The sequence below is a fragment of the Spermophilus citellus genome (genome assembly GCF_964194105.1).
Source record: "Spermophilus citellus genome assembly, chromosome: 9".
Lineage (NCBI taxonomy): Eukaryota > Metazoa > Chordata > Mammalia > Rodentia > Sciuridae > Spermophilus > Spermophilus citellus.
In genome coordinates, this window is record NC_138191.1 from 65,752,939 (window position 1) to 65,809,147 (window position 56,209).

General features: G+C 36.1%; 1 protein-coding gene across 1 annotated transcript; it reads right to left on the reverse strand.

Moving 5' to 3' along the window:
* Positions 1 to 607: 607 nt before the first annotated feature.
* On the reverse strand, positions 608 to 32,617 carry LOC308656596 (calcium-activated chloride channel regulator 4-like; the record flags this gene model as incomplete). The annotated part of the gene is made up of 14 exons (XM_081307839.1): positions 608 to 1,056; positions 1,410 to 1,652; positions 7,891 to 8,061; positions 9,794 to 10,061; positions 10,581 to 10,796; positions 13,666 to 13,772; positions 15,260 to 15,437; positions 19,285 to 19,512; positions 21,945 to 22,163; positions 22,584 to 22,761; positions 23,398 to 23,506; positions 27,810 to 27,957; positions 28,104 to 28,244; positions 32,459 to 32,617. 14 exons carry the CDS (start codon positions 32,615 to 32,617, stop codon positions 608 to 610), a joined length of 2,814 nt encoding a protein of 937 aa, XP_081163965.1.
* Positions 32,618 to 56,209: the final 23,592 nt, after the last annotated feature.

Consider the following 56,209-nt stretch of genomic DNA (forward strand, 5'->3'; position numbering starts at 1 on the left):
TAATTCCTATGATGAAAGAAACAGTACATGGGTAGGTATGGCTTTTTAAGGAAAAAGACGCGTATGTTTATATTGAACTGAAATCAGAAAAAAAAACTATTGTTTGACAGGTGGTATCTGATTTTTTTTAACTGCTACCTTCCATATTTCATAAATTGCAACAAATATGATTATAGACATTTCAGTGCTACGTGGAGCTTTTAGGTATAATGCCATCAATTTATATCAATGGCACCAAAAACAGTGAATTTCCACAAATATCATTTATTTGATTTTTTTGTAATTTTTAAAAAACTACTTAAACTGACAATTTTAACTTTGTCATGAAATTTGTAAATATTATTTTTGAACGTTTTTTCATCAGAAAAATAATACACAGCTGGGGCATCAATAAGAAAAAGGTCTTTATTTATCACTACACATGAAAAATCAAATGAGTGAATAAAACTATTAACTTTAGTATTGGCAGTTTTTCACAAATTCATGCATGTTTATATTTAATCATAGTATTCTTTTTAGACTTCCTAAACTTATCTTTTATAAGTGTAAATTCATACAGGCTGAATTTAGAATTTCAGAAATATACATTCCTTATGTTTTTGTTTTTTTAAAACTCTGTTGTAGGTCTTCTTGAAGAGTTTCTCTTCTTTAAGATACAAATAGTGGTACTTAAAATAATACTAACAACCACAACACACCCCACCACTGATAGCACCACTGTAGAAATATTTACTCCAGAATTATGATTAGGATGACTTTCACCAGGATTAGGATTTGGTTGGCCTTCATCAGGAACAGGATCTACTTGAGGGATAAACAAAGCCACTTGTGCAATATTGGATACTTTTGATGTCAAATTGCTTTTGTCTACACTTTGAATGGCAATGAATATGTGGGTTATGTTTTCTTCTGAGATGTTTCCTGGTTTAAATGCAAAGGTTTCCTTGGAGTTCGCCTCTTTTGGTGATAGGTTGGTAGTGTTAACTTGAAGTGCATCATCAAAATTGTCTCTTAGATCAATGATACTTCCACTTATTCTTATGATATACTCTCGGACTAAGAAAAGAGGTACAGGCAGTTTAGTAACTGTAGCATAGATACATATAAATTTTTTTCCATTTACTCTCAAAAATGTTGTTTACTTATGCATAGTGTATACTCACAAAAAAGTTACTGCTTTTTAAATAAACCTGAATTCTGACTTTTAAGCTCTGCCAAATGCTACTATCTTTATTTTAACCATGTTAAAATATCTCCTGTTTGATTGATTAAAAAATATCAGATTATAAAATTAAAAGTTCAGTGAGCTGTCAGTCAAAAACTGTTCTTTCCTAACCTGCCCATACACCCTTGCTTTTGCAATGAGCAGCTTTAACTTAAGTTGAAACCACATGATACTTTATGCTTACCTGTTCCGACATCAAAATTATCTCCTGGTGCTGTCCATGTTAGGTTGATCTGATCACCCTCAGGTGTGGCATCAAGGTCTGTGATTTGACTTGGAGGGAACAGGTCAGGCAAGGGAGCATTTGTAGTGCCTGGAACATTTGATACCACAAATGCACCTCCAGATGCTGTTCGGCTGAAATTCTCCAATATTGTCTGAGTATCCTCAGTAGTTTCGGGTCTTGGTGGGTTCACTTCAATTACCCCTGCATTAAAAATTCACTAGTTCAAAATTAGCAAACAAATCACCTTCTTCATCCCACTGGTTTTTCCCCTCTTCATATGTATAGTCAAATTTTTACTAAGTCTTCTGACACAATCATAAGCACCAATTGCTGGGATAATTCACGTTTTAGTATCCTTTAGGATAAAATGGGATAACAAATTGCTCTAAAATGAGGACTACACTAAAAAGAATAAAGGTATATAATAATTCAATAATTCAATATATGCCTTTAAAAATGTTGCTTTATTTCTCAAATTATCTTCAGGCTGGAATATACCTGGGGAAAAGCCAGTTTCCTTTCAACCACTCCATGCTGCAAGTGCTAAGGAATAATATTTATGATGGTATTCTAATTGCTAAGAAAAAGCCCCTAAAAGTCACAAGAGAAGTAACTATGCAAAGCAAAGTTAGCAAATAATGCATTATTCATGCTTATCATCACCTTGCTGTACACATTTTTTCTTGTGATTTAATGAAAACATTAATGACAAAAGGATAGTTAGTTAAATAACACTCTGAATACACTTTGTGTTAAAATTTATAGGAAGGATTGTTTTTACCAAAATAGAATTGTAGACCAATGGTAGAGAATAGAGGACACAGAGAAACCCACATAAATACAATTATCTCATATTAGACAAAGGTGCCAAAAACATACATTGGAGAAAAGATAGCCTCTTCAACAAATGGTGCTGGGAAAACTGGAAATCCTTATGCAGCCAAATGAAATTAAGCCCCAATATCTCACCATGCACAAAACTCAACTCAAAGTGGATCAAGGACCTAGGAATAAAACCAGAGACCCTGTGCCTAACAGAAGAAAAAGTAGACCCAAATCTCCATCATATTGGATTAGGTCCCAACTTCCTTAATAAGACTCCTGGAGTACAAAAAATAAAATCAAGAATCAATAAATGGGATGGATTCAAGCTTAAAAGCTTCTTTTCAGCAAAAGAAACAATCAGTGAGGTGAATAGAGAGCCTACATTTTGGGAGCAAATTTTTACCACACACACATCAGATAGAGCACTAATCTCTAGGACATATAAAGAACTCAAAAATCTTAACACCAAAACAAAACAAAACAAAACCCCAATCAGTAAATGGTAAAAAGAACTGAACAGACACTACTCAGAAGATGATATAGAATCAATCAACAAATATATAAAAAAATGTTCAACATCTCTAGCAATTAGAGAAATGAAAATCAAAACTACCCTAAGATTTCATCTCACTCCAGTCAGAATGGCAGCTATTAAGAATACAAACAACAATATATGTTGTCAAGGATGTGGGGAAAAAGGCACACTCATACATTGCTTGTGAGACTGAAAATTAGTGCAGCCAATATGGAAAGCAGTATGGAGATTCCTTGGAAAACTTAGAATGGAACCACCATTTGACACAGCAATCCCACTCCTTGGTCTGTACCCCCAAACAGCATATTACAGTGAAGCAGCCACATCAACGTTTAAAGCAGCACAATTGACAATAGCTAAATTGTGGAACCGACCTATATGCCCTTCAGTGGACGAATGGATAAAGAAAATGTGGTATATATACACAATGGAATATTACTCCACATTAAAAGAGAATAAAATCATGGCATTTGCAGGTAAATAATGGAATTGGAGAATATTATGCTAAGTGAAGTCAGCCAAAGTCTGAATATTTTCTCTGATATGTAGATGCTGATCCATAATGGGGATGGATGGGGGAGCATGGGAAGTATGGAGGAACTCTAGATAGGGCAAAGCGGAAGGAGAGGAGAGAGAAGTTTTGGGGGTAGGAAAGATGGTGGAATGAGATGGACATCATTATCCTAAGTACACATATGAAGACACAAATGGTGTGACTCTACATTGTATACAATAAGAGACATAAAAAATTATGCTCTATATGTGTACTATAAATTGAAGTGCATTCTGCTAGACCTCCATAACCATCTTTAGTTGTGGCAACTACCAGTTTAGAACATCAGATAACCAGGTGGTATTTTGTTTATATTGGGATCTGTTAACAGTATCCTTCCCCTCAAAGGAGAGGTATTGGAACCCTACAGGGGCATTACAAGCCTATAGGGTAAACATGGGAATGCCTCAGATCCACAGAACTGGAAAGGAAGATACCCGAGCAACATGGAAAGACAAGGGAAAAAAGTGCCCCAAACAAATCAAGATACCACATTATTAAAATCCATGGCCAGGACAACAGATGAAATTATAGCGAAGGAGTTCAGGCTGCACATAATTAAAATGTTCTGTCAATTAAAGGATGATATAAGAGAGCAAATATGAGCAGCAAAAGATCATTTTGACAAAGAGTTACATAAACAAATTCAGGAAGCAAAAGTTTACTTCAATAGGGAGATAGATGTTCTAAAGAAAAAACAAACAGAAATACTTGAAATGAAAGAAACTATAAACCAAATTAAAAGCTCAATTGAAAGCATCACCAACACATTAGACCACTTGGAAGACAGGACCCCAGACAATGAAGACAAACTATATAATCTTGAAAAATAATGTAGACTGCACAATGAAAATGGTAAGAAACCATGAGCAGAACATTCAAGAAATATGGGATAGCATAAAAAGACCAAATTTAAGAATTATTGGGATAGAGGAAGGCATAGAGTTCCAAACCAAAGGAATGAACATTCTATTCAATGAAGTACTATTAGAAAATTTTCCAAACATGAAAAATAAATTGGAAAACCAAATTCAAGAGGCTTACAGGACACCAAATGTACAAAATCACAACAGATCCACACCAAGACATATTACAATGAAAATGCCTAACATAGGAATAAAGAGAGAAACTTAAAGCCATGAGAGAAAAGTATCAAATTACATACAGGGGAAAACCAATCAGGTTATGTGCAGATTTTCCAACCTGGACCCTAAAAGCTAAAAGATCCTGGAACAACATAGATCAAGTTCTGAAAGAAAATGGATGCCAACCAAGCATCTTGTAACCAGCAAAATTAAGCTTTAGATTTGACAATGAAATAAAAACCTTCCCTGATAAACAAAAGTTAAAAGAATTTACAACTAGACATCCTAAAGGCTGTCTATCTACACTAAGCCCCAGGCCAACATCATTCTAAATGGAGAAAAATGAAGGCACTCCTTTTAAAAACTGGAACAAGACAGGGATGCCCTATTTCACCACTTCTATGTAACATATTCTTGAAACACTGGCCAAAGCAAATAGACAGATGAAAGAAATTAAAGGGATATGTATAGGGAAAGAACTTAAATTAGCACTATTTGCTGTTGATATAATTGTATACCTAGAAGACCTCAAAAGCTCCACCAGAAAACTTCAAGAACTAGTAAATGAATTCAGCAAAATAGCAGAATACAAAATCAACACCCATAAATGAAAGGCATTTCTGTATATCAGTGACAAATCCTCTGAGAGGGAAATGAGGAAAACTACCTCATTTACAACAGCCGCAAAAAAAAAAAAAAAAAAAAAAAAAAACCTTGGAAATCAACTTAACAAAAGAGGTGAAAGATCAATACAATGAAAACTGCAGAACCCTAAGGAACGAAATCAAAGAATACCTTAGAAGATGGAAAGATCTACCTTGCTCTTGGATAGGCAGGATTAATATTATCAAAATGACCATACTTCCAAAAGCACTATACAAATTTAATGCACTTCCAATCAAAATACCAATGGCATTCCTCATAGAAATAGAAGAAGCAATCATGAAATTCACCTGGAAAAATAAGAGACCCTGAATAGCTAAAACAATCCTTAGCAGGAAGAGTGAAGCAGGTGGCATCATTGTAGCAGACCTTAAACTCTACTACAGAGCAATAGTAACTAAAACAGCATGGTATTGGTACCAAAACAGACTGGTAGACCAATGGTACAGAATATAGGACACAGAGACTAACCCAAAAAAATCACAATTAACTTATATTAGACAAAGGCACCAAAAAACATGCATTGGAGAAAAGATAGTCTCTTCAACAAATTGTACTGGGAAAACTAGAAATCCATATGCATCAAAATGAAATTAAACTGCTATCTCTCACCATATTCAAAACACAACTCAAAGTGAATCAAGGACCTGGGAATACAACCAGAGATCCTGCGTCTAATAGAAGAAAAAGTAGGCCCTAAACTCCATCGTGTTGGAATTGATCCCAACTTCCTTAATAAGCCTCCTATAGCACAAGAATTAAAACCAAGAATCAATAAATAGGATGGATTCAGACTAAAAAGTTTCTTGTCAGCAAAATAAAAAATCTGTGAGGTGAACAGAGAGCCTACATCTTACGAGCAAATTTTTACCCCTCACACATCAGATAGAGCACTAATCTCTAGGGTATATAAAGAACTCAAAAAGTTAAACACCAAGAAACAAATAACCCAATAAATAAATGGGCCAAGGACATGAACAAACACTTCTCAGAAGAGGGTATACAATCAATCAACAAATATATGAGAAAATGTTCATCATCTCTAGCAATTAGAGAAATGCAAATCAAACCACTCTAAGATATCAGCTCACTCTTGTCAGAATGGCAGCTATTGTGAAGACAAACAACAATAAGTGTTGGCGAGGATGTGGGGAAAAAGGCACACTCATACATTGCTTGTGGGACTGCAAATTAGTGCAGCCAATATGGAAAGCAGTATGGAGATTCCTTGGAAAACTAGGAATGGAACCATCATTTGACCCAGCTATCCCTCTCCTTGGTCTATACTCAAAGGATTTAAAAACAGCATACTACAGGGACACAGCCACATCAATGCTTATAGCAGCACAATTCATAATAGCTAAACTGTGGAACCAACCTAGATGCCCTTCAATGGATGAATGGATAGAAAAAATGTGGCATATATACACAATGGAAATTACTCAGCAATAAAGGAGAAAAAAATCAGGTCACTTGCAGGTCAATAGATGACGCTGGAGAAGATAATGCTAAATGCAGTTAGCCAATCCTAAAAAGAACAAATGCCAAATGTTTTCTCTTATATAAGGAGGCTGATTCATACTGGGGTAGGGAGAGGGAGCATGGGAGGAATAGATAAACTCTAGATAGGGTAGAGGGCTGGGGGGGGGGAAGGGAGTGGTCAAGGGTTATCAAGGATGTTGAAATGTGATGGACATCATTATTCAAAGTTCATGTATGAAAACACGAATTATTGTGAACATAAATTATATACAATCAGAGATATGAAAAATTGTGCTGTCTATGTATAATAAGAATTGTAATGCATTCCACTATCATGGGAGCAAACACTGATTTTCATTTTGATGTGAGCTACTGATGTGTGTGCATCTTCTGGCTGTACTGTAGGAATACTTCAATTCACTGGGAACATGCTCTCTTGCTAGTATTTTAGTAGTAGAAATCTGACAGTGAACCTTCTGAGAAACATTATGCTTGGTATATTCTGTTACTTTATGTCTCATTTTAAATTGAGCATTAAAGGAATGGATTATTGTAGTTGTAACTTTGCCAATATATCTATCTAGAGACCTGTTGTCATTTCTGCCTTCAGTGAAAATTTTGTCCCAGGAAAAGCAGGGGTACAATTTTTTTTTCTAACAGAAGGTATTGCTATAGTGTATTCTTGGTTATCAAAAATACTCATGTAGCTTTGGGATTTTGAATTGGTGAATATTCATGATACACAGAAAAGCCTGATTCACACTATGATTTCAGTCACACAAAATGAGATGTTGTATACGGACATGCAGGTTCTGAAAGGACATGTCTAGCTAAGCTACTTGTGACTCCACGACTTTGTTCTTTGCTTGTGTTTTCCTGTTTCCCATAATATACATATTAACTTTTAAAATATAAAAGCAGTTTAAAAGCAAACAAACCAGAAAACACCATCACAAATAAATTATTATTTTTAATAGCACATGTAATCTAAAGGATAAATTCTGCTTCTACTTAGGCTCATAACATATTGATTTGTTTTCATGTCCTGAGCTGAAAATTTGGCATATTTTTGTTGACATCATGAAAGTTTCCCAAACTAACATAATTCTAGCTAACAGTTTTTAGGTGCCAGGCATTATTTCAAAGCCCAGATTAATTTAGAGAATTAGCTAAGAACTTCATTCCAGAAGTGGGAAAAGCTATATTGTGAGTTGTAAGATGTTTGAAGCCTCAATTATACCAAACCCCAAATATTATTCTATCTATGCATGAATTCAGACGCCATGAGCTACTCACCATCTACCACCCAGCCTGGTATATAGGCAGCTCTATTTGGTGGGTGCCACAAGCTTCGACTGGCAGAGTCTGTTCCTCCGTGAGCCCGCACTTTTAAGTTATATCTGCCATTTTCTGAATAAGATGTAAAATACCTGGAGTAGACCCCGTCATCTTTGAAAGAATCAGCACCTTATCATAGAAATGAAGAAATAAATGATTGTAAATACAAAGAGAAATTCATGCATTTTCCAAAACAACAAGCTGTGGCCTCTATAACATGTCCTCTCCACCAGGCTTCATATTTAGGGTTTGATCTTTTGGAGAATATTTCCATTATGCTTTGTCAGCTCAAAATATTGTTGAATTGAGACTCAAGTTATTTTTATACCTTTATATCCATATACCACATATATATACATTTATACTTGTATATGTATAATAAATACATAAATATCTCATATTTTTATCCTTTATCAATTTAAATATATTTTATGGTACTACTCTTACCATTTCTCTGCCATTTGCTTTGTTTTCACCTTAATTTATCTAGTCATATTAATTTATCTACTCATATGTCATCCTTGTATTTAACTAAAAAAATGCCCACAATAGGAAAAAAAAAGTGACTTTGTGTAGGATCTAATTCTCACTCAAGCCAACTACAATTATTTGTTTTGCTTTATCTTCAACAACTCTTCCTTTTTCTTTTCTCTTGTCTTTGCTGATCCATTAATTTTCTGTTCTGACACAGAAAAATCCCATATGCTATTGGAATAAAAATTGGAGGATTTCAAGAACACTATATCGTAAGTATACTTCTTGATAACACTAGCATTGGTGTCACCTGTTATATTGCAAAACATGTATCTTGTGGCGTATAAATTCTAAATCAGAGGGTACTAAGTGAGGTCCTTGAACCACCACTATCTGTATCTCTATAAGTTTAGGGATTTTCAGACATGTAAATTTCTCATACTACCTAGGGAAGTGCCTTGGCATTCCATATTTTAATTAAACTCTCCAGATGATTCCCTGTATGCTAAAGTTTGAGAATGCCTACACTAAGCCATTGTTAATCACCATTGCCTTCTTAAGTGAAGGCATTTCAAACTAGATACTTCCCAATTAGCTAAATATTCATCTGATGAAATGCTAAGAAATCAAACAAGATACAGATAGGTTTTATATATTGCAGATAGTTTTATGGAAAGGGAAAGAAAAAGCAAAGGACAGTGGTGCCTGAAGAAGGAATTGAGTTGCACATAAGAATAATTAGCCAACTCTAGTTGAAGACAGTATTATCAAAAGAGTGAATAAATTACATTGTGGAAAGTACTGATTCAAATCTGTAATCATTCATATGTGAATCAAATTGCTTCTTTCCTTGCTCACTGATCTCTTACCAGAAGCCAGCACAGTTCCTTCTTTCCTACTTGTAACACCCGGTATCTGATGCCCCAGTGAGGAGCCCTCCTTTCTTCAGATAGCTCCTGCTGCCTCTGAGCCTCAGCTCTCAAAACTCTTTTTTTTTTTTCAGTCGTTGGCAGTTACTCTTGCTTCTCTCCCTTTTCCTACCAGGGGCCCAGGTAGTACTACTAGATCTCATCTGACTGCTTGTGCTTAACCATCTCTGAGCAGACTTTCTTGGTGATGTTCCCCTATGAAACACTTGCCTGGCATTGCTGATGCTGTCCTCAAGTGTCTGAATGAGATCTACTTAAATGGTGATGGCCAATAATAATAACAACAAATAACATTTATTGTCAACATTGATTACAGGTTTTATCTGATAGAATTCCCTGCAGGTTCTGCTATTTCTCCATCCCTTGGGTATCTATCTTACTGCCCCATTTTGACACAGGACCCTTACCATATCCTGAGTTTTAAAAATATAGGCTTATTCATGAAATCAGTGAATTACCTGCACCATTGTCCAAAAGTTCCAAAACTTGTGTTTTTCCACTGTTTGATTCAATGATCGCAGTCACGCTGGCTCCAAGAATGGGGAGATACCCTTGGAGAACTTGTGCATAGACGATCATTGGACTGGGGAACTTGTTTGTATCTTTGTTCATTTTAGCATTCACTGTGATTGGAGGCACAGAAGAACTTGCTGCCCGAGAGGTTACTGTCATGGTTAGTGTTTCTGTGTTTGCTTTGGCCTGAAGACTGTAAGTCCAAGTGCCCACCTAAAATTTCCAGTGGAAAGATAGTAAGTTTCCAGAGTTAAATCATATTCTGGTTTCCATTATTCAAATCTACAATAAATCTTAGAAGTATGAAGTATGATAAACAGGGTTTTGATGGCTTGAGGTTTTAAAATGGTGTGAGTTGGGGTTCAGGCAGGTACTCTGATTATTGTCATGTATGGTGTCTGTATTTTGTGACATCCTCATCTGGAAAAAGTAATTACTGGACAGTCTGCCTTTGGTCTTATTCATTGACCTCAGCAGCAATCTGCACACTAACTGCACAGAGTCTTCCCATAGTTTTTCCTGAGAGTTTTTGTTAGACTTTCTCCTGATGCAAGAGTTCTTTATTTCATTTTCCTGCTATCTACTACAGTCTTTAGGGTCACAAAGTCAAGGAGAGTGCATCACAAAATAATTTTGTAGATGATATGATCACCAATACTCACACTTATGACATTAAACAATTTATTTTCAGCTTTCAAAAATTCAGAGGAAGTCTAAAAGCTGATCACTTACCTGTGCAGTTCCTGGAATGCTGAGATAGGCCATTTTGGAAACAGTGTCCTGTGTGAAAGCTTCTGTCAGTGTCCCACTGGGATTCCAGAGAGAAATACTGGGAGGCTTGATTTCCCACGTGACGAGAAAGAATGTGTCCTTTCCCACAGTGCTATCGATTATTACAGTGTCATTCATCCAGAGATCATTGTTCAGGGTTAATCCCTTACTTTCGAGCTGTTTAGATACATTTTAAAAATCGATGATTGGAGAATAGAATAATTTTATTTTTTTTCTTTTAAAGATCAGTCTCAATTTCTCATCTAAATATAATCTTATATATGGCCACCTTACTCTTGGGATCTTTCTGAAACTCATTGATATGTAGCAGTTGTTAGCTAGAATGTGTGGAAATAGAGGATCTGAGAGAAAAACAGGATATAAAAGAGCTGTAGATCAGGAGAATGAATTTACAGTTGGGGACAGGAAATGATTATTTTTTTCCCAGACCCATACTAGTCTTTACTTTTAAAGGGTGCTGTAGACAGCGAAGGACTATTGGGGGTATGTATGTGTGTGTGTTTGTGTGCATGCATGTTTGATTACCCTTAGTTTACCCATTTTCATGATGATCCAAGAAATGATGTTTATGGGTCATTCGAGCATTTGACAGAGAGTGAGAGCTTTACAAATAAGGACCATAAATCATTGGGAAAACGCTCTCATGGATATTTTCCTGGTCTGAAATCTTGAAATAGTTTTTCATACAGGATAGAGAGTGAAGCTCTGGACAGCAAACACAAAAGGGGAAACTGATGTGTACAGGATGGAATCTTGAGACAAGACCAAGTAAAATGTAGGACCATCTCAAGGAGGAACTTTTAAGAAGCTATTCAAGACTTTGTGGGTAGCACATAGTCTAGGAGAGACCTCTTTTGCTTAATTACTATTTTTTAAAGTGACAAAAATTGTATAAGTTTATCATATACAACATGATGTTTTGAAAAGTATACCCATTATGGAAGGGCTAAATCAAGCTAATTTACATGAGCATTACCTCACATCCTTGTCATTTTGTGTGTGTGTGTGTGTGTTTGTGAAAGGACTGAAGTCCTCTCAATGAGGATGTCATTCATGTTATTAAGTATCATCATCATGTTTGTATGATAGATCTTTTGAACTCATTTCTATTGAACTGAAATGTTGTATCCTTGTCTAACATCTCTCCAATTCCTACATTCTACCAGTTGTTGATAATGATCATTCTACTGTTTGCTTCTCTGAGTTCAACTATTTAAGATCATGCACTTTTGTCTTTCTGGGCCTGGCTCATTTCAGGTAACATAAAGTCTCAAAAGGTCCAACTTGATCCACTCACTACATGCTTCCTAAGTAGAGCATTTTCAGAACAATAAGAAATCTCATCTCTACTTCAACGTACTCCACAACAAAACATACCCTCATGCTGATAAAAGTGAGTGGATTCTACTTGAAGCATCATTGTTATAAAAATCTTCATCTCCTGTTAAGTGAATATGTCTTTGATTTAAGAAAGTATTATTTTTTTTTTTAGTTTCATTTCCTTTATTTTTTTGATGGCAGTAGAACTTGTGTGCGGCCATTCCACTGACATTAAAATAGCACTTCCACTGACACCATAATGGCTCAGGCACCTGCCTTGACACAGTAATGACTCTTGTGGGGCCGTTACACTGTCTATGGAAGTATATGAGACACTTCATTGATGGTGTAACAGCTCTGGTACTTGTAAAGAGATGGTTATAACGCCTCTGGGGTGGTTGCCATGACACCGCAGGTAAAGGAGGTACCTTTGTGGACACTGCAGCAGAACTTTTACTAATACTTTAAGTAAGCCTATGAAAAATATACACATATGCACATTGATACATAAACAGTTTGTAAAACATTTAAGAAAGTATTATTATGCTGTAAAAACTCCAAACCAAAATGTAAATATTCTAAGCCACAGGCTACAGCATCTATGCTCTACTTATTGTTGGAAAATAGGTCTGTCTAGGTGATCATGGTAAGTTTTAATGTAGAGAGTAACTTGATGAATAGAAAAACTGAACACGGAAGTCTTGACATAAGGAGGTATGACATAGACTTTTGGAAAGAAGAGAATTTTTTTAAGATTTTGATGGAAATAGCCTATGTTGACATCATAGATGTGATCTGAATTAAAGAACAAATGCTTAATCAAAGTCCTTGAATCTAAGTAACAAAAAATGATGGTGCTATTGTGGGCTGGGGATGTGGCTCAAGCGGTAGCGCGCTCGCCTGGCATGCGTGCGGCCCGGGTTCGATCCTCAGCACCACATACCAACAAAGATGTTGTGTCCGCCGAGAACTAAAAAAAAATGAGTGTTGAAGGTTCTCTCTCTCTCTCTCTCTCTCCTCTCTCACTCTCTCTTTAAAAAAAATGATGGTGCTATTGTAACATAGATGAGAAAAAGAGTTGAGTTCAGAAGAGAGGTGAGTAAAATAAAATGACAGCAAAAAAATGTGGTTGAAGAGGTGGGAAAAGCCCTAGCCTTGTAGATACAGAATAATCTTTCACCATTTCTTTCTCCTGTTTATTTCCAAGATACACTTCTTATGTTTCCAAATTAGGCACTTGAATTCATTTATCTAAATTTATTTTATAAGAATGAAGGATAAGGAAACCTTGAAAACATGAGTTTTTTAAAAAATACATTCATTCAAAAATGGTTGCTTTTTAAAAATGAAGTCCTTTGATGGAAAATGTATGTAATTAGGTTTTAATATTATTCCTTAACCAAATTCTATGGGAATATGAAAAAAAATCTTAGCTCTCTTACCATTTATTTTACTCTTTTTTTTTCATTTTCCTCAAAGGTTTATTATATTTTTTTTCCAATTCTGCTCTTTCTTTTTCTTTCTTTTTTTTCTGGTATTTTCCTCTGATTTTAGCATTCAATTGGGTTGATTATTTCTAGCAAAAGTTTTGATTTTAATTAGAAATTTACTTTGAGATAAACATAGAACTCAAAGCTTAAGACTACAAATTCTTTTCAGTTATGGTAAATGCAAGCAGAAAAGCCCCAGTAGTGGGAACTCTGACCTGAAATGACTTCTGGGTGGGATCAGCATTTTCTGATGTAAGGGCCCCAAAAGCATCAATGAGGCCATTGTTCTCCGCATTATCTGAAGCATAAATATGTTTTCCTCCTAAAATGTAAATGCATTAGTTAGTTTGCTTTCTAGAAGATAAGTACATTTTAGTGATTAATAAGGTAACATTTTAAACAAAATCAGTTTCAGTACATATTATTAAAATATACTAATGTCAGATAGCTATAAGATTTAATTCTGAAATGCCAATTTAAAAATACAACTAGGAAGCAGAAGCTACTTTAATACCTCAACATCAAAATATCAGCTACCTGAAATACATCAAATAATCATGGATGATGAAAGAAAATGTTACAGTTCCATGTGGTTAAGCTTGCAGTCTTTACACAACCCTTCTGGGGAATTATTCAGTTTTATTTAGGATATAGTTCTATCAAAGTGGTTTTTAGATATTTCAGAAAGAGTAGATCAAACAGAAAATTAGAAGGTAATATATAAATTAGAAAGATATTATGTACTGAAGTATCCTGACAATCATTGACAGGAGATAGAAGAAAAGTAAGCACTAAAGACAAGTTCAAAAGGTACTGCTACTCAATGGAATACTTGGAAGTGATTTAAATGTTGCATTTGCTATAAAAGCACTTTGGATGGGCATGGCAACTCAGGCCTGTAAAACTAGCTACTTGGGAGGCTGAAGCAGGAGAATTACAATTTTGGAGCCAGTCTTGGCAACTTTAGAGATCTGTCTCAAACAAAACACCAACAACAAACAAAACAAAACAGAAACACCTTAAAATGATGAGTTTATACAACTAACAGAAAGCTTATATTTGTGCCATTAAAGCCAATTTGATAAAATATTTGGCACTCATGTTGTGAATTATATTTTTTCTGTTATGTTTAGAAGATATTATAAACATAATATGTTTTCATCACATCTTTGTATCTAAAATAACAGCTACTATTGTTAATATTTATCTAGAAATTTCTTGTTATTTGGATCTTTTGGCTGAGCTAATGTCAGTTGTGGCTTTCCACCTCACAGCCTGCTTCACAGATGGGCACCTATGCTCTGGCCTCACAGGAATACCATTGCTTCCTCAAGGAAATATCATTGCTTCCATCACATTGCTTCCATCAAATTGTCCTCCAACATGACTTTTTTTTTTTTGGTTCATTGCCTGATTATCTTCTCTTACCCTCTTTCTTTCCAGGGAAATTTAATACCTTGTTCAAGGTCTAGCTCAGAAGTCACCTAGTTGCTGAAATCTCCTTACCCCTATACTCTACAACCTTGGGGGAATTGATGGCTTCCTCTGCACACACAGAATTTTATTCTTGGATAGTCCTACTGTTATGAAGGAATATTATATGATTATGATCTAATTTGCAGTTTTATTTGCCTCTTCATATAACTGAATTCTGAATACTGTGAGAACAGAAATTGGGTCTGGTTTGACTATGGTTTCCAACTCCTGGCCCAGGACTTGCAAACTAGGAGCTTAAGAGAAGTTGTTGAGTTGTCAGCCTCTTTATATACATTGGTATTAAAGGTCTAGAATGTACAGATCATGTTTTACCTGTGTCAGTGCTCATCTGTATTACTGCTTGTTCAGCAGATGGCCCCAAAGCAATTAAATGAATGACGGCCCCACTCTGTTTCACAGCATCAATGCATCTCCCTGTAGTTCTGTCCTCCCCATCTGTCAGCAGCACTATTTCAGATCCATCTATTTGGGGGTTTAGCTTTTCAATCACCTGTAAGCATAATTCAGACCACAATTACTATCCTAGATCCAAAAGACCAATGGGAAATTAGAGAAAAATTTAGACAAATAAATGATAGTGTAAGGAATAGAGGTGTTAATCTCTTTTAAAATCATAGAATCTGAAATCAACAATCCCTGGGGAAATTGAAACATTACCTTTTCCTGCCCCAGATTCCATCCCTGCCAACTGAAGAGAATATTTATTCAAATGTAGATAGGTGGGAGCAGGGCTTTGGAAAATCCTGCCTGGACCTAATGACAGCCTGGGAAACTCAGATTAACCAGACACCTACAATATAATTGTGAAATATAGAAGTAATATTTTTCTGCTTTCTTTGACCAACTATCTACACCAAAGCTTCAGCGTATAATGTCGATTGTATATACAGATAGATACATTAAGACTCCACCTCAAGAAAGGGAACAGGAGGAGGGAAAAGGCAAGTACTGGGGTCTAAATTGGAGCAAAATATATTCCATCCTTGTATAAGTTTGTCAAAAAGAACCCTAATATTATGGGTAACTAAAATGAACTAATGAAAAATAGTGTCCACTCGAATTTTTTTTTTAGGTTTTTTTTTTATTGTTGGTCGTTCAAAACATTACATAGTTCTTAATCTATCATATTTCAGTTTGATTCAAGTGGGTTATGAACTCCCATTTTCACTCAAAATTAAAAAGTTTTAATTTCAAATTAGAAAATTCTTAGCATACTTTTAAAAAAGATATGTTCAATTCTAAGCATGTTGAGGTTAGGGATATTGTATAATTTTATTTTACTTTTAATAGTAACTGGCACAGAACTAAGCATATTAGTGGTATTCAGAGACAACATGAATAATATTTGTTAGTTTTTATTTGCAATTGAATTTCTTTCCTAAAAGTCCAACAGTTTAAATCTTGGAGCTCTAAATCTAGATGGCTATGTAAGAGGATAAAGAGAACTTAGCCTGGGATAGCAATTATATTTCAACTTCTGTGACAACTTTAATTAGTGATGGCCTCTTTGAGCACTATTTTGGGAAACTGAGTGTAGACTACAAGAAAAAAAAAGTCAGGTTATCAGTGGCTTTCTTGTTCATGGAGTGGAAGTATGTATAGATTTACAGAATAGGTTTTAGAATGTAGAAATCCCTAATAAAGTTCATATCAAGGGGAAAAATTACCACCCTCATTACAATTTGTTCAGGATCTGAGTCAAAGAGACTTATACATATTGTAATACATGTAAAATATACTCTGATATGCATTGAAATGAAACTGAAGAATAGAGGAAGGCTATATACATTTATGGTATTTATACCACATTCATAACATACTAATCCCTGACATGTGAATGCAAATGAAGATCCAAAGATGAAGTAACATTCTCTCTTCTTCATCTCTCCTTTTTTAAATTAGTATATTCACTGAGCACTTACAGTGGGTCAGCCACTATGCTGGAATTCAATAGGAACTATGTGCTCCTGCATTCATAGAAAAAATTCAATTTAATTCAATAATCTTACAGAGTTGCTGATACTGAGGAGATGAAGATAAACACAACAAATATGTTCAACAGAGTGCTCTGTAGTTCAAGAAAAATGAAAAAAAATTAGAGATATCCCTTTTACTGAACACTAAGTATGTGTTAATTATGTTTTATATGTTGTATAATTTATTTCAATCCCAAGCTCCTAAATTGTCTCCCTATTACCACTCTTGCTCCCTACACTTGGTTTTACATGGGGCAACCAGGTCACCTTCATAAAACATAAACTGATAACCAGATTCTGATGTTTCAAGCTCTTCAGTAGCTGTTTGTTCTTCTTTAAAAAACATAAAAATCTATCATATTTTTGAAGCTTTGGATGGTTAGCCATAATCTAATTTTCCAACCACATTTCATACCCCTTCATTTGCTATTGTCCAGTGCCACTAGCTTCTACCATTTCTTGGATTAATCCATTTTTTCCCAATTCTTTTTTTTAACTCTTTTTTTTTCTTTTTTAACATTTATTTTTTAGGTATAGATGGACACAATACAATGCCTTTATTTTATGTGATGCTGAGAATCGAACCTGGGTCCCACCCATGCTAGGCCAGCGCTCTACCGCTGAGCCTCAATCCCAGCCCCCAATTCTCTTTTTTAATATTTATTTTTTAGTTGTAGTTGGACACAATACCTTCATTTCACTTATTTATTTTTATATGGTGCTTAGGATAGAACTCAGGGTCTCACATGTGCGAGGCAAGCACTCTACCGCTGAGCTACAACCCCAGCCCCGCACCCCTACCAATTCTTTCTAAGAAACTTTGTGCTCTCCTTTCTACATGAACCATTGGCTTTTTCTCATCCTTCAAATCTTACTTTAGATGTCATTTTTTAGGAAAGGCCTCAGTGGCCTCTTTTCCTGAAGAAATTCCCTCCTTTCCCAGTTACTCAGAATAATATCACTCTGTATGTTCTTTCCAAACACTGTCTCCACAATGTGCATTACTGTTTGTATTCACCTATATGGTAAAATACGTTCCTCATGGATACAGAAAACACTGCAGAGGGAAGCAGCTTTGATTGGCCCATAGCAGCTAGACATTAAATACATGTTGAATAGATGAAAACATGAATAACCTTATGTGCTGGCTTTCATTATCCTGTCTTACTAAGGAGAAACTCAAGGACTTGAGAGGTCAATCATGTTTAGTGTCACAAAGCTAATAGTGACAACTGAGATTTAAATGCAGGTCTTCATTTTATAAAACCATGCTTAAAACTCCATGTAATTCATAAAAGAGACTCTATAGGGTTGTGGAAGGGCAGTAAAAGCTAAAAAGAGAGAGGATTTTGAAGACCTAGTAGAATTTTAACATGTCAAGATGGGAAAGATGGAAGCATTTTAGGCAGAGCAATTACATGCTCATAGGTAGAGGGACTGCTAGCACACAGGGGGCTTGGAGAGCAATGTGCACAGTAAGTTCTTAGGGCATAATCAGGAGTGGAGAACTGAGAAAAAGGCTGGGAGATAGAAGAGAGCAATCTTAGTTTCAGGAGACTTTGGAGTAACTTCAGACTGAGGAATTTGGACTTAATTTTGTAGACTGTAAGGGGATAGACAGGGTTTCTAAACAGAAAAATGACAATTGATATTAGTAATATGTTCAATATGACCATTTGGATAAAATTTACTCTATAATACAGCAAAAATCATTCTAAGTATGTAACTATATAAGTTCACATCATCTTCATAATAATCCTATGAGTAGGCATTCCTCTGTCCTCTATTGTATAGAAGAGGCATATAGAATCCAAAGAGACCAAAAAGTTTGCCTAAGGTTACAAAGCTAATAAACAGAGCCAGTACTCTGATGCAAAATGTTATACCCTGACTCACATGGCTTACACTAGATAAGATTAATAGTCCCTACTTAATAGATAGGCATCAGTTTGCCCTGTCTGAATGCTATATAAACTAAAAAGAGAACTGGCTCAAAGTGGAATCACACCAAGTAATTTGCTTCATTGCCCCCAAAGTTGATGGCTTTTGTGCCCACACACTATTATTTACTTAACTGAAATTTATTTAGCACCAACTCTTCTATACAAACAAGAGCAAAATATCTGGCCTTATTGGTCATATAATATAGTGGCATTTTTATATTTATTTATTTCCCTACATTTTATTCATTAATTCACTCATCCATTAAAAACCAAGTGAATTTTTTTCTGTGTGTTCTCTGCCTTTTAGAATAAATTATGTTAAAACTAGGCAGAATGTATGTGCAGCAGCATTTCATAGTAAAGTATGCTGAAAACAAAGAAAAAAGGAAAAAAAATATATTTGCAGTATGATTTTCACCTGAAATGCAGCTTCAATTCCAGAGCAGATGGAAGTTCCTCCAGAAGCTTGCGTAGGTAAACTCTCCAAGAGCTTGTTTTTTTCGCTGTCACTTTTTATTTGGATTAGCTCACTTTTAACAATGGCTGCACTATCAAAGTGAACCATCCCTACCCAGGATCCATTTTCAACAGTCTGTAGTAGGAAATATTTTGCTGCTTGATTCATTCGATTGAGGCGAGTAGAACTCTGAGAGGAGAATGAAAAAAGACAAGAAAACAATCAAGTGGTTTTCATCTGGAATATAATAGTAGATCACACAAAATGAGTGGGTAAACTTTATTGGTAAGAAATTTCCATAACTATTAATTGGTATTGTTGAAGAAAGCAATTATTTAATTGGTGAAATTGAAAAATATGGTTATGTCTGTTACGGAACACATGCAGAATAGTAAGGAGCTCGTATTTTTCAATTAGGAATGATTCCTGCTGCTAACCACCCAAGTTAGAGATGGAAGCTAGGGAGGAGATTGAGTTGCAGGTGATGATACACATTTTAGAGCCTCTCTAATTACTCCTGGGAGCCTCTGTGCCTCTTGTCCTTGGATAAAATCACACCCCAGAGCTCCCAAATCCAACCAGACTATCTTGACTTCCATCCAGAGCTCAAATGGTCCATCTACTGGGGACTAGTCTACTCAAATGCAAAACTTACTTGAGCTGCAGTAAATGCTGAGAAGCCCAGTCCCTTCCTCCCTTCTTTCCTCTTCTCCTAACCTTCCCCACCACTTCTCCAGCTATGGATTAATTTGAATTGGTTCTTTGGTAATACTTCAGGACTCACATCCCTCTTCCTGGTATTGGGTTTTTGAGGATGTATACTTCTTCATAATTTGTCCTCTCCATCCCTCCTCACCACACTCAGGGGGTTCCTCTCCACAACCACACCCAAGTTTCCCTCTGAACTTCCTGAACAAATTACAGGGAAAAATTTCTACACCACCATATTTGAGTACTCTCCACCACTTTGCTTCTTTGCTTTGCCTTTAACCCTGGATCTGCCAGCACCCTGTCTAGGGAAGACTCCTCATCTGCCAATCAGGAGCCTCTTCTTTCCTTAGTGACATTTACTAGTCACTTTATGGGTTGCTGTATAGCATTTTGTTGCTCTCTCTGGATCTCTGTGTTATTGTGGCTCATTTCATTAATCTGTTCATTTCATTAATCTTTCTCTGCCCTTTTCAATAGCCACTCTTTTCCTATTTGCTGAAGTTTTTATTCCTGGCCTGCAGCATGCATGCTCTGTTCTGCTTTAAATGTGTCATCCTCTGGGTGCTTTATCACATTGCATTTGATTATTAGTAGTCCATACATTTCAACAAATTTTTATTGACTGCCCCTATGTGATAAACTCTGTTCTAGGCCATGGGTATACAAAGATTCATCAGACAAGGTTCTACTTCCTAGAAGAGCTCCCTAGCTAGTTGGGAAAGACACGTTCGTTTCAATATAATATATAATAAACAGATGTATTCACAGGCAGTGTTGGGATCAGAAGAGCCTACAGCAGCCAATAAATCCATCCCATCTCCTGAGTGCCTCTCACAAATTTTGCAGAATAAATATGACTAATCCAGGTAATGAGAAAAGGTAGAAAAAAAATTTCTATTGGACTTTCAACTTCTGAATGACATGTACGTATATTCTCAGAGCCCAATAAAATGCTTTCTATTCACCAAATGATAATGGAATGAATGGCTGCATCTAGCTGTATATATTTTTTCCACATGATAATATCTTTTATGCCCCCAGGAGAACTAGATGGCCTGCTTCACAGAACTCCTGTAGGACTAGAGAACACACAACAATAGCAAAACAAAAGGGGCTCAACTTGGCTGGCCACAAGTGCCCCCTACACTCCTAAGAGTGGAAACAGCCAGCAGGTCAGGACAACAGCAAACTCAATCTGAATGAGTGCCAATCATGCCCTGTATTATGCTGGCAGGGTGAAAAGGGGCCTAAATGAGCTACTGGTTGTGGAAGAGAATCAGGCAGCCAGAGGGAGAGAAGTACCAGAGGAAAAGCTGGGCTTCCAGAAAGCAGCACACACAGGCCACGTGGAAGCCAGCTGCAGGCAGAGGAGGAGACAGGCCCTCACTCCTCCTTCTTGTCTGTTATATGATGCTTTTTGTGTGTGTATGTTTGAATATAAAAAGGTCACTTGCACAGTTGATACAAATAAGATAAAGCTGTGTTCAGAATTCTGCTGATTGTTTTTGTTCCTTGAACTGGGATGGGGTTTAGCAACCACTAACCCACTCTATCTCCATGTATCAAGCATTTTCAGTACAAGGACCATGGTTTAAAACAACCTCATATTTCAATGTCTAGTTTTAATTTTCCAGCTAAAGCCTTATATCTTCCCCTAGTAACCATCCATTTTCTGGGGAAAAAATGGATATTCTTATGTTATTAGGTTATTAGAATATTCTTAACTCTTTTGTCATCTTTCTTTTGCTACAATAATGTTGCAACATCATGAGCTCATGATTACAGGAAGTGATGGTATTTTATGTTACTATGTGATTTAGAACAACCCAGGTACAGGTAGAGTTCAATATGTTCTTAGCATTCGATTATTTCCATTCCCACATTGAGAAAATATGGATCCATGAACTTACAGACATGCTTCCAGACTTATCAAGAACTAAGCACAGAATTCTTTCACTGATCCTCAACAATGAGAACACAGGTGGAGGAGGTGGTGCTGCCATGGGTGGGGTGTTTTTAAAATCCTCAGAATCGCTGATTACCTCCCAGGTACTTCTAAAATTGCACTTAATGTTTTGTAAACTTGGAGCTTCTTGGTTATGGTTTTCTGCATTACAGAACTCCAACACCTAAAAGATTAATAAAATGAGAAAATAATTTACTATAACCTGCACTAAAAAAACTGAAAGAAATTTAAAATACACCCTGAAAATATGCTTTTATTTAATAAAATATAATGAATGAGAATCAAGTAGCTTTACCATGATAGTGATAATGATAACAGGTAACATTATCTGAGTTCTTTACATATGTCAACCAATGTTCAAAGAATTCTTTCTTAATATATTTAATCCTTATGTCACCTGGACAGATATTTTAAAATAGGATATGTGGGGCTCAGGATGTAGTTCAATGGATAGAGTACTCATTTAGCATGTATAAGGCCTTGGGTTTGACCACCAGCACCACAAAATAATAAAAATAAAAATGAATAAAACTAGAAATGCCCTTTGATTATAAATTCTGAAAATAATGATTGACATACTTACAGAATCAATGCTTTGCATGAACATTATGGATGCTTTTTCTGTTTGAACTTTATCAGGGAAGAATTGACAGTCCTTTTCATACAATTTTGTTGTTGAATTAGTTCTGCATGATCTTGTTATACAACTGCCTCCTTGACACTTATAAAATCTATTTTTGCCAGTGATACCTGTGGAACACCTGAAAAATATGTGACAGTTCATTTTGAGGCAAATTAGTCAGTAACAGTTTGTACTTGTTTGACAAGACCCTATCCCTAGCAGGACATTAATCATTGATAATGCACCCAATTTTAAGTGGATTTCCCCAGCCACTTTGTTCTCCAAACCTCAGAATCAAGAGAATAGTCTATTATTAACTACCATGCTACACTGATATTCCAAAATAACCTTTATTTATCTCCAAGAAGTTACTAGTTGGCTTCCTGGAGTGTTTTCTTTCTTACTGAGCCCACATTTAGCAGTATGTATTCATTTTTGTTTAAAATTATACAATAGAAATAATTTTGATCAACATGTAGTTAGTCCATCTATGTAGTGTACACTCTTAGTTTAAATGAGTTCTGGCAGTTATGGTAGATAGGTGTAAAATACATCAAAATATCAGTCAAATAATTGCCATTAAAGTTATGTGTATTTTAGAAAGTCAACCAACTGCTCTAAGATAAATTTCCCTTAAAAAGAGGCAGTTTTGTAATGTAGCATCTAGTATTTTCATTGAGACAAAAATAAATAGTTATCATTTGAAAGAATGTGAAATAGGAAAATCAACCAGTTAAAAGTCTGAGGTCATCTAAGAGAATATAAATAGCCATGCCTTGTTGCTTCAATTTTCTTTGACTTAGCACTATAGTAAGGTTGATCTTCATTGTACTCATCAAACACTCCCCAGCGGAGATGAGCCCACTCATGGACAAACAGTCTACCTGTAGGAAAATATTTCAAATGCATGATCATAATTCAAGTGACAAATTTTATATCTAAAAAATGTTAAGATCTTCCCATTATAAATTATATTTAGATTGAGGATCTCCATAACTCCTAACATTTTTGCTTATAAAAAGAGCTTATGGCATTTAATGAGTATATTGTTAAATAGTATATTGTATTTTTATTTTCCTATATGTTAAATCAACAAAACTTTTAAGGAGTATATGCTATGGTCAAAGTCAATGAAGATTTGGATATTGGTAGTTTATGAGTAAAACGATAGTACAACGGCTTATGGCTCCTCAAACTTTAACTCTACAAAAATGTAATCAGACATATGGTAATACTATTGTATTAAGATGCCATAAGATGTAATTAGGAGAATTTTGTTTAAAAATACTCTTGAGAAAGTGGTAATAAAAATATTGAGAAATAGTTATTCTTTACACATTAAACTTTAAAATTGCTTGTTTGAGATCTGGGCAAATTGGACCTGGTTAGTGGGAGTGGAATTATAACCTTCAGTAAGGGAGGGAAAAGCCCTCATATCAAGTGCTACTAAAGACATTTGGTGAATTTTTTTAAAAATTAAAACTTCCTGCATCTGTGACTATCTTCTTAGACAGGTCTACTATCTGACTTCTACTCTCTTCAGGTTGCTCTACTTCCTGCACCCACTTGAAAAAGCAGCCCTTCTGACTTAAAATTCCATTGCCATTGAAATCATGTCATTTCAGCCTACTTTTCTCTCATTTCTAATAGAATTCTACTCTGTGTGTGTGTGTGTGTGTGTGTGTGTGTGTGTGTGTGTGTACATATGAGCATTTTAAATATCTGCTATGGCAGCCTCCAGCCTTATAAAGTTGCTGCCTAGTCCAAATGATCTTTATAGACACTATACTACTGTTGTTGGTATGAAATTATGTAGATTTTGAGGGCTGTCTTTCTAATCTTTTTTTTCTCAAAAGCCTTGTTGTTTTTAGAGGATGGTTTAGAGAGTGTGAATTTTCTTTTTATAAACACTTATATCAAATTACATAACAAAGAACTGTCTGAGAGGATAGGTAGGACTGTCGGTAATGGAATAGGTCTAGATTATAGGATATAAGGAAGGATCAAGAGCTGAAATGGGTAAATTGGATGTAAAAATTGTAAAAGTTTTTCTTTTGTATTGCAACTATATAGAGGAGGTGGAAGGTGGACATGAGTTTGAATGACCAAACAAAAAATAGGGACTTCAGTTGCTCATTAAGGCATCTGAAAATTGGAGAGGAGTGGCTAGAGATCTTGAGAAAAATGGTGGATGCTTTAAAACAGCTACGATGGGAAATGAGAAAGGGAACTGAGAAAAGTCAAGTAAGAATATTGTTAAATAGATTTGAGAGCATAACTGAGCTTAGAAACTGTGTGTTTGTAATGGTGCCAATTGATGTTACACTTAAACAGTCTGGGAAACGTGTAATAGAAGCAAAAAAGAGGCAAGATCATACAATATAGGAAATGTAAATTAGGATAAGAGTGGCTGGAGAATTGAGCTATTTGTACTGGTGGTTGAAGTGACTAGGTTTGCTGGACATGCCAGGGTAGAAAGAAGGAACATATAGAAAGATGAGAAAGATTAGAAGGGCCAAGGAGAGCACTTCTTGTCAGGATAACATATGGGAGAGAGATGAGATTGGGATGGAGGGGATTATGGAGCTTTCACAATTAGAGTAGGAAAGTGGTCCAGATATTGATGACTAAGGCAGCTGTGTTGGCAGACATGAAGACTTAATGAACACTCACTGAACAGGCAATAGGAGAGGGAAAGGCAATTCTGAGTCTTCAGGTTTCATAAAACTTTTCATTGAATAGTGACTTATGAATTGGACTCTCATTTAACAGTAATTTTCATTTTTGCCTGTAAAATAATTTATTTCATTCATCTGAACAAATTATCTTAACATTTAGATTGAACTAGATGAAATTTCCATTTTTAATAGGCCAAATGATCAACTATAGACAATTTCATCTGGTGCAAGCAAATAGTTAAATGATAATATCACCAACTAATAGCCTATACATTTTTCTCTTGATCAGTAAGTGGCATCATAGCTCTCTCCAGCTTGCTACACATCGGGTTTCCAAGTAACATATGTGTAATTGATTAATATCCAAATGTAAATCAACTTAATGAAAGAAGTGAAAGACCTCTACAATGAAAACTACAGAACACTAAAGAAAGAAAGAAGATCTTAGAAGATGGAAAATCTCACTTGTCCTTGAATAGGTAGAATTAATATTGTCAAAATTACTATACTACCAAAAGCACTATACAGATTTAATGCACTCCCAATCAAAATTACAATGACATTCCTCATAGAAATAGAAAAAGCAATCATGAAATCTATCTGAAAAAATAAGAGACCCAGAATAGCTAAAGCAATCCTTGGCAAGAAGAGTGAAGTAGGTATCATCACTATACAAGACCTCAAACTATATTACAGAACAATGTTAACAAAAACAGCATGGTATGGTACCAAAATAGACTTGTAGACCAATGGTACATAATAGAGGACACAAAGACAAACCTACATAAATACAGTTATCTCATGCTAGACAAAGGTTCCAAAAACATACATTGGAGAAAAGATAGCCTCTTCAACAAATGATGCTAGGAAAACTGGAAATCCATATGCAACAAAATGAAATTAAACCCCTATCTCTAATCGTGCACAAAACTCAACTCAAAGTGGATCAAGGACCTAGGAATTAAACCAGAGACCCTGCATATAATAGAAGAAAAAGTAGTCCCAAATCTTCATCATGTCAGATTAGGCCCTCACTTCCTTCATAAGACTTCTATAGTGCAAGAAATAATGTCAAGAATAAATAAATGGGACAGATTCAAACTGAAAAACTTCTTAGCAAAAGAAACAATCAGTGAGGTGAACAGAAAGTCTACAGAATGAGAGCAAATTTTTACCACACACATATCAGGGGGAGCACTAATTTCTTGGATATACAAAGAACCCAAAAAACTTAAAACCAAAAAACCACAAATAACCCAATCAGTAAACAGGCCAAGGAACTGATCAGAAGATGATATACAATTAACAAACATATGAAAAAAATGTTCAACATCTCTAGCAATTAGAGAAATGCAAATCAAAATTGTGCTCTATATGTTACTAAGATTTTATCTCATTCTAGTCAGAATGGCAGCTATTAAGAATACAAACAATAAGTATTGGTGAGGATGTGGAGAGAAAGGTCCACTCATACATTGCTGGTGGGACTGAAAATTGGTACAACCAATATGGAAAAAAATATGGAGATTCCTTGGAAAACTTGGAATGAAACCACATTTGACCCAGCTATTCCATTCCTCCGTCTATACCCAAAGAACTTAAAAACAGCATATTACAGGGACACAGCCACATCAGTGTTTATAATAGCACAATTGACAATAGCTAAATTGTATAACCAACCTAGATGCCTTTCAATAGGCCAATGGATAAAGAAACTGTGGTATATATACACAGTGGAATATGACTCAACATTAAAAGAGAATAAAATTATGGCATTTGTAGGTAAATGGACGGTGCTGGAGAATATTACACTAAGTGAAGTAAGCCAATCCCCAAAAAACAAAGGCCGATATTTTCTCTGATATGTGGGTGCTGATTCATAATGGGGATGGGGGTGGGTAGCATGGGATGAATGGAGGAACTTTAGATAGGGCAAAAGGGAGGGTGGAGAAGGGAGGAGGCATGAGAGAAGGAAAGATGTTGGAGTGAAATGGGCATCATTACTCTAAGTACATATGAAGATAAGAATGCTGTGACTCTACTTTGTGTACCACCCAGAGACATGAAAAATTATGCTCTATATGTGTACTATGAATTGAAAGGCATTCTGCTGTCATGTATAACAAATTAGAATAAATAAATAAATTTTAAAATATATATCCAAATGCAGAGAACTGGAAAATTGAAATCTTAAAAGTATGACATAAAAATAAACATTTTTATGTGCTCTGTCCAAATTTCTGAAGAAATTCTTGTTACTGTATTTTGTACATTTATATGAATTATCTATTTTAATATTCATAATATTTCCACAAGGTCAAAAACTTCACTGTTCACCATTTCACCAGACATAAGCACACAGCATGTGGTCACTTGTTTAAGTTCACACACAGCAAATAAACAGAAGAGCCAGGATGTGAACCTAAAGACTTCTGCTCCAAGCCTGGTTCATTAAACCCAGGAACAGAGATGCTTGTTTAAAATGAGATGTTTAAGCCAAATTTCCTACCTGATGGTCCATATTCATTTTGTTTTTTCCCCAGTATGAAGTCAGGGGTGAAATGAATATACTCTGCTTTCTCTCCACATTCTGTGAACTGCCTGGTGTAGGGTTCATCTCTGCCTGGGTAAGCTGGTGCTGCAACTCTAACATCAGCCTGAGAATATTTCAAAAGATCATTAAAACATGAAGAACACAAATGGCAATATTTAGTTAGAAAGACTCTGAAACAATCAATTTGTGGCAAAACTGGGAAACATCTGAAAATATTCTTTTTCTGTTAGAGAAGTTTTCAACACTTACCTGATCGTAGCTCTCATGTTTTGGCCTCTTGTATTCAGGACTTCTTTCCCAATTCTCAGGAATTAATATAGAAACATTTTTGAAAAAAAATCTTTTCTGTGTGGCTTCAAACAAGTAGGTAGATGCTGTAGTGACCATGTCCTATTTCAATGAAAAACAATATGTGAGTATTGCTGAGCAAGAATGGACTGACAGAGCAGAGCTTATCTCTGACATCTCCCCCGGTACCTGTCAACACAAAAGCATCTGCTTGATGATTGCCCACCATTTCATTTCTGCAACCTGTCAAACTCAAACTAATGCTTTGTCCTACACATTGAAAGGCTTCTCAGTCTTCTGTTCTCTTACCCCAAAAGGCGAGTGCTTATGCATTTTGTGTAAAGGAACTGATTAATATGAATATGCACATGGACTTTGGGGTAATTTTCTTGGTCCCAGTACTGGTGTTAGTACTTTTTGGTTCACAGATCTTGGTTGATTTATATAATGTTCTGAAGTTCAGTTTCCTCACCTCTTTAATGGACCATTGCTACATACCTATCTTTAGGGTTGTCATAAAGATGGGATGAATTAAAAGTATTGTGCCCACAAGCAACCCTAAAATTGCTTGATATCATTACTAAAAATCTGAGTCAAGAACAGCTTTAATGGATGCAAGCTGAGGAGGACGGTCTACAGGAATATTATCATTTCTGTTCTTCGTGTTTTAATGATCTTTTTAAACATTCTCAGGCTGATGTTAGAGTTGCATGGAGGAATTCTTTCCCCACCCTATCCATAGGGAAGGTAACAGGATTGAGTGTCAATGGGTAGGGTTATGGAAAAATCCATAGTAGAGGTAAAATTTTGATTGTGAAATTGTGGCTCTGCCATTAACCTGAAATAATTTCACCTAATGTTTAGTTATAAAGTTACTAAGCCCAAAGTTACGAAGCCCAAAGTTACAATGATTAATAAAAGAAGTTGTCTCTCCACAGACTTTACTCTCTAGTGGGAGAAATTGATGGGTAAAACACATTTAAGGTGTTTTATTCTACATGATCAAGACCCTGAATAATTCCAAAATCCTGGGTAATAAATGGTAATGTCAGCTTCTTCATCAGTTTGAAATATCCCTGTCATCAGTGTTGTTTTTTTTTTTTCAAGACAGGCTCCTCTGTGATTATTTCTGCTTTAACATAAAGCTACAATAGAACTGTTCCTCAGGAATTTGAGGGCTTCTTCCTGGCTATCTGTAAGAGAGTCCAATATGCTGACCACAGGTACTATAAGAAGTCAGTAACCTTATTTGTTCATAACCATGGTAAGTCAGAAGGCCAGGGTTCAGAGAACTAAAGGCCCAGTGGACCAGCTGAGAATTAGGAAAACTGGCTTTGGAGAGCTGCAGAGTTGACTTGCTGACTTAATTCCGATGAAAGAATTATCTGTGTTTCCTAAGGATGCTTCTCTCCTTTTTTTTTTTTTCTTTTTTTTGGCAGAGGGTGGAGGATTGGGGGAGTTGATACTTAGGTCCCAATAGATTTTTACCTTCTGCTCAAAGTGATGGCTCTCTTTGCATACAAGAAGAAAATGTATTTACTGGTTCAAATTGAGTTATATATTGAACAGGGTTGCTGTGTATGATTGTGTGTGTAGGGCATTGTACAGCTCCAAGGGATTGCATTTATATTGGTGTCTCAATAGTCCAAGTGGGCTGTCTTGGATAATGGTGGGCTCTGAGGTCTGAGAGTGGTGTCAGAGACTCTATTAGATGACTGTCATCCTCAGAGTATCCTGGAATAACTAATAATTGGACACTGAGTTTTTGGAAGCAAAACCCCCATAATATTCCTTAATAATATTCTACATTATTTCTCAGAGTTCCTATAATAACCTAGTTGAATCCAGACGATGAAAGTACCAGGGTTTGCAAAAGTAATTACTCTCAAACTTAGAAGAAATATTTAAAAACACAGAAAAGAGTAAGTTGAAAATTGAACATCTCAGGTATCCCTAAGAATAGATTTAAGACCACATTGGTTTATAAGTTTTTAGGAAAGAGTATTTGGTTTTGGGGTTTTGCCATTTTATTCAAGTCAGAATTTAAACCCAGATCTATCAGTCTTCAAAGCTCATGAGCAGGATCTCAGTTCTGATTGTATTTAGTGTGACCTGGGAAAAGCTACCTATCTTTTCAGAACCCCAGTTTTATTTTTCTGTGTAATGTGGATGTGTTTCACAGAGTTGCTTTCTATAAATGTATGAACTTTGTTGAGGGTTGAGAGAATGTCAAAAACCACTGTGAAATCTAGGCTTGTCTGCAAGGAATTGAATTTACCATTTTGGTGTCCAATGGTTAAGAAATTTTTACCCCAACAAAACAGTTTATCAAATGCTGATTTCTGAGTTCAGAAATGTTTAAAATTGACCTAATTCAGATTAAAGAATTATCTGTGTTTCCTAAGGATGCTTCTCTCCTTTTTTTTTTTGGGGGGGGGGAGGTGAAGGCCGGGGGGATATGATACTTAGGTCCCAATAGATTTCTGCCTTCTGCTCAAAGTGATGGCTCTCTTTGCATACAAGAAGAAAATGTATTTACTGGTTCAAATTGAGTTATATATTGAGCAGGGTTGCTGTGTTTGATTGTGTGGGTAGGGCATTGTACAGCTCCAAGGGATTACATTTATGTTGGCGTCTCAATTAGCCCTGAACACTAAGAACCTATCATTAATAATTAGCTGTGCTATCTGCTCTAACCCATATTCCCTAATAAAAAAGAATTTTTACCTTTTCTGGAATTCAAAAGGTACCAATAAGCAAACACCTATAACTGTAACAGAATTTATATAGAATGAACAATAAATAGCATCCATAGAATCACCAAAGAAGGCTTCAAAAGTAGCATCAGGACACAGTCCTGGAAATTAAATACGAGGAATAAGTACATATAGATGTCATGTACAGAGAAAAACTCACATCACAGTAAGCCCAATCTCTGTATTATGTGAGATTTTATGGTTGAGAAAAACTTTAGAAAATCAAAGTCCTGCATTTAAAATCAGGGTACTGGAGCCTTTCTCTTCTGTTTGCACCCACCTAGTAACTCATTTAATTTACACACTGAGGACCCTCAAACTTTTACATACACACAAATTTTTACACTAATTTCAGTTTCCTGCCTCTTTAACTTGTATGCCTAATAAGCATTTTAATTTCAAAATACTCTAAACTAACTCCAGATCTCCCAACAACTTTCCCACTTACTCCTTCCCAATTGATAAGACTCCCACCCTTCCAAGTATTTAGGCAAAAGTGTAGAGCCTTCCTTGATTCTTACATTTCTTTCTTACCTTCCCCTACTCACACACATCTAAACCATCAGGAAATATTGTCTATGATGCCCTCAGAGTATGTTCAGAATCATACACAGTAACTCTCTTTACCACAGTCTAATTGTCCTCATCACTATCACTACTCACCTGCTACAGCTTTCTACCTGGGTCCTTTTATACCTCTATGCTACAATAGTATTTATACACAATTGAGTGACAAGTGCAAGCCTTTCACCATTTCTTCCATACCACAGTCAGAGCCATCCCAGAACATGTAGGAGAGTGTACACCTCCTCTGGACAAAGTCTTTCATGGATTCTCATCTCAGAGAAGATGCCAAAGTCTTTCCTGTGGTCTGAGCCCTGCTTCCTCTCTAACTTTAGAGAGCCCTTTGCTTAACTCTGTTCATCCATATGGTTTCCTTAGTCACAGCAAGCATCCTGTCACCTCCATGCTGTGCCCATTCCACAGGTTGTCAGTGGACTCTTCCCTCACTTCCCTCAATCTCTGTTGAGACATCACCTCATCACTGAGGGCTTCCATGATGATCATACATGAAACTAAAATTCTCCCCTGATTCCAGTCCCACCCACACTCTAAACTCCCTTTCTGGATTTGGTGTATTCCACAGCAACCTGCTAACACCTGACCAGCTTGCTAAATTACTAATTTTTATTAATTAGATCTCTGAAAAAAATATACACTCCATGAGACCAGGGGCTTTTTTCTTTTATTCACTGCTCTTTCCTCTAGCATACCATGAGTTAAACACTTATTTAAAAAGAGATAAGTACAACTACTAATTTACAGAGGAGGACACTGAGGATCAGGGAGGCCCTGTGCCTTATTGTAGGTGTTGTGGTAAGATTGGGAAGAACCCTATCTAGAACCTCTACCTTTCTCTGCCCATCCCAACATTTGTCTCCACTGCACCATGCTGCTTTTGACCTTCATGGAGAATTCCAAGTTTCTATAACAATTATTCACTATTAACATTTTTTTTCTTTTCCATAATTCAAACCGAAGAAATTCCATCTATCTTACCTTTATTTGTTCAATTAGTTTTCCATCTTCTGGCACACCAGGATCTATAGCAATGACCAGGTCTTCATAACCATTGTCATTCAGCCTCACAAGGGAAGTGTTTGACCTCTGCAGCAGGAATAGGACTAAGAGGGAGACCAAACCTCTGAATAACCCCATTGTTCCTCCCTGGTTCTTCAAAAGGTTTCTTTCATCTTGTGTCTCTCCATCTATATATACCTCTAAAAATTATCAGTGTTGACTTACTGTGGGATGTTGACTGTTTAAAGGTCAATATTACATGTATGGGAAAATATTTGAAATCAATTTACACAACAGTTTTATTGTATGTTACTATCAGAGTGATCAAGAATCATAATAGAGGGGCTGAGGTTGTGGCTCAGTGGTAGTGCACTTGCCTAGCATGAGTGAGGCACTGGGTTCTATTCTAAGCACCAAATACAAACAAATAAATGAATAAAGGTCCATCAATAACTAACAAAATTTTTTAAAAAGAATCATAATAGAAATTAGATCTTTCTACAAAGTGCACTGCACACTTTCCTCTTAAGACACATTTTTATTCTTCCTAATTTTGATTAATTTCCTAAATATAGACATAAACTATATATTCTATCAAGTGGAATGTGAAAATTCATAAAAACTCATAATAAAATGAGCAGTCCCTGTAGTGCTAATGCTACTCTTTAGTGCTACAGAGGAACAGGATTATCTGGATTGTTTATCATCTAAATAATAATGGTGTAAATAATGGAAGAAAATTTAAGGCATTAAATTTAAATAACCCCAAATTAGATAAAATAGATTTGAAACTCAAATTAAAGGTCTTAATGACTTTTATAAACTGAAGATTTGATAAAATCAGTTATTAGTATTAACTAAAAAATCCTTTCTAGTAAAAATGAAAAGAGTGTTCTGATCCAAACATATTAAAACACCTGGTAATTTGCTGGTTACTATTTTGGCAGATAAATAACATTAATAGTTAACATTTATTCATTGTTTACCAAGGCACAGATTCATTCCCTTAGTCAACTTTCTAATGTAAATACATATAGTATCTTATGTATGGATAATATGAGGCATATAGAGTTTAAAACTTGCCAAGATCACACAGCCATGGAATTTCAGAATCAGGACCTAAACCCAGCATTCTTATACCAGGTACCAGGATCTAGTCACTCCATAATGAGGCAATATGGTTTATAAGGCAAACACTATAATAAGTTTTTTAAAAGGAGAAAAGGGGTCAGGTTCAGAGTTATGATGATAAATCCAGAAGTCTTATCCTGAAGTTTAAGGAGCCAGGATATATCAGAACTCAAAAGAGGACTGAAAATAGACTAGGAGAGAATACCCTCCAAAGTTTGGATACAAGATACAATGTATACGGGATACAAGGTTGGATTCTTGGTCATATTCCCAAGATATGGGCTTTGTCATATTGCCCAGAATTTGCCTTCTCAGGTGGCTCCTGTGCTGTCCTTCCATCTCCTTGGGAATCTGGCAGGATATTTCTACATTCACAGATATACTGTGTTGTTGAAGATTCTGGCCAGAGCTCTTGCAGTGGCAACCCCATGGAAACTGTGATGTAGGTAGAGGATAGGGTATTAACAAATAAGTCCTATGCAGGCTTGCCCTGGTAACCTCCCTGAGCTGCCTTCTTATTACTCCCCACCTCTCTCTCAACTTGCTTCAAGCAAATCAGGCACAATCTGAGCCTATGGAATTGGTGCTTAGGAAATTGTTTCAGCTAAGTGGTTGCCTGAATGACTATCAGTAAAGCCAAAAATAACAACACATCACAATGCTTAAACATAATCTTGTCCAAGGTCTTTGGAACACTGGAGACACCTGGGGGACTTGGATCCTCTCCAGTGTTTGGTGAATTATCTAGTTAAATTGAGGAAGTGCTATTACCTCCTCAATAAATTTGGGAAAGTCTTTGTAATATGTTCATAAGGGATAGACTTCTTGGTCAAAGCTGTTGGAAAAATCTTCCTCTGAGCACTGGCTCTGAGCATGTGCAGCCTGGTGAATATTTCTAACAATCCCCTTCCACTAGTTCCTCATATTTCAGGAAACTTTGAATTAGACTTGACTTATTTTCCATCCATCTCCTTGGCTGAGTTCTATTCTCTTGGTAGAGAGGGAAGTGGGGAACTGCTCCAGTGTCCCCCAAGGCATCCCTTTCCATGACTAGTCCACTTCTTACATATTCCCGAGTGGTTGGTTTAGCTACAAGCCCACTGTCTCCATCAGACCCAGCTCAGGAAGGCATTCGGGCAGAGGCCAGCTCCTCACAAGTTATAAAGGACTGTGCTTAGTGGGTCAGAACCAGATCCAACTTAGGTAAACAGATTGGCTAGCATCACTTGAGAGGCTTGGATTTTCTTGTTCTGACTGGGTCAAGGAAGGGCTTTGAAAGTGTCATTTTTTTTTTCAATTCATTTTCATGTGTGACAGAAAAATGTACCCAACATATCAAACTTGTGCTTCCACAGATACTTCTGGTAAAATGATATCAAGTTTGTTTTTATTTTCTTTTAAAATAAATAGAGTTTAGGAAAATAGTACCAATGGTTATAGGAACATTGTCACAATGGTAGCAATGGTGGTCACTGGTTGTACGTATAGAATTGTATGTACAATTTTAAACATTGAACACAATTTTGTAATATAAATTAACTATAATTTAAGAATCTATTATTGATGAACATTTATCTGCATTTAGTGAATTATAAAATGTAAGGAAAGCTTTCCCCATGCCTTTGCTCATCCCAGAAATTATGCATCTAAAAAAAAAATTTGGAGGTTTTGGTTGTTATTGGTGGTGCTTACATTTCATTAATTTTTCTTTTATTATTAGTTATTTCCCTTGTTACTTTATGATTTCTGTAATTCTTTAGATGCTTTCCCAAGTTAATTAATTAGCTTATTTGTTTATTTTATTGTTATTTAGGAGTAAATGTTAAAATAATTACACTGAATACTATTTTGGCCACATCCCTCAAGTTTTTTACTTGAGGGGGAGGCACATCCCCCCAAGTAGAACATGTTCCAGTGTAGACAGTCTTTTTTATTCAACTGATATACTTAACGTTTGTTTCCACATAGTTTTTAAGATGAATTTCAATTTTGATTTTCTTTCTAATTCTACACCAGACTTCGGGTGTTTGGTGCATTTAATGCTGAGATTATTTTTGCTAAAATCCTCTCAGTGTCCTTGAATATCATACATAAATTTAGTTTTGGTTGTGGTCATTTTTATTTTACCTTCAATATTATCTTTAAGTTTATAAGTACACCATTACAAAATTGGTAAATGTTTTATTTTTTAAATATAAATACTATACATTTTTCCTATAAAAATCTTTTTATGTATAATCTATTGATTCAACTTTAAAATACATTTTTATTTATTTATCAGATCATAACTCAAAAAGGTAATCAGTATATAAAGTTAAATCAATTGATTTCAGTATGCTCAATGCAATCTGTATGCATGTGTGGAAATATCACAGTGAAATCCATTAGTATATACAACTAGTGTGTGTTAATACAAAATAAAAGGGAAACTGATTTCCTTGAGCAACAGATTCTGTGATACAGTAATGACAGATTGGGTGAACATTCAAGATATTAGGAAAACTTACCTTTGCTGTGTTAATAATTTTCTACTCCCTTTATATCTCTAACAGACATTTTATTGACTCAATAACACTTTTTTTTCAACAGCCATAAAATAAACTTATTGGTAGTTTCCCATGTTACATTTATCTTCAGAGAAGTTGCTTATATATTCCTCAAAGGGAGAATTGAAATGCCAAGTACAGAAAATGAGGTGCTAGTTTTTCTTTTTTCTTTTTTGTTTTGTTTTTAACATCCTATTCCAGTTTTTTTTTTTTTTCCAGATGAACAACACTGAGTTCTCCTGGGAGAGTCAGAACTTTTGATTATCATGGTGACAGAGGGATCTTCTGTCATGGGACTTTAAAATCATGGATCAGTCACATTCTAGGAGAGTAAGAGCCACTTTCTTTCATTATGACAGAAACATTTATATTTTTATTGAAGTAGGCATGTGGTCTGTGATTTCAATTTTCATCTCCTAAAGGAATCATATTTATGAGATTGTTAGTTTTTAAAAATGGGAAGAGCTTCTATTTGCAAAGCCTAGTTACTCACTCTTCTACACTTTCTGAAAGTGATATGGATTTCAGTTATTATAAGTTATTCACCATTAACACAGAACCTGGGATATAAATAATCTGGAATTTATCTAGGAAACTTAGTTTCTTCCTCTTTCTATTTGGATCTGTCCATCCTCAGTGTATATCTCCTGCTCTGGATTCTGTGGGTTGCATATACATGGTCAGGGTCCACCTTCAAGAGGCAGATCTGGAAACCAGTTTTTTCTTTATCTCATCAGAGCACAATTAGCATGAAGTGTGATTCCCTTTGTACATAGTGAGATGAGCATCTGCCTTTCAGACAATGCCTTTGGAGTGGTAAAGAAAGTGTCTTCGTGATTTTCAGACATGAGGAGAAGCATTAGAAATCCCAACTGTGGCTTTAGATCAAACCACACTTGTTAATTGAAGTTTATTATATATACAATTAATGTTTTGATCATTTGCCTGACTCTTAGGTCTATTTCCAAATTAGTTCCAAACTCTGAAAGAAAATGGTTGTGCTTTGTCCTTGCCAGTTTAAAGCCCCAATACACTAACATAAGGAACAATGTGAAATCACATTGTTCTTACTGTCCATTTCCCCCTCCTCCCTTTATTCTCTTCTTATTTCTTAGATTGCTACATTTCAAATACTTTCTATCTATTCTACAAAGCTATAGTTTAGCTCTTTCCTGTTCCTCCCAAACTTTCACCCTCAAATACAAGGGGAGGTGATTACATTTATAAAGGGCCACATAGTCTTACATAAACAAAGGAAATCCAACTTCCTGTAGGTTCTCTCTGTGAGAATGGACTGTTGGAGGTGATTGCATTTTCTCTCTCTTTTGGTTGAGTGTGCTCTGGTTAACCAATATCTTTACATTATTAACTGAATGATACAAAAATCTCAAGTTTCAAAGGTTTTTCATGTATAACCGGGCAATGTGGCAGCCTTCTAAAAGATTTCTTAGCCAGCAAATATTTTACAGCTCTGACATATCTTACACATCATCCAGTGGTATCATGTACAATACCACCTTTGCTTTTCAAATTCTTCAAGAGCGTATCATTACTTTAGGTTGTCACAATTCCTTACTTGCTATTCAGAACCCATCATAATCTGCTTCCAAGTTATATTTCCATGATTATCTCAAAATAATACATATAGTAAGCCTCACCCTCCTGTCATAGCTCCTGATATATTAATGTTTTTTATTTTTACAATTTTTTCCACTATATGTCCTCGAACATAACCATATTTGCAATGCTGATTTCTTTTCAATAACCAGCTCAAGTTCTAATCCCTTATGAACTTTTCTGAGCAATCCAGGCTATCATTCCCCTTCCCCGAACTTCTGTATCCTTTATACCATAAAGGGATTTTTCTACAGAGAAATCCCCTAGATTCAGGTAAGGAGTTGAGGTTTTGAAAAGACACATGATAAAGTTTTAGCACTAGAAATTATCTGAGAGAGCTTCTAGTGCAAACACTGACTTGAAGTTGAGAGCCCAGATGTCCCAGGAATGACTAACTCAATACCAAAACTTAGACTGGAGACATGTGACCTTTAGCCCAGTGTGATCTCCTCTCATGACTTCCTGCTGGTCAGCGATGCAAAGCTCCTCCTGATTTTCCCTGGCCACTCTCATTTGCTAATTCTGTTACACTTGCTGTATCTGAGTTCAGGGCATTCATTTCTTCTTAGAAACTGTAAACTTAGAGGATACATAGAAATATTATGACACATGAGTCTTAAAGAATTTTTCTTCAAAAGAATGAAGAAATCATAGGAGAAATAACCTTTGAACAAACTTGCTTTCAGACAGAGTTTGTCTGAAGAAATTTATACCAGGAGTGAATACTTACAAATTCATTTATTCACCATGATCCCTCCAATCCATTCTTGGGCTAGATCAAGAATCTTGAAAGGATAGAGAGAACTAATATTTACTGAGCCTACATGAGTATGTCAGATACTCTGATAGTTACTTTACATTATTAATTCATTTAGTTTTCATAGGTGTCATCTACCCTTTTCTATAAATGGTGAAACAAAGATTCAGAGATGTTAAGTGAGCTATCCAAGTGTGTATGTCCAGGAAAGTGGAGGAGATGGGATCTGAATCCATTTATCTGTCTCTATGCCATGCTATTAAATATTTATATTATGCCTGACAGTTATACCTTGGGGTATGGTATTCTGCCCAAGTCCCTTCATACCCTCTTTCCTGTACCTGTGCACTTCTTCTCCCTAATTAAATATGCATTTTCTTCCAAGGGTCCACACCTGCAACTCTTCTTTGGACAATAACCCTCAGGCTACTGACATTGGTTCATGTGGAGAGCTAGAAGTAGCTTACTTCCATGGAAGTGGTCCTTAACCAATGCCAGAGAGTGCAGGGATAGGAAATCTCAGTGCCTTTTCTTAGATTGGAACAAGTTCTAAGGTATGACAGAGATCCCTGTGGATCAGCCTCAGTAGGACTTTGTAATCACATCTCTGCCTGACTGTTTCTTTTTTACTGCCCTTTCCCCCAACTCCCTATATTTTCCCCTAAAAACTTCCTTTGTAAATTGCTATACATAAATTCTTGTCTCGAAGTCTGCTTCTGCTGACCCCAATCTAAGATTGGGTGTTGAGTTTTAAAATATAGAATGACATTTATTAAGCATTTAATGTATGCCAAGCACTGTGTGACACTGTTTGCAAGTATTAACTCATTTGATCCCTCAAACAATCTCAGAAGTGGACAATATCTCTCATTTTACAAATGAGAAAACTTGCTTAAAGTCATACAGACAGTAGTTGCTAGAACCAAATGGAAATTCTAGTCTGACTCAAAGTCATCTTTTATCCCTTATTCTGCATTCCTTGAGTACACATCTTTTCCCCTGGTAAGGAGTCCAATTCATATTTGGTCATACCGTCAATCTGAGGAAGAATATTAAAAACAAATTATTAAAATTCCAGTGTAAAAAAAAATTCTCAAAATTTTACATTTTTTTTCCAGATCCAGAAGATCTAGTGTTTTGTAACTCAGAAGAAATAGAATTCTTGTCTGAGGAAAACATATATAACAGGTCATGTGGGCTTTAGACCAATCCCTTAAATATTTATGCAGCATATATTCTGCAATAAGCTAAGAAGATAAAACGTTCTTTCCCTTAGGAAATCTCCAATGTGGTGGAGGAATCTGGACTACAAAGACCTATCATATAAACTGATGAATACCATAATAAAAATCTATAATAGCAAGGAGAATGGTACAAGGATTCACACCCTAGTGATTCCTTGGGTGAGTCAGAACTGGTGATAAAGTTGAGAAATGATGATTTAAGCTGGGTCATAAAGAGTAGACAGGATTTGGGTAGTTTATCAAGTATTTTATCGTTCTATTTTTTTATGAAAGAAGAACAATACCAGAATTGTACTTGAAAGAGAGACCAAAATGACAGATTTAGAAAATGGCCCATAGGTCTACCTCTCCTAATTAAATTTGTAACACAAAAATATATATTCCAAAGTACTTCCTTTGATGAGTGCAAGAGCAGTGCTTCTTTCTCTGATCGATTGCTATCGTGGGTAGAGTCACTGTAGTTTTTAAAATGACTCAGAATAATTGTATAATTAGCATGTTTGCTTCCAAGTAGTGTTGCTTAAGTTTATAGTTATTTATAGCTATATCTAATGTGTGATCCTAAAATTGAGGTTTCAAATTTTCAAATGTTTCTAATATGGAGATGAGAAATTGGAAATGTTTATGGCAAGAATGGATAAAAGAGAGTGATTTCCAGCCTGTGGATTAAGAGAACCTGGGAGACTCGAGTTTATTGAGTTTAGCCTATGCATATGTGACTACTTTTCCAAGTTAAAGATACTAGAATTTTCATATTGTAGGATAGCAATAAGACAAAGCAGTTGAGAGTAAAGGATTTAAAGTTGTGTGGTCTGAGTTCAAATTCCATCTCCATCACTTAGTAAAAAAGGCAAACTTATCTAAGCTACTATATGGCAGGCCCAAGATGGCTATAGTTAGGATCCCTTACTGAGGCTTCCAGCAGGGTAAATTTTTAGTATGTAGCCAAAGTCATGAACACCTGATTCAGCATATGTACTTAAGGTCAGAAACATTTGTTGTGAGCATGTGCCCATTTATATCAGGGGACTACTACTACCTCTGAATAAAGCATGTCTACTATCCCAACTGTGCCTGGCATCTTCTTCCACCTGCTGGGAACCCAAACTTATTTTCCAGGGTCTGAGTGCTTCAGTTTCCTCATCAAAAGAGTGGGAACTATAAATCCTACTTCAAAAAGTTTTAAAATATAAACAAATTAAATATAAAACAGAACACTGTAGTAAGTGCTCAATGAATACCAATTGTTACTATTATGAGTTGGGGAAATAGATAACCATCTTTTTTTTTTACATTGAAAAATTACTAGATTGTTTCTGAAAGAGCTGAAGATTGACATCAGTTATGATTCTGCATACAAGGACTTTGGAAGTTGCCAGTTGTTAACAGAATGCTGAATAGACTAGAAAATCAACAATTCTTCATGGCTCTGTCTGACAGAGGAGAACACAGAGTAAACTGGTGTCCCAAGTAGGGAAAGCCACACGGGGAGTCTTCTTACTGAAGCAGAGATGAGTGCAAAACACCTTGCAAACTGATGGCAAGGTGGAAAAACTTGAACTGTAATTGACAAAGTACTGGAAGCCCAGTATCGCCAAGTCTGACAATCAAAAACTCCTGGGTCAGCCAATCAGAGTTTGACCCACATTTTCGCAAATTTTGCCTTAGGGACTTTGACGAAGTTCTTACAGTAAATACCTGGTGAAAAAAAACCCTCATGCTTCTAGTAGGAGGAGGGGAAACACCATTTTGGAATATGCTAGAGCACTTGTTCTTAATAAGGCATGCCCTCTGGAGAAACTAGTTATCCAGAGCCTACCCTGCTGGGAGTCTTGTCCTAGCCTATCAGGGGGAAAGGACAACACCCAATTCCAGTTAGGCCTAGCCTCTGACATGGAGAAAGGAAATTCACAACTCAGCTCACTCTAGCTATTCTGTCCCAACAATGATGGGGGGGAAAAAAAGGGTTGAGACACACTTGTGACATTCACAATCTAGAGTCAGAGATAAGTTCTAAAAGACTGAGGCCTAATCAAAGGATTATTGAACATCTTGCCCTGTATACCTCACCACTATGTTTCTAAACACCTATTTATGTTAGTTCTTTTTACCCAGGACATCGTGTCAATCTATCAAGAAAAAATTACAAGGCATAATAAAAGGCAAAAAACAATTTGAAAAGACAGAAGAAGCATGAGAACCGTATATGACAGGAATATGGGAATTATCAGGTCAGAAATTTAAAACAATTATTATGCTAAAAGATCTAGAGGATAAAGAAGACAACATGTGCTAACAGAAGAGCAATGTAATCAGATTGAAATTCTGAGAAAAGATAAAAATGTTATGCTAGAGGTCAAGAACAGAATATAGAATATAGAATGTCTTTGGTGGATTTATAAGTAGATTGGACACAGCTAAGGAAAGAATCTCTGAGTTTAAGGCTATATCAATACAAATCTCCAAATCTGAAAACTAGAGAGAACAAACAAAAAGAAAATTAACAAAAAAAAAAAGGTAAAAAAAGAACAGAATATCCAAGGACTATAGGACAAAAGACATACATACTGTATCACTAGGTGTAATTCCAATCATTGTATAATTCCAATCATTGACATTCTGGAAGAGGCAAAATTGTGGAGATAATACATATATTACATATTACATATATATTACATATTACATAGATTTTTCAGGGGTTATTTCAGGAAAGAGATGAATAGTTCAGAGCACAGAGGATTTTTAGGCTGTGGAATTACTGTGTATGATACTATACTGGTAGACACATGGCATTATATGTTTGTTAAAACCTATAGAATGTACAAAATCAAGACTGAGTCCTAATGTAAACTGTGGTCTTCAGGTGGTAATGATGTGTCAATGGAAGGTCACCAATTGGAGTAAATATACCACTCTGGTGAGGGATGTTGTTCATGGGGAGGCCATACATGTGTTGAGGCAGTGGATGTATAAGAAATGTCTAGACATTCCTCTCAATTTTGCTGTGAAATATATATATATATATATATATATATATTTTTAAGTTAGGGATCACTATTCTATAACAGGCCCTTATTCACCTGAAGAAGCTTATCCTGGTTTGAATTACCCAGTCCTTTACTCTTCTTCTTTCTCCCCATTTTGCTAGCTTTTTTGTCTATATTTCACATATTAGTACCAAGGCCTATTTGTACTCATTAGGAGTGTTTTCAGTTATAAAATCAGACTCATAGTGGCTTACTCAAATATTGGTTTATTATCTATACACGGCAGTTCAGGGCTGGTGCAGTGGCCAAATGATTGCACTAAAGACACAGTTTCTTTCCAAATTTCTTCTCCAACAACCTTGGATTGGTGGCTTTTATTCATAATCACAAGATGGCTGCTGCAGCCACAGGCCTCATATCTATGCTATTCCACAGGAATGTGATGGCCCCAACAATGTCTGTTCTTTCATTAGAAAAGCAAGAGTTTGACCCAAATCTCCATAAGATGTCAACTTGGATATAATTGGCTAGACCTTCTGATTGTGTACATCATGCTATTAAAAGGATGGCCTATGAGACAGATCCCTTAGCCTCATCTGTTGGTTTGTTAGAAATGCAGATTCTCAGCTTGATACTTTGCATAGGGAGGGAGAATGTTGGGAATCCCTAGCCCTACCCATTCAAGGAAGAAAGTAAGATGAGCAGTAAGAAGAGGGAGGAAGAAACATATTTGGTGATTCAGTTTTAAATGAGCTGAGTTTGAGACATCAAAGGATCATCTAGGTAGAAGAGACCTATCTATCTATCCAATTATACACATGAGCACACACATACATTTACAAAATAAGTAAGCATGCAAATAAATATGTGTGTGTATGTACTTTTTGGGAAAAGTTTCCAGAAACAGAGATCTGGATTAATTAGGCTAGAATGTGGTATATATGTGTGATTATAAAAAATGTTTATTGAGCTCCTTCGATGAGTCAGGCTCTGTGTTGAAAGTTGGATAGGTAAAATTCTTGACAATGGACATGTATGGCATCTTGACTCAGGTCTCAAAGTCTGCACATACACAACCAGAATTAAATATGATTCAGAGAGAGATATCTTATAACATTGTCACTCGTGTCCCACTGTATTGTCTCCTCTTTCTGTCATAACTTTTTATTATAACTTTGTAACTTAGAATCATGCAAATTTATCATCTTATGATTCTGGAGGTCAGAAATGGGTTTCATTGGCCTAAAATGTCCTTGGGACTGGTTTGGAGGATCCAGGGGAGAAATCATTTCCTTGCCTCTTCTAATTTCTAAAGACAAACTGAATTCCTTGGCTTATTGCTTCTTCCTCTGTCTTCAAAGCCAGCAGTATAACATTCCCAGTGACATACTTCCTTCATCCAAGTCTCACATCTTACAGTTTCCATTGCCTCCCAGAATCCATTCAGCTGTCAATGGATTAATCCATTGGTGAGGTTAGAGCCTTCCTGATCCAATCACTTTCCCAAAGCTCCACCTCTGAACATTGCTGCATTGGGGACCAAGCCTATAACACATGAGTCTTTAGGGGACACTTCCTATCCAAACCGTAATAGTGTTCATTCACTTTCCATGTTTAAATATCTCTTCATTTTATCATGATGTTTGCTTACTTGTCTCTCCAAATTCTTACTTGATCTTTGTCCCACCTGAAGAAAGCCTATAAAATCTTCCTTAATCTCTTAGTTCAAAGAAATCTTTCTCTTCTAAATTACTGGAGTGCTTTTATCAGGCCTGTTCATTTGCACTAGTCACACATTAACTTATCAATCCTCTTAGTTATAACAAATAGAAATTAAAATTGATTCAAGAAATTGAGTAGAAGTTATTGACTCAGTGAATCAAAAGAAAAGTAAAAAGTGTGTTCACTTGTTGGGAAGCAGGGAAAGGTCAGATTAAGATGCAGCTAATTTCAGAAACAACACAAATCAGGCATTTAAATACTCTTTCTCCTTCCTTTGTTTCTACTTCTTTCAGGCATTTTCATTCTTCTTATAAAGAATGACCTTGTCCTTATGGCAATAAACAGAGACAATAACAGGAACTGAATTTTATTATTTAAAGTTTCTTTTAACAGTCAACTGGGTGGGAGGGAGATAACAAGATTGGCTCATTTGGATCAGATGCCAATCCCTAAAGCAATCAACAATGACCAGAATGAGGGGACCATGAAAGAAGGATGGTTTCCAAGGTAACAGAGATCTAGATGAAGGATACTTGTCTCCTCCAGAAAGAATGTAACCTGAAGTTACCTACTATCATTCTTTATATGGTACACATGTCTTATATCCTCAGTGCTTATATCCCACTGTTGCTTGGAAGTATCAGTAATGCCTTACAGTTTACCCTCTTTTATAATTAATATTTTTTAGCAAGTGCTTACTGATTTATTTATTATGTAGAATTCACTGGGTGTCACTAGGAAAAAAAAAAAAGAGGGACCACTAGGTTAGGAATCTGGAGAGCTGAATTCTGGGTCTAACTTTGCCACCTCACTGGGCTTCTATAGTATGATGTAGCAAAAGAAAGTATTAGAGTAGATGATCCCAAATTCCTTTTCAGTTCTTAAGTTCTATTAATTTATCATGATTACATTCACTAATTCTTATCAATTATTAGTTAACTGATAATATTCACCCCTATACAAAATTTTTAAAAATTCTTAATTAATTAATTCGTGCAGTTAGACTTCTTGGATGAATCAGAATTCCACTCACATCTATTTCTTTTAGGCTCCTAGCACCCTTCTTCTGGATTGTTCATATAGACAGCTTCGTCCTTTTTACCTTTTGAAAATCTCTGGCTGAACTTCTTCAATCCAGTTCACAATGCTCCCTCTTGACCACCTCCTTAAAGGTCAGGTTTGCTCAAGAATTGATTCTTGGCTCCCTGCTTGCCTCCCTCTCTTGTTGCAGCTGATTATCTCACTCTGGCTCATGCTTCCATTGTCCTTTGTAAACTGATGATGACCAACTTCACGTCCAGCCTGGACTTCTCAGGAGCAACCCTTGCTGCAAGAGGCAATGGAATAGTACTTTTGAAGTGTTGAAAGAAGAAACAGTGAGATCTAGCATCTTTAATTATCACTTAAATATTAGGGTTAAGTAAAAATAAGTCAGATATTTTAGCCTCATATGACCTAACACACATGCTAAAAGTATTTTGGGACCTGGATTCCAGCCCAGTGGTAGAGTGTGTGCTCAGTAGGCCTGAGGCTGTAGGTTCAATCCCCAGCCCTTGAATCACTATGAAAAAACACTCTTGGAGGAAATTCTCCAGAAAGCAACAAAATAAATCTCAGAAGGATCAATAAGATGTGATAAAAATTTAAATGTCAGTAAATAACAGTATTTTTTGTTTAAATAATCAATGAACAAATATGACAATAAATTTTTAAATAAATTGTTAAAACTCTAAAAACTACCAACATGAGGCAGATTGGTAGTACAGTCCAGAGAGAGATAAGAGACTATTAAAGCATTTTTATTGGAAATAAGAGGATAAGAGAAAATTGGCTATTGATGAGCTTTAGAATTCTGTTTTAACAAAAATAAATAAGTGAATAATAAATATAAGATTACGTCATAAGTTGAGGAAGTCACCAGAAGGATAAAATCACATTGTGTGATTTTCAAACCAGCAGAGTAAAATTCAATCTGTTAATGGAAATTAGGAAAGAAAGGAAATAGAAGAAACAGAAAGGAAATCCACATAATTGTGTGTGGGAGGGGGTTGTTCTTTATTTTGTTGTTGTTGTTTTGTTTTGTGTTAGTATTGAAGATTTAACCTAGTGGAGCTTTACCACTGAGCCACATCCCCAGCTCTTTTTATTTTGAGAAAGGGTTTAAATTGCTGAGGCTGGCCTTGGACTTGAGATCTTCCTGCCTCAGCCTCCCAAATTGTTGGGATTAAAGATGTATATCACTATGCCCAGCTGTAATTCAATAAATAGAAAATGTGAAATAAGACGGCAGAAATATTTCCTTGAATTGGTTCAAGTCACATTTAGTAAGATAGAGACTCTAAGATTTTAAAAAGATGCAGTAATATATTGTTCAAAAAGGCATTTAAAATAATAATGTTATAGCAATTACAAAATTATATATGTGTAAAACAAATTGTTAGAGAGGTGGGATGTTGGTAACAAGAAATAAAATGACAAAAATTAGTTGACCCTGAGAAAATTTATTTTGCCTTGTTTTTACTTTGCACAGTAGCTCACTAGCTTAAAGATTGTCCTCTGTCTTAACAGAACTTTGTCTCTATTTTGATTTCTCTCGATATAGTCTGCAGCACAATCTTTCAAACATAATCTTGTTTTGTTGCTGCTTTTGGCTATCATTACACATTGTATACATCACATATTATTCAAGTCTTGATTTGTATCTTGGCTATTTCCCTATTGTCTCCTTACCCTTGAACTTCCTGCCTTCTCTTCATGCTTGGAGACAAAATATTTACACTTTTCTAAATTCTAGCTTTCACTTTTAATGCTTTCTTGGCTCTTTCTGACTAAAATATCTTTCTTCTCTTTCTGTGTATCCTTCAAGACTTATTAGATGAGGTGTGACCTCCTCCACAATGCTTTCTCCTTTGGGCTCCAGTGATATATCACATAAGGTGAGATTACTTTGTTAGTCAGTCTCCCCTACTAAACTGTAAGCCACTGGGAGAGCAGGTACCAAGCGAAACCAGCCTTCAGCATGGTGCCTGCCATATAGTACAAATTATATTTGATGGATAAACTTGTCAACAAATATCATGTCCTTGGTACTGGAAACTGCTAAATGCTGACCAAGAGATAAGAAAATTACAAAAATTTAGGAAATATTCTGTGCATAGTTTATTTAGCTCCAAGAAGGAATGAAGTTATTTTCTGAAATGTTAATTACATTGGGTGAATATTGTATTTAGGCAGCACTCTTGATTGCACATTCAAGAAAACCAACTCAAGTAAGTATATGCATCTATAAAGGGTGTTGGGCATGTCTCACATGGTATTGCAAAGGCAAGCCTGCCTGTTAAGCTCAAGTTCAGTGAGAACTCGGAAAATCTGGGAATGAATACAGCCAGGTCTCTGCCGATCTCTTGGTCTATTGGCCTTACCCTAGGGATTCCCCTTTCAATGGAAAGAGCATAGAGAGACCAGACCTGAACTTCACACCACACTGCTTTGCTGTCAGAGAGACATTGATCTTCTTCCCTGGTTCTTGTTCAGAAATTCCTGGAGAAGAACACTGATAAGCCTGTTCTGAGTCAGATACTCACTCTGAATCAACTGTCACCACGATAAGACTCTTATCTGCTTGCCTCAGGTGCCTACCCTAGGTTAATCAACTGAAGCATGGAGCGAAGAGTCAGATTGCCACAGATATGAATATGGGGATGATTTCAAACTTTGCTCCTTAGATGAGGTCCTCAGAATTATCTGAGGCTCATTCAAAATGAATAATCTTGGGGCCCTGGATCTAGAATGTGTATTTTAACTGGTTCCCCCAGGTGATTTGTGTGCACATAAAAGTCCAAGAAGCAGCTGTTCATTATTTCATAAAAAGCTGTAGGACTGGTTTTAGGTTGTATCAGGAAGTATTGCAAGGAAATGGTTGCAAGTTCCTTTTAAGTGTTTAAAACAAACTATTCTAGAATGTTTTGGAATGTTTTCTTGTAGGAAATTATACAGAGAAATAGTCACTAATTTTCTCTGGGATAGTCACATATGCAAAGAAACAGACATTTCAACTTCCTCTGTCGCTTTCATGACCCATTCACCTACTTTTATCTCACACTCTCATCTGACTCCTAGAAATCCTCATTTCTATACCAATGAGTTGCTTCTTCCTCAGGCCCCACACTCACTATGTTTTCCCCAGATGATGTTGATTACACAGTTGGACATTGATTGTGAAATCTACCTGGAGGCCGCATGGCAGTATCAATACACCTCTGGGCTTGTATAAGAATGACCAATGTCAACAAGTCAGCAAATGTGAGACTCGGGTTCCTCTGTACAAAGGGCTGTACCCATTGATGTGGAAGCTTTTCGTGGGAAGAACAAGGGAATAATCTGCTTGTGTATCAAGTTAATAACAGGTTTCTTATATTTACCAATCTTCTCTTCCAGTACATTCCAGGTAAAGTCTAGAAGATTCTTATTGACAGGAAGGAATTTGTTCTTTGGTTGAATGGAAGAAATATTTCCAAGAATCAGTCATTCTATTTATATTCTTTACATATGGGAACTTTAAAAAATCAGATTGTGTCTTTGCTACTAGTCAAAAACAAAGATTGATGACAGACTCTGAAGAATTAAAGGACAGTTACAAAGGAACATTGACTTTTTACATAGAGTTGTTTATACCACTTATAATTAATGAATTAAAGTATAATTTTTTTCCTTGTAGTGCTACTTTTTGTTTAATGTAATCCTTTTAGGTGAATTTTTTTAAGACAGAGGAAGGGTAAGAAATTAAAGTATCTGAAATCACTTTCGGGATTCAGATTAAAATCTCATTAGGTTCTTAAACCTTCAAACCCACAATGACAAGGATTTGGCAAGATGCCAGGTCTCCTGATTTGAGAATAGTTTCTTTAATGTAACTTTATTTAACATATTTTTATGGAGGAAGATAGAGTTAGTTAGGCCAATCAGTTTTAAATACAGAAAAATTATCAAGAGTATTTATCTATATGCAAAGAAATACAAATTGCGAGTTTCTCTGGATAATGAAACAGACTTCTACACTGTGATAAAGGAGAGATTATGCATCTGTCTTCTCCAGTTTTTCCTGCCCTATCTAAAGATCTAACTACCAAATACTTTGTGTCAGTTCATAAAGAAATTGCTAATACCCTGAAAAGGAAGTTGGCCTGCCAGTTGAGTCCCAACTGATTCTCTTCTCATTTGAGTGCCATTGAATCCATGACTTAAGGAAACTTCATGGAAAGTTTGAAATGATAAACAGAGGTTCCATATTGCAAAGGATAGATCAACATAATGCCATTGAGCTTGGCTGAATTGTTATATGACCTGTAATTTTCTCTAGTAATTTAAAGGAACATAGCTAACTGTTGGGCGTCTTTGCTGAAACATTTCCCTTTTATTTTCTGAAAACATGCTTGGACTGTTTCCAAGTAATAACTATCCATCTGAACTAAGTAACCAGGTGTCCTCTTTTTTTCTCCAAAGATTTACTGGACAGCAGCTAAATTGTTTCTTGTTTAGAAGTAAATCCTTGAAAGAACTCAGGATCAACCTAGACTTCAGATTATCCAGGAACCAATATCAAGTCAGTTTTGCTGCAACTTTTTCAATCTAGACCAAATTCTGGAACAATTCAGCAACTGATTTTCTAAAGTCTGAGACTGTCCTAGGCAAAAAGCATGCTGGTTGTCAAACATCAGTCTACTGTTGGCAGAGAACTGCTTTCAGCCTATCTGTTACTCCTTGTTACCATTTAAATGAATGTGTAGTAGCCTCATTGTCTGGAATTAATAAGAAATAAACAATGTCACTGAATTTTCCAGATAAGTCATTTAGTCTGGAAACTGTCTTTAAGGCTATCTTTCTAAAAGAAGACATCAGAACTAGAATTTGAATTTTCTGTTTCTCAACATGTTTTGGCCTTTGTACTATGTAGGTTCTTTCTTTGTTTTATGTAAAAATATTTGTTCTGGGCTGGGGTTGTGGCTCAGTGGTAGAGCGCTCACCTAGCATGTGCTAGGCCCTGGGTTCTATCCTCAGCACCAATAAAAATAAATAAATAAAGGTATTGTGTCCATCTACAACTAAAAAAATAAATATTTTTTTAAAGTTCTGATAATAAATAATACTTTTTTGTAAAAAAAAATTGAAAAACATTGTAAAATTTAAAGAAAGAAATTTTAATTACCTATTATTTTATATGTACACATGCATGCGTGCGCGCACACACACACACACACACACACACACACACACACTCTTTTCCTTAAACCATCAAGACTAAACTATATATTCAAACATTTAAAAATTGGACATTATATTAAAAGGAATCCAGCAAAGACTGTTTCAGAATGATAATGATGAGATAGATGATGAAAGAAGTGATGAGATGATGAATGTTGACTTAGTGCTTCCTCTATGCCAAGCACAGAGAAATAAGTTAACTTGCCTAATGTTATATATCTAGTGAGTGGATATTTATTTTAAAGCATTTTATGTCAGTAAATTATTTAATAAATCCCATTTAAACGATTGAGTAGAATTTCATCACACAAACACATCAAAATGTATGATTATAGTCAAATATTGAGATTATTTTCAATTTGGCGTCTTCCAAATAATGTTATGAACATATTCATTAGCAATTTGGTTATCTCTTTGTGATATGTATCTCAACATAAACTATATGTGAAAGGGTAAGTGTTTTATGGCTGTTAACATTATAAATCGCTTTTTAGAAAGACAGTGCTCATTTATAGTCCATGTGAGAGCATGTCCCTCAGCACACTAACTAGCATTTACACTAAAGCTACCTTTGTTAGTTAGAAAAGTAAACATAATTTAATTGGGTAACATGATTTTGTTGTAGTTGTTAAACATTGAGATTTTTCATAGCATACAGAAATTAGGACTAAAAGATATTCTTACTCTCAGATGAAGAAAGCAAATGAACATCACTGCTAGTCCATAGGATCTTCTGTTTGTTATTCTTGGTTACCTTTGTGGTTGCTTATTATTCAGGGCCACTGATTCACAACTAGGTAGTCATATTTGATGCATGGGTTTCCACATAGTTTTGATCCACTCTAGAAACAAAGCAGAGCAACAAAACAAACAAACTAGAAAACTATGTTATGCTAAATTAACAAATTGCATTGACACAGTACCCAGCATACAAACAAAGCAAAACAAACAAGGTAGGCAATCAACCATGCATGTTGTTAGCAGATTTGATTGACACACAGTACTGAAGTTAATAGCTGTGTTGAAACAGTCCCTTCTGTGAGTCAGTGGGGTTTTCCCTTTATTTCCTGGTTTGTGGTTTTTATCTTAAATAGATAAGAAAGGTACAAGGGACATCCGGAGAAATATAAAGTGTTTCCTCATATGGAACTTCATAAAATGTTTCTTGCATATGGAAACATTAAATGTAAAATTTTTTCTGCAAATGAAAGATTCCTGCATATGGAACTTAGGCTAAATGATAAGAAATTAGATCTATAGTGAAGGTATTTAAAAATCATTTTCTGAAGAGTGAAACGCAAGAAAATTGGTTAATATGTGATTTTATTTAGTTATGTCAGAAACACTAAAATGTTACTAAAGTTCCTGTGCTTTCCTCTAGAAAGCTATTGATGACCTTGTCTGCATCAGTGACTTTCATTTTGTCTGCCTGCAAATGGGCCTCATTTACACAGAGATGGATCCATGTATAGGAGTGGTTCAGAGTTGCAGAACTGCCTGGGTTCAACATGCTGACTTTGTCACTAAATAGCTTCCTCAATTTGTTGAACCACTGTTTGCCTCAATCTCCTGATTCATTAAATTCAGTTGATAATATTGCTATCATCATAATGTTTCTGTGAAGAGAAATGAGATACTCTAGCAGAAGCTTTTAGAGTAGTGCCTGGCACATAGTAAATGTTCAGTAAATACTAAGCTATTATTGTTACTAAATAACAATGAATATTCTTATTATTCTAAGTATGATAATCATTTCTAAGGAAATTAGGTGGATTCCTCTCTCTTCATCAAACTAATGTCTTATGAACACCATTATAATTGTAACTATGTTTCTGGAGCTGGCCTGCCAGTGAATTAACTTGAAAATGCTTCTTGGCTATGAGGAATAGGACACCTGAAAATTTGAGGAATGTGCAGTGTTAGCCCAGGTCATGCAATCAGGCTTTTGTTTCCAGAGAGGTAGTATAATAAACTGATTAAAGAGGTTGGTCTGCAGAGCAGTATTCAATCAAGACTATTCAATTTGCAACCAAATGAGATTGCAGGCAGATTATTCAACTTGGTTGCCCACAGACTTTGATAGGATACTTCTTACTAGAGTGCCCTGCTCTGATCCTTTTCTGGCTATGATTCTCCCAGGTCTGGCTACCTGGACATCAGAACTGGGCACTTATGAATCACCCTGTACTCAGAAGGGTCCTATGCTTGTTTTAATGTTTTGCTATAGTTGTCTGGAAATTTTTAAAAACTTAATTGTTGAACTTTCAGTTTATAAGGGAAGTCTTATGGCATAAGTAGAGATATGTGTTTACGTGTCTGCGGTTCCTTGTTGTGCCATTTGTATGTAGGCTCAGATGCTGCATGTGCACAGAATTCAGGTAAGCCCATAATGCATGGGAGTTCAGAGACCTGGAGTGAGTACTGGCAAGCATATCAGTCCTGGACGGGGAAAGCAGGCTCCCTGACAGCCAGAGAAGCCATGCTTCCAGCTCAAAACAAAACTTCCTTAAAGCACAGAAAGTATGCAGTGGCATTCTAAGAAACATAAATGACTGAGGAGTTCTCTCTATCTTTTCTTATTTGTGTTACCTGCCGCCCCCGTCCCCTGTCAGCCAACTACTTTAAAAAATGAAGACATAGAAGGAAGGAGAAAGATAGAACAACCCATTTTTCCCTTTCCTGTCATCCCTTCCTCACCACCAGTAAACCAAAGGTAGAGAGCATTGTTAGAATATAAACATAAAAGTGAAATGAAGATACTTGAGGCAGTTTTGTGCTGTGTTTTCATTTTTGTTGCAAAACAAAGTACACATGAATGTATTAGCTACAAAACACACATTGTGTATTCAATACTTTAAGTGTTCTTACATCTGCATTTTAAACTGTTTTTACATAGTGTTTTAGTCAGCTTTTTTGTTGTTGGAACTCAAAGACCTGACCCAGAACAATTATAGAGGAAGAAAAGTTTATTTGAGGGCTCATGGTTTCAGAGGTCTTAGTTCATAGATAGCTGGCTCCATTTCTCAGGGCTCTAGATGAGGCAGAACATCATGGCAGAAGAGTGTGGCAGAGGGAAGCAGCTCACATGATGATCAGAGAGGAGAGAGAGAGAGAGAGAGAGAGAGAGAGTGTTTCTACTTGCCAGTACAAAATATATACCCCAAAGGCACGTCACCAATGTCCCACATCCTCCAGCCACTGAGTTACCACTCAGCTAATCCCATCAAAGGATCAATTCACTGGGTGGGTTAAGACTCTCATAATCTGATCATTTCTCCTCTGAACCTTCTTGCATTGAGCTTTTGGGGGACACCTCTCATCCAAACCATAACACATAACATAAAGATGAATGGTGAAATTCATATGAATTCTTTAAAATTATAATTTTTCTTTACTTTGAAAAACACTAAATGACAAATAAAAATACCATGACAAACTGAGACGCACTGTGGAAGAAAGTAAAAAGTTTTATATTATGGTAGCTTTTTGACACTTTTTTCCTGCTCTTTGAACAAAAGGTCATGCATTTTCACTTTGCACAGGGTCCTCCAAAGTACCTTGCTAGTCTTGTCCTCTTTCGATGGGGTGAAGAGTTCACATAGCCAGGGAGTTATGTCCATCTGGAGTGCTCTCCAATTTCTAGAATGTATTTTTCATACCTGAACTAAAATTCCCTGACAGGTAACTGTTACCATCCTCCTTCCACAGTCTTCATGGACCAGAACTGACTTTGGCACTAAGGTCAGTTCTCCCTGGGGCAGATAATCTCTAAGGTGTGCATACCACTGGGCTAGAAAGATGGCCAAAGGGCAGCTGTTGGTGTGGTGTGTGGACCAAAGGGAGCCACATTCATGTGCAGGAGGCACTTTGAGATTTTCACTTTGAAGTGGAGAAATTATGAATAAAAGGGGATATGTTCCGGCCAATCTTCCTGAGCTGTTATGTTCCAATATGACACTGAGAAGTTTCTGGGAAATTTAAATTTGAACTTGATCTTCCAGGTCTTTATGAAGGTGCACTTGTGAAAATAGGAGATACACACTTTAACCCCTTGTTGGCCTGATTTTAATGGTTGTATATTTAGACACATGGTATCTGGTTCTCTGCTCCATGACCTTCAAATATTAGAGGAGGACATGGATGTGAAGCACTTAGTGCCTGGAACTTAGTAAATACCCAGTAATTGTGACTATTATAATTATCAGATAAAATAACACATAACAGTGACAATAATATCACACCATTCTCTTCTTGGCCAAGACCTTGAAATCCTGCTCAACTCTTCCTCCGCCTGCCTAGTCAGGGGGGTGAATGGTGGCAGTGGTAGTATTTTTGCTTTCTAACCCTCAGATACTAAGGCCTTGCTCTATAAATAGACTGGTTGTCTGGATCCTACCTCCACCTTTGCCATTGCCACAACCTCCCCATAGGCTCAGTGGCTTCCTATGCCTGCCTGAATCCTCCATGGACTTGGTGTGCCCTCTGCAGTTTGAATTGTGCTATCCAATCTACAGCTCATCATATTTTATAATCCTCTGTCCCTTATGGATTTGTAATTGCTTTGGAAATTTAGGAAAAGGATTCATAGCAAGTGACAATTAAGATAGGAAGATCATTTAACATGTTTTCTCTTTGGCAATTGTATTCCAGCAATTGGGTTAAATAGATTTTACTCAGTTACAATAATTATGCATTGCTTAGGATTTCTTTTTTTTTTTTAAGAGACAGTGCGAGAGAGGGAGAGAGAGAGAAAGAATTTTAATATTTATTTTTTGGTTATCGGCGGACACAACATCTTTGTATGTGGTGCTGAGGATCGAACCCGGGCCGCACGTATGCCAGGCAAGCGCGCTACCGCTTGAGCCACATCCCAGCCCGCTTAGGATTTCTAATGTGAAGACTTTTCTCTCCTCATTATTTAGTTCTTGCCAGGACTATTCTATTTTATCAATTATGTGATATTTTGCTATGAGCCTTCTTGAGCTCTGTTTTGGTGTTTTGTCTACTCTTTCTTAGTTTTAATGAATCATTCTAAAATACATGCTTAAAAAACTAATTTATTTGGAAAGATTTTCGTATTTCTTCAAAAGTTGGAAACCATGTAGAATTATTTGGGGGCAAGTGAGATCTATTGAATAAATCTCTCTTTCTCTCCTTTTCTCCTCCTCCTCCTCCTCCTCCTCCTCCTCCACCTCCTCCTTCTCCTCCTCCTCCTCCTCCTCCTCCTCCTCCTCCTCCTCCTCCTCCTCCTTTCTCTCTCCCTCTCGCTCTCTGCTCTCTCTCCTCTCTCTCTCTCTCTCTCTCTCTCTCTCTCTCTCTCTCTCTCCCTCTCCCTCTCCCTCTCCCTCTCCCTCTCTCTTTCTCCTCCCTCTCTCTCTCTCTCTCTTCCTCAGTCTTTTGCTGGTGTTGATATCCCCAGATTATTCTCAGGTGAATTGTCTCTTTTTCCCAGTTCTCTGTATAAT